Source organism: Macaca mulatta, chromosome 9, assembly GCF_049350105.2.
Source record: "Macaca mulatta isolate MMU2019108-1 chromosome 9, T2T-MMU8v2.0, whole genome shotgun sequence".
NCBI lineage: Eukaryota > Metazoa > Chordata > Mammalia > Primates > Cercopithecidae > Macaca > Macaca mulatta.
This window is the reverse complement of record NC_133414.1, coordinates 52,688,608-52,760,696: the sequence shown is the minus strand read 5'-3', so window position 1 is coordinate 52,760,696 and position 72,089 is coordinate 52,688,608. Positions and strand designations below refer to the sequence as shown.

At 38.0% G+C, this 72,089-nt stretch overlaps 1 protein-coding gene across 1 annotated transcript; it reads left to right on the top strand.

Moving 5' to 3' along the window:
* Nucleotides 1–62,621: 62,621 nt before the first annotated feature.
* On the top strand, nt 62,622–71,687 carry LOC100424792 (ATP-dependent zinc metalloprotease YME1L1-like). Its single transcript, XM_077947961.1, has 5 exons — nt 62,622–62,674; nt 63,893–63,955; nt 64,826–64,938; nt 65,977–66,132; nt 71,632–71,687. The coding sequence occupies exons 1-5, from the start codon at nt 62,622–62,624 to the stop codon at nt 71,685–71,687; spliced, it is 441 nt and encodes a 146-aa protein (XP_077804087.1).
* Nucleotides 71,688–72,089: the final 402 nt, after the last annotated feature.

The following is a 72,089-nucleotide window of genomic DNA, read 5'->3' as shown; positions in this document are numbered from 1 at the left end:
ATTTTACAACCAGAGCTGTTTTAAGATCACTGGAAGGTACTGTACAGATATTTGTGGGTGGAGAAGTAGAATTCGAGGAAGGAAGAAGCAAATGCTCAGTTTTGAAGTTTTCGTTCCACAGCTTCTTGGGCTTCTGGTGAAATGGAACGTGTGGAAGTAGGAGGGCAGCTAACTATGCTAGGCAGGGCAGCTCTGTGAGGCAGGTTCTACTGCTGTCTTGGTTTTCCAGAGAGGGAAATTGAGGCAAAGAGAGGTTAATTAACCTCTTAAGTGTTTCAGTCTAAGGCACAGAGGTACAGTTCCAGGAAAGGTTCATCTGAATCTCAAGTCCTCACTCTTTGCCACCGTGCTCCACTGTGCTGAGACCGTCCCTGTGAGTCCTACCACTCTCCTCCCCCAGTGCATATTCACTGCTGCTCAGTGAGGCCAAGGAAGTCAATCGTCGTGTCCCCAAGAGAATATCTCTCCCCTCCTGAGAATCTTTCTCATATGTCTCAATTCTGAGATACAGATTTGAGAAGCAGCTCAGCAAATCCACTGCATGGAAGGCAAAACGACCTTGATTCACAGCAATGACCACAACAAGGGAAGCCTGGTTATAAGCGCAGTCATAACATCATTCAAGGTTGGGGATTCAAAGCCTTCCATGTCTAACTGAACATCCTGAGCTCCTGCTGACATCACCAGTGGAGGTCCTCTGCTGATTGATGTAAATCGTTTTCAAACCCAGCAATGCATTGATGATGTTAATTCCATGCTCCTCAAACTTGCCCTGAAATACCTCTAGTAGGGTAAGAGAAAGAGAACACACCTCAGTATGGCATTGCATCTCAAAAATGATACTTATTTAAAGACTCTGTTTTTAGGTAAACAGAAATTAATCAAATGTATTCTGAAAATTTTACTGGTTTTCTTATAAAATGATATGTTCTCCAAATCTTTATGTGAGATTGAAGATCCAGAAGATGTGTCTTGATCTTCTTGATCATTTGGCTTAATGCAACTACCCAAAAGTAGTACACTAATTTAGGATCCATGAATTGTCAGGTCATACTGGCATTTTAAAGGATATTCTGAATGCCCTAATAAGTGATTGATAGAAACTTTTCAGTGAGATAAAATAGAGTGGCTCACATCAGAAAGATGTCATACCAAATGCTGGCAAGGACCTGGAGCAACTGGAATGCATGTGTATTTACTTTGTCCTGATAGCCACTTTGGAAAACTCTGGCTGTTTCTTATAAAGCTAATCATAGTCTTCCCAAATAACAGGGCAATCCCACTACCAGTTGTGTATGTAAAAACATTGGAAACATATGTCCCACAAAAACACTTGTAGAAGCTTTTCCATAGCAGCCTTATTCTTAATAATAGGTCTAAACTGGAAATAATCCAAATGTCCACAAACAAGAGATTGGATAAAGAGATTGTGGTATATTCATGCAATGGAATACTATTCCAAAAATAAAATGAATGTGTTACAGTTACGTGTAACAACATGAATTCATCTCAAAGACATTATATTGAGTGAATGAAGCCAGATTCGACATAACTCATGCCCTGTCATTCCGTTTATGTGAAGTTTGAGAATAGGCAAAACTTAGCTATAGTGACAGCAGCCTGTCGAGTGTGGAGATTGAGTGAAAAGGGCACAGGAAGACTTTCTGGAATAATAAAAATGTCTTATATCTTGTTTTGGGTGGTAGCTACAAAAGTCTAAACAGTTGATAAAATGCTGAAAACTAAATGTGTAAGATTTGTGCATTTTAGTGTATTTAAATTATAACCCCAGGAAGAACTGCTTCATTTTCCTGGAGGGTATATATGCTTGTTAAGAGCATGTGGGGATGATTCTGAGAAACTCTTTCTCTGTCATTCTGTCAATAAACCACCACTAACTTTTGTGGCTTCAAAAAAGCAAGGTCCATTGATGAAACTCCCTTGTGCCATAGTGACAAATAACATTGATAATGCCTACTGTCAAAAAGAGTGTGTTTGTTATGTCTTTTGTTTTTAGTGACTCTAAATTTGTAGGAATGATATTTTCATGGGATTACTCAATCTCGCCCACCATCAGTTGCAGGTGACAGGGAAGCTAAGTTGGCAGATGTTTGTGCTAGAAGCTGTGGGTATACATCTCCTTTGTGCAGGTGTTCCAGACGTACCAGTGGCTTGGTATTTAACCATCATGCTCAGGTGAGTAGGTAGTTTTTGAGTTTTCGTAGGTATGCAGGTGCTATGGGATTACTTGATTGCTTATGTAAAAATTATTTTGCATTCACACAGGGCTTCTCAAATGAGTGCTAGTAGAATCATCCTTAGAGGAGGTTCCAAGTCATTGAACTGAGATACCTGCACCTTTTGCTGCAAATGTAAGCTTAAAATTGATACCAGGTTGTTGGCATTTCGTGTAAGGAGAGAGTGAGCATGAATGATTTCAGGAAATGAAGAACTAGGTTTCAGCCTCAAATTTGCTTCCTTCCTTCTGTGGCAAATTAATGTGGGCTCACTAAGCACTTAATCTGCCCATGGTAATTTATTTTTCCAGACAGGGTCTCACTCTGTCATCCATGCTGGAGTGCAGTGGCACAATCATAGCTTAGTGTAGCCTCAGTCTCTTGGGCACAAACAATCCTCATCCTCCCTCCTCAGCCTCCCAATTTCTGGGACTTACAGGTGTACCACCATAACCAGCTAATTTTATTTTTTTGTAGAGACAGAAGTCTCACTATATTTCCTAGACTGGCCTCAAATAGACCATTCTATTTTCTACAATGGTCTCAAACTATCCTTCTGCCTCAGCCTCCCAAAGTGCTGGAATTTCAGGCATAATTCATAATGCCTAGCCATTTTTTTCTGCAGCATTGCAGAATTAGAACCAATTTCATTTCTCTTTCACTGAGAATGTGCATTCCCAGCAGATCATGGTTGAGCTCAACACACCTGCAGCTCAGCCAAGCTCTTTGAAGCATGCACAGTTACTGTCAGCGTTACACAGCCACCTTTAGCAGGTACATTTGAAACTTACATTCCCACCCTTTCTGAAACAGCTCACAGTAACAAGAGAAAGGGATTTAGCTGAAAGGGATTTAGCTGAAAGGGATTTAGCTGAGAAAGGGACTTGTTCAATATACCTTGTTGAACAAGTCCACCTTCCATGGACCAAGCGCCTCACCCTGGGCATTTGTAGCATGAGCAAAATCCAAGGTCCTGGTTGGACTTCAGAGACCCTGTTTACCTCAGAAGCATGACAATAGGAGGCAGAAGGAGCAGGTGTATCCAACTCCTGTCTTGTAGTTTCCCTGATTGAGGAGGAGAAGTTGAATTTTACTATTATGGAGAAGAAACAGGAAATAGAGACAGAGAAAGAGATATGACAATACAGTCCTGCCACCCAGATACTTGTTTCCATGTACCGTTCCATGCATTTGTTTTGAATATATAAGTGTGTACATAAAGGTAGGTACTGTGAAGTCCATCATGGCTTGGATGTCCACTGTTTTTGAAGTTCCAGAATGGTTTTGCTAAGGTGAGGAAATACCTAAACAGGACTATGAAAATTATGGTATATATTGATGTGTCACATAATACAGATGTGACATAATAAAGATGTGTAAGATGATATAACTTTTGGGTATACCTACCTCATCTGGGGATAACACCTCAAGTTTAATTTTGAGGCTTAAGTCAATCATGCTTCCCTTCCCTTTCATAGGTCCTCTATGAGTTGTTGTCATAGATCCCATATTATGCAGTAGCCATAGAATATGACATCTCTCTATGATAATTCTATATTACTTTAATTGCTGCATAGAAGTTCATTGAATGTAAGTGCCACAGTATATTTATAGATCTTCTTCTGGGACATCTATTTCTAGTTTATGTGATAGTATAGCACTTTCATGAATATTCTTGTGCTTGATCTTTACACATTCTCTTTTTTCCTTAGGATGAATTCTGAGAGATGTAATTGATGGGGTAAAATGTACTCACATTTTTTGAGGTTTGAAATTTTTCCATCAAAAGCTGGTACTCTTGACTTTTTAAGGCAAAGAGCAAATCCTCCCCTGCCAGGATTGACTTTGGCTCTTTTCTTCAAACCTCACTGCTTTTTGGTTTAGTTGTCATAAAATGCCAAACACCACCAACAGGCCTCTGTGGAGGGGCTCAGAGGTAGGAGGGCTGTGATTAGGAGAAGGCTTGGACTGATGGGCAAGCTGAGTGCTCAGAATTAGAGTGAGTGGGTGGGGGTGCTGTGGGCACAGGTGCTAGGGAAGGACACCCTGAAGGGCACAGGGAGTAACAATGGCTGTAGTATGTGTGGCCATTCAGCTGGAGCAAAGGATGGAAACCAGAGTGAGCTGATGATTGGATGTCAGGTCTGAGCCAGGTGAGTCCTGTTCTCACTGTACTGTAAAGTGAGCTGCTCCAGGTTTCCCCAATTCTTAGCCCCCCAGTGCCTGCAGGGGTCCCTGAGGAGGTTAATCTTGTGTTAGGCCCTCTCCTGTTTTTCCTCTGTGAGCCTCACTCCACTTTGCAGTGAATTCTAGTATAACTTCTATTTCAGTAAGATCAAATGGTTAAGGAATCCAGAAAAGAAATGTGGTGAAGACAAAGGGTTTGTCATACTTTAACTTTTGTCCCTTTCCCAGTGGTCCATGCTTCTAGGCTAGGCTCGCAATACCTAGCTCGCTTCATGCTCCTGGCCTGTGCTTACTTAAACCAATCTGTCCTCCCCACCCTGCCATCTCTGCTAAGAGTAAATATCCCCCTCCCTCTGCTTTTGCCCTAAGTTCTTTTTTCAACTCATGTAACACTTAACTTGGCCCTGCAGCTCTGTTTCCCCAAAACCCTCTCTGCCTCTTTCCTCTCAAGCTATCCATGACCAATGCCAGAGACCAGGAAATCTTAAAAGCTGCACTCTCTGCTGCTCTTCTGTCTGCTTTATCCTTCCACCTGGGATCTCTCTCATTCTACCTGTCTCTATCTGCTGAAATCCTGTTCATCTTTCCAGGTACATCCCTCATTTTTTCATCTTTAAGAAGTCCTCTCAGAAACCCCATAGGATATTTTTGTGGTATATACCATATTCCACTGTGTAATGTAGTGACACCACAGGGATTTTAATTTCTTGAAGGCAAGCACTGTAACGTAGTCATTTTTCTTTCCTAAGTGTGAAGTATCACTATGCCTTGACCAAGTAACTATGACATGGGTACTAGCTCCACAAATGAATGAGCAGTGAGGAAAAAGGAGATGATGATGAATGAATGAGGAATCTTAATAAGAAAAAGTTTATTCTACAGTGAAGCAGTATTGGTGGCTACGAAAGCTCTTTAGGAAGGATTTAGGACAGCATCCTAATCAGAAGGACTTGGAAGCATTTTTTTTTTAATTTGTTTTTATTTATTTATTTATTTATTTATTTATGAGACGGAGTCTCGCTCTGTCACCCAGGCTGGAGTGCAGTGGCCTGATCTCGGCTCACTGCAAGCTCCGCCTCCCGGGTTCACGCAGTTCTCCTGCTTCAGCTTCCCGAGTAGCTGGGACCACAGGGGCCCACAACCACCACGCCTGGCTAATTGGCCTCCCAAAGTGCTGGGATTACAAGGGTGAGCTCCCGCACCTGGCCTTGGAAGCACTTTATAAAAGAGAGAGACAAGATTACATGTCAAATTGGAAGAATGGAGGTGGGAGGAGATAGGGCTCCAGAGTGGAGCAAGTCTCTTCTGCCCCTTGAACTTCCTGACAGTGCGTTGGATACCTCTCATTAAATTTAATAGTACTTGTTGCTTTGGTGTAGTGAAATACATGCCTTGATGAAATTGCATTGCATTGTTTTTGAAAGAGAGAATACTCAAGCATGTGTCACTTGTGTTTCTTGCAAGCCGCTGTAATCCTGAGCTATGCACACTTCCGGTTGGGATTACTCCTGGTTTCTACTGCCTGTTTGATTGAAGATGTGGCATGCAGAGCATAAGTGCATCATCAAAGATGAGTGCAGGGCTCATCTATCCCTGGAATTGGCTTTCCCACAATCCTGCCACAGAATATGAGCACTACGAGAATTCTGAAGAAATGGGTCTCTTGCCACCTCCCAGTGAAAGATTACTTTTGAAAAAAAAAAAAAGATAAATCTAAACTTGTTCTTTATCTTGATATGAAATTGTAGACAGCCATAGAAAAATTTAAAAATTAACTGGGCATGGTGGTGCATACCTGTCATATGAGCCGCTTGGGAAACTGAAGTAAGAGGATCACTTGAAACCAGGAATTTGAGGCTGCAGTGACCTGTGATCATGTCCCTGCACCCCAGCCTGGGCGAGAAAGCAAGACCCTGTATCTTTTTTTTTAAAAAAAGGAAAGAAAAGAAAGTATATGTTATGATAAGGAAATATATAGACAAAAAGGAGCTTTGAGAGAACCTGTGAAGTCAATAGGGATGCTGCCTTATGAGGCAGAATTTCTAAGTACACACCCATTCCATCCAGTAGAGAAAGTATCACTCAAAATTTATCTCTGTTTATACCTTAAATTCAGTGCTACGTGATCACAAAGATCACAAATATGGCCCGGCTTCACATCCCATGCTTAGAGAAAAACTGTGTATAGGTTAAGGCATTTCAAATTAGAAGAGTGAAGTATTCTTCATTTTTCCAAACATCCCAAAATAGATATATTTACAATAAATTCTTCTGAGACGTAGCTCACAGGTCTATGAGAAAATCAGTCACAAAGATGGCATTATTGTGTAGAGTAATAGAAAATACTACTCAATTTTTGCTTTCAGTTCTAAAATACATTACTTCCAAGATATATTGTGTACAATGCAAATGCAAGGACTAATTTCCAAGATCATGTAAATTTTAATTTTATCCATGAGCAAAAGGAGGGACTGCTTGAAAAACATAATACTGGTTGTTGTTTTGGGTGATCTCAATTTCCCTGCAAATAGGTGGCAACTACCTTGAAAATTGAGACTCTGGGCTGGGCACGGTGGCTCATGTCTGTAATCCTAGCACTTCGGGATGCCAAGGTAGGCCGACCACCTGAGCTCAGGAGTTCAAGACCAGCCTGGCCAACATGGTGAAACTCCATCTCTACCAAAATACAAAAATTAGCTGGGCATGATAATGGGTACCTATAATCCCAGCTACTTGGGAGGCTAAGATGGGAGAATTGCTTGAACCCATGAGACAGTGGTTGCAGTGAGCAGAGATCACACCACTGCACTCTAGCCTGAACAGCTGAGCGAGACTCTTTCTTTAAAAAAAAAAAAAAAAAGAAATGATACTGAGCTCAGCTTTACTTTGGGCAAACACAATTATTTTGGGTTCCTGAGGTTGACAATTGATACTTTAATTCAAACCTTTCAAGAAAAGACATCAGATTTCATTTTTATCTCACCATTTCTCCCACTCTCATTGAGAAGTTTTCTTGCCTGACAGTCATGGATGTCTCTTGTAAAAATCTTCATTTTGGCATTATCTTGACAACCAATTATATATAATGGAAAGACACAGGGGAGAAAGAATATTACAGCCATATTTTCTTGTTTTTTTCCCATTCTTTTTTTAATTGTTCATAAAAATTAAATCACTTAATTTCTTAAATGTTTTGATTTACCATTACTTCCATTTTCTTTGATAAAACCATTTCTGAAAATAGCAGAATCAGAGTTGATTATGAAAAGATTATAGCCAGAAAAGCTACTTTCTTAATCTAACGGATATACTGTATGAAAATATTAGTTCTGTTATTTGCTCTTTCAGCTAATATGCCCAATTGTGACACAACGTATTACCTTACTGAATTTGTTCAGTTTTGCAAAGATAAGTTAGTTTTAGATAAATATAGATTAGTCTTGCCCACAGGAACAAGTTGCTGCCCACCGCCTGGCATCACAGCCCGAGAACTCAGAGATTTCCAGTAGCCCTCAGCATCTCATCTCTGGGCTGAGCCAAAAAATAATCCCTACTGAAGTCCAGGGATACTTTCTGAAAGACATCTTTGTCTTGTTCTGTTGAGAGTTGTGGGGAATATTGTGTATATTGGCTGTCACCTGGAGTATTTTCCCAAAGTACATGTATGCTCAATTTGTAATATCTATTTAATATCTAAACTATACTCACCCCTCTCATCAAAAACCAGAATTTGGTGAGTTTATTTGGGCATTTTATCTTTGTTTATGAGGCCCATGTTATGTCTCATACTGTACTCAAAACCAAAAACATTTGTTGAGGCAAGTAAATTCAGAGGCTTCTCCTAAGGAGAAAAGGCATATTGTGAATTGCTTTCCTCTGAGAAGGCTACAGTGCTTCTCTGTGATTTATCTTTCTGAATTGCAGTTTCAGAAAACTTGTTTTTTTCTTCCTATACACTGAACAAAAATATTAATCCTGATTGTCATCAACCACCCATCATTGGATATAAGTTGTCAAATATCTACTGAGGCACAATATGCTACAATGCACCTCGAAGTTCCCAGAATAGGTTTACAGTAGTGAGAGGGAACTGGGGAGCAGCTGAAGGTCTTATTTTGTGATGGCAACACACGGTGATGTTACGGAACTTCCAAGGTGATGCTGCTGTTCTTTCATCTTGCCTTTGGTCAATTTTGTTTGTTTGTTTGTTTGTTTGTTTGTTTTCTTGGGTTTTTTTTTGGGGGGGGACGAAGTCTGACACTGTTGCCCCTTCCTGGAGTGCAATGGACCAATCTCAGCTCACCGCAACCTCTGCCTCCCGGGTTCATGCAATTCTCCTGCTTCAGCTTTCTGAGTAGCTGGGATTCCAGGTGCACACCACCACAGTTGGCTAATTTTTTGTATTTTTAGTAGAGACGGGGTTTCACTATGTTGGCCAGACTGGTCACAAACTCTTGACCTCGTGATCTGCCCACCTCGGCCTCTCAAACTGCTGGGATCACAAGTGTGAGCTACTGCAATCAGCTGCCTTCGGTTAATCTTAAGGATGTTTTGTTTTGTTTTAAATTTTCATGGCCATCACTCTCTTTGGAAAGAGTTTTTAAATTCCAGTGCAAGGCAGGCCCAACTTTTCAAATATATTTCTGTGAGCACTTAGGAAACTGAATTGCTCCATCTTTCTGCACCTTCTCCATTTTTTTTGCCCAGTTTCTCACTTGCATTTCAGGACCAGGCCTGTTAGGAGTAAGAAAAGAGAACCAGAATAAGGTAATTCAGTCACTTTTTTCTTGAAGTCTGTCAACTTTCTGAATGCAGATGCACTATTATTATACAATTTAAGTCAGATTTGGAACTTCATAAAATGCCTACACTATTGTCCTTTTAACCAAAGTTTTCATGGGGAACTAAATCTATCTTTTATTAAAATAATTGATTGAGTATATGTGATGCCTAGCTAATGGCTATTTGTCTTAGAAGTATGAAGTTTAAATTACCCAGAACTGTTTCAAAATCCCTTAGCATATATTCACAGAAAATGTGTGCCTATGACAGCATTCTTAGGTAAGCTGCCGTGTACCAGTTCTCATTTAGGAGAAATTTGTTAGTATTGCTTTATCAAAACAATATAAGCTCAAGGCCACTGAATACAGAGAAACCTATTTTCATTTATCTAAATGCATCTCTTATATTTTGCCATTCTTCAAACAATACAGTCTCCAATTCTAGAATGACTTCTTTTCTTTTCTTTTTTTGTTTTGTTTTGATTTGTTTTGTTTTGTTTTGTTTTTTTCGGACAGAGTCTCTCTCTCTCACCCAGGTTGGAGTGCTGTGGCATGATCTCGGCTCACTGCAACCTCCTCCTCCCAGGTTCCAGCGATTCTCCTGCCTCAGCCTCCCAAGTAACTGAGATTACAGGTGTGCGCCACCATACCCAGTTAATTTTTATACTTTTTAGTAAAGACAGAGTTTCACCACATTGGCCAGGCTGGTCTCGAACTCCTGACCTAAAGTGATCCACCCATCTCAGCCTCCAAAAGTGCTGGGATTACAGGCATGAGCCACTGCACCTGGCCTTTATTTTCTTACTGTAATCCCAGATAGGCAGTTAAATGGAAATAGGAGATAATGAGCTATTTCTATATGCAAATAGGCCTTGTTTGTTTAACTTTCTAACTAAACTGATTTATTTTGAAGCACATTACATTTACATTTTCATCCACGTTTAGAATTAAACACTTTGACTGACTGTACTTGCATACAAAGAGTCCAGGAAAAAAAATTCCAAAACAAAAAGATGGAAAGTAAGATCCTAAATCAATCTATTTATGTTAAAAGTCCCCAAAAACCTGGAGACACTCAGGTAGATCTGAAGAGTCACAAGTCTCATACTCATGTGGCAGAACACTCCAAATCCTGGCTTCTGGTGAGATTTAAGTGGCATGCCAGTGGCTAATGCTTAACTCACTTTATAACCTATAAATATTAATTTTAGGCCACTCTCATGTAGACTTCAGACAGGGAAGATTTTAGAATCATTTTTTTTTCCTAATTCAGGCCTTATGAGATAAAAAAAAATGCTTGAAAACACTGTTTTAAATCACCAGCACCACTTCTACTCAAGTGCTACATGCAGAAAGAGAGGTTGAATTATCCCCAGCATTGCAATGCAGTGTTCTTCAATAGCAGCAAAGTTTCCAGACTAGCTCACAGGGGCTAACCTAGTGGAAATATTAACAAATTGCTGAGTAACTCTAAGATATGAATGCAGTTTCATCCACTGAGACCGTGAACAATGCCTGGGAGCATATAGATGCTCAGACCATTGCCCTCTGAGGCCTTGTTTTGAATGGGTAGAAACCAGCAGCTTCCACGGTGGGTCAGATTCTCTTTGTTTCTTGGCCTAAGCTGTAGATTTTCAGTGCCCAGCCTTCCTATTTCAGCTTCCTTAGAAACCTCTTTTTTTCCCAGATCAGGAGATAACAATAGGTGCTTTTTGCCCCTGTTCACTGGAAAGGGTACAAAAGTAGGGAGTGGAAGGATGATGGTAGGAAGAGGTATCCTGGAAGAGTGACAAATGCTGCTAATTATTCAGGGGTAGCCAGAATATTCTCCTGGTACCTGTGCAAGCTGATGGCTCACAGCAGGTGGGGAACACACTCAGTGGCCTTGTCAGTTTAGCTCCAGAAGTCCATAAGATAAAGGCAGTGTTTGAGTTCCCAAATATTTCATAATAAACAGGGTATATTTTAACATCCTTTTTGACTGCCTCTTTTCCAGCAAAAGGCATTTTCTCATTTATTGTTTAAATTAAAATTCCACAGGCTCTGCGTTGACCTGCAGTATTTTATCTATCCTGAGTCTGAGGACACTGTTTGATGGAATTAAGGTATTATGTGTTAAAGCCTGTGTGACTTTCTCTTGTTTACTTTGGGAGAAAGGATTCCAGGAACATATGCGGTGTCTCAGTGCTAATACTCCATGATGGATTAACTCACAATGTCAGGAGATGACTCATATTATGTTAACATGCTTTCTTTTGTTGAAGGTGGAGGGGGGGTAGGGGTAGAATGTGATTCTACAGAAATGGCCCACGTCTTCAGAATGTTCTGCTGATACATTTTATTTCAGGTCAAATGTGCTCAGTTTTTGTTCTCATTCTGTCTTTGAGTTCTGGTACCCAGCTAGATTCTCACATGTGTATATGTTGAAATTAAACCAATGCAAAGGTTTTTACCCTGAGGTGTTACTAATTCATGAGCCTATTTTCTTTACAGTTTTTTCCTCCTATATAGCCTATATCTTGTTAAATGTCTTTTCTTCTCCTAGATTATTTTCAATAGTAGATCAATTTTAGCTTTGTTCAGTCTCAATTATAGAAAAACCCTGAAATTAGCCAAATATTTGAACATTGTAAGGTACTAATCAGTTTAGTCAGAAAAAAAAAAGGTACAGGAACACTTCCTACAGTTCCAGAAGAGTGAGCTTTCCTGGCTGAGAGTTATTTCATAAGATGTAGTATTTCATCAAAGCCTATGTATGTGGACACTAATGGTTAGTCATCACCAGGGTAAGATGAAAAATCTGCACTGTGTATTTGTGTTGAGGCCACATTTCAGGCCAAAGGTTTTGCTTCCAAACCATGCACTCTAGCATCCTAAGTCCGTGGCTGCTCTGGCAGTGGCTCTTTTCACACCAAAAGGGAGGGAGAAAACCAGCTAACTCCTGGGATCTCTGACTGCAGTCAGGCCAAGGAACAGGCAACCAGCGTTTGTTCACTAGGATGAGGATATAAAGCATCTTCTGGGTTTTCAGATCCTGCCAAGAAAAGCTTTACAGGAAGACCCTGGGTCTTTGTGAACCTCAACCTGTCCTTGAATGACTGGGCTCATCAGCAGATCTACAGACTTTTAGTTCTTTTTGGGGTGGTGGTGACTTTTGACATTTACTCTCCGGGTCTGGTCTGCAGCACTTGGGATGCCTCCAGGCTATGGAGATGGATTACAAGTCATGCATGGAGACTGTACATGCTACAACACTTCTCCAACCTCAACCTCTATCAAAGGGCATTTGGGTATGGCCCAAGATGGGAGTAACCTCTCTTTTCAGTTGTGTCAAGTTCTTATGCCATGTTTCATTTTGCCTCTTTATACAAGGCCAAGCACATCTGCAAAAAGGCATTGCTGGAGGAGGTGCAAGAGCTGGAAACCAAGTCTCCAGTCCTGGCAAAAGCAGTGCTGTGGAACAGCAATGAAAGAGGTAGGGAGCTTCATCCCAATACTTACAGAACACAAATTCTCCTTGTCCCTTTCCCTGTTTTTCTTTCTATTTATACATTTTTTTCCCATCTTGCTTTTCGATGGAAGCATAACATGCTGAGTTTTAAGCATTTTGGTTATTCTCAGATTTAAGTTGCACTCTTTCACTGGCCACATGAAATCTGACTTTCGGGGTCACAGGGTCTGTCCCTAGGTAAGAATGGGCGTTTTGACTTGGCACAGTGGCTCACACCTGTAATCCCAGCACTTTGGGAGGCCGAGGCGAGTGGATCACGAGGTTGGGAAATAGAGACCATTCTGGCTAACACAGTGAAACCTCATATCTACTGAATATACAAAAAACTAGCTGGGTGTGGTGGCAGGCGCCTGTAGTCCCAGCTACTTGGGAGGCTGAGGCAGGAGAATGGTGTGAACCTGGGAGGCAGAGGTTGCAGTGAGCTGAGATCACGCCACTGAACTCCAGCCTGGGCAACAGAGAGAGACTCCGTCTCAAAAAAAAAAAAAAAAAAAAAAAAAAAAAAAAAAAAAAAAAAAAAAGACTGGGGGTTTTATTGGGTTTAGAAGTGAGCAAAACTACCCATGTACAAAAAAAATCAATGTCATAGCATTATTATCTTAAAGTGGAAAGGTCCAGGTTTAGCAGGATTCCACAGAGGAGTTAAAGCCTAGCCTTTGGATTTCAGACCCAATTATTGTACCCAGGGATAAGTATCACACATGAAGGTTTGCACGTGAAATAATTCATGTTATTATTCATTTAAATATTGTTAATCTCACTTCAGCATACCTAGGTGAGGGAGTTGTTTTTAATTAATACTTTCTACTGAGGTTGAGAAGGATCCTGTGAACTTTTGGAACAAATATTGCTGCTTGTGTTGCTAATTGCTCATGAATATCAGCCTGCCTGCCCTTCCCTGCACATAACAGCTAGGCCTGTGCATAGTTTTTGTTTCATCATGTCTTATGTTAAGATGCTCTTAGAGCACACTCTGTTAAAATCTCTATACCACCAAGGAAAATTTCCCTGGTCCTGAGAAAAATTTTCAGAGTACTAGGAAGCCATTGCTGTATTAAGGATATGGAATGTCTAGAATATTCTGAATATGATTCTATAAATGCTTAGAAAGAAATCTGTAACTAACATCTAATGAAACACATATCTAGAAGTCAAATATTTATAGGGATTCCCACTTTGCGTATGGTTTTATATTTTGTTTATTTGTACCATCTTTTAACACAATAAAGATAAGCAATTTTTTTGTTAAAGAGGATCCAAAAATTTTGAGAGTCTTTAGAAGTATAATTTCAAATAGATATTTTAGGAAGGAGATTATGAGATATAGTTGAAGTTGTGGATTTTTGATTACTTTAAGTAAGTACATTTATTAAGCCATTATTTTATAGTACCTATGCTAGTCACTAAAAAATAATCAGCCAACAACAGAAAAAGCACTGTATTCAATAAGCTTAAAATTGTGAATATGTGGGGATAGCAGGCTGATTTTACTGCAGGTGTATATACAACCACTATATGTGGCTGAGGCAGGCACAGGACTGTTCTATCTTTCACAAGACTTAAGCACAGGGCTCAGAATCTACTAGAGTTTTAAGGACCTACAACATTCTTTGGGACCTGAAAAAATACATATTTATAGGCTCCAAAAATTGGGGAGCAGGAAACCTCTGCATAATAAAATTAAGAAACACTTAAAACATTGTAAAATGAATATCAGCTGTAAGAATTGTTAAGCTTAGGAAGCACGATAAGTTTATCATATTTAGAAACAACTTACAGGCTTTCTTATATCTCAAGAGTTCTCAAGTATACACAATGATTGCTGAGCAAGCATAAGTAATTTCTAAGTAAAACGAGAATTTCAGAGCCAAGTTCTAAAACTCCTTGAAAACATTCTACAAGAAAACATTACATAAGGCTGAAATCGGTGTTAGCCAGCTGGGCTCTTATCAGAAGACTCTGGAAAGAAACTTCTTCCAGGCCCATTTATGCTGTTAGCAGAATCCATTGCCTTTCTTGCATTTATAGGACTGAGGTAACCATTCCTTACTGGCTGTCAGCTGCAGGACAGGGGACACCTTTAGTTCCTAGAGGCTTTTATAAGGACTTTGCATGTGTCCCTACATCTTCAAGCCAAGAAAGACCAGTTGAATTCTTCTCATGCTTAGAATTTCTCTGACTTCCCCTTCTGTTATATGTCTCTTATTTTCTCTTCTGCCACATCTTCCACTGGCTTCCTGCCTTCCCCTTCTGCTTTTGAAGGCTCATGTGATTACATTGGGTATGCCCGGATAATGCAGGATAATTTACTTATTTTGAAGTCAGCTGACCAGTAACCTTAATTCAATCTGCAAAGTCCCTTTGCAGCAGAACCTACATTCGTGTTTCCTTGAATTACATGTGGATAGGGAAATGGGGGTTTCTTGAGAATTTTGCCTACCCCAAGAAGATACTCTGGGTGCCTCTCATTTATATAGAGTGTTATTTGTTTCTAATATTTTTAAATTCCTCCTCTTAGGTCCTTAATCACTGAAAATACTTATCTTATCATCTTTATTTGCCTTTCTATTTTGTAAGATGCTTGGAGAGTAGTCTAAATGTTTGTATCCATTAATTTGTCATCATAGGGGTTGGTTCCTTTCATGTTTTCTTATTTTCTATTGTAAATTTATGTTTCAGTCTGGGTTGAGGTTTTGTGTTTACTCCACCACCTGATTCTTCACGTCAATTTAAAGTTTGGGGTTTATTAAACCAGGTACATAGTGTAAATTCAAACCCAAAATCTATTTATAGCCTGTTTGGCTCTACATTTTTATAGCACACTTTTTACTTCCTCTCCAGAGCATACAGCAAATTGGGCAAGCTTTATTATTGTCTCCCAATGCTGTGATTTTAGGTTTTGTGATTTCTGTGCATGTATGTTTTTTTGTTTGTTTGTTTCTATCATTAAATGTTCTACCCTATCGCTGAAAGGGCACCCCTTTGAAATTCTCAGCCGTATGAACAGGGTCTCATCAGTTTCTACCTTCCATTCATTAGAAGCCTGATGTCTTCTTATTTGGAACATTAAAACCAAAGTTCATACATTATTGAGACAGGATAACTTCTCTAAGGCAACCTGTTTGAGCTTTAAGTTTTAAGGTTTGCATTTTATTTCTGACCCCTAAAGATTTTTCTTAGTTTCTTGTGGACTCAGGTATTCATTTTAAGTAATCTTAATTAGGATAGATTTTAGATTGTCTAGTTTGCCGTCTTACCGGAAACAGAAATTCTTTCAGTGATTTATTTTACAAACCAATCTTTAGTGACCTCTACAACTACAACTCCACTCAGGTCAGGAATGACTTTCACGTTGCCAAGTCAGTGAATATTTTGTCTTCATCTTAGACAACATTTCATCAAAAATGTTTTCATTGAGACATTCCTGTCAGAAACATTTTTTACTTTAATATTTTAATATATTTGTTTTTGTAACAGTGTGCTTAGCTTGACTTTCTCATTCTTCTTTTATTTCACTTTTATTTTTTCAGGACTACATGTGCAGGTCTGTTATATAGGTAAACTAGTGTCATGGTGGTTTGCTGTACAGATTATTTTATCACTCTTGTATTAAGCCTATTATTATCTTGTATTAACCCATTCATTTTTTTTTCTGATCCTCCCTCTCATCCCACCCTCCACCCTCTGACAGGTTCAAGTGTTTGTTGCTCCCCTCTATGGGTCTATGTGTTAACATTTAGCTCCCACTTATATGTGACAACATTTGGTATTTGGCTTTCTGTTTCTGCACTGGTTTGTTAAGTATAACAGTCTCCAGTTCCATCCCTGTTTCTGCAAAGGACATAATTTCATTCTTCTTTATGGCTGCAAAGTATTCCATCGTCTTACTATTCTGGCAATTTTTAGTTTTCCCATAGCTTTGTTGTATCCTAAATTGCATAAAAATTCTTTGGGCATTTGCCTTTCTCACTCCATAATTTTTACCAGATTTTAGTACTTAAAATATTTTGTCTCCAATATGACAATAGCTACTGAAGTGATCTCCCTGATAGTACTCCTCTCTTGTCTTTCAAGGCATTATCCACACTACAGTTAAAGTGACTTTTTTTTTTTTGAGGTACAGTTTCACACCTTTTCTTTCTTTTTCTTTTCTTTTCTTTCTTACTTTCTTTCTTTCTTTTTTTTTTTTTTTTTTTTTTTTGGAGATGCAGTTTTGCTCTTTTTGCCCAGGCTGGAGTGCAATGGCATGTTCTTGGCTCACCACAATGTCTGTCTCCTGGGCTCAAGCGATTCTCCTGCCTCAGCCTCCCGAGTAGCTGGGATTACAGGCATGCACCACCATGCCTAGCTAATTTTGTATTTTTAGTAGAGACAAGGTTTCTCCATGTTGGTCAGGCTGGTCTCGAACTCCCAACCTCAGGTGATCCACCTGCCTTGGCCTCCCAAAGTGCTGGGATTACAGGTGTGAGCCACTGCCCCCAGCAAGGTGGAGTTTCACTCTTATAGCCCAGGCAGGAGTGTGGTGGCACAATCTCAGCTCATTGCAACCTCTGCCTCCTGAATTCAAGTGATTTTCCTGCCTCAGCCTCCCGAGTAGCTGGGATTATAGGTGTCCACCAATATGCCCAGCTAATTTTTGTATTTTCAGTAGAGATGGGTTTTCATCATGTTGGTCAGTCTGGTCTTGAATTCCTGACCTCAGGTGATCCACCCGCCACAGCCTCCCAAAGTGCTGGAATTACAGGCATGAACCACCATGCCTGGCCCAAAGTGATCTTATTGATACAGGAGCTATGTGAGAAAAAATTACTTAGGCAGATAATGAGGGATAAAGAGTCTTTGACAGAGCTTCCCTTTTAACAAAAAGCAGCCCAGAAAATTATTTCTTTTTTCTAACAAAGAGCAGCCTGAAAAATCAAGCTTCAGACATAAATAAACAAGCTGGAAGCTTACATGGGGGAATGCTGGCCACACATATTCAACATGGAGTCTCCATCTTCCCTTTTAGTTACCGTGTTTACAGGAACAAAGAAATGGGCAACATGGCACAGCTCAGGCAGATAACCTGCCTGCATAATAAAAGCTTAAAATGGGACTACCAGAGTTTCACCTTCTATGTAAATAGCACACCTGGTCTAACCACTTTTTCATGTCCTATGCAAATCAGACAATGCCTGCTCACCAGCTGATCTTTAAAACCCTCTATATTTTGCCTTGGACAGGCAACCCATTTTTCCAGAACAACTCTCTGCAGCAGAGAGCTATTCTCTTTCTTTTGCCTATTAAACTTCCACTCTCAACCTCACTCTTTGTGTGTCTGCATCCTAGTTTTCCATGGCCATAAGACAAGGAACATGGGTGTTACTCATGGGTGTTACTCTAGAAGAGGCTGTTTCATTGTGGGGGCTCATCCAGGATCCAAGGTAGATTCATCAGAAGAGTAAGTATAGGAGTGGATCCCAACTCTCTACTTTTTTTGAGGCCTTCTGTCCTCAATTTTAAGTTGTATAGTAAAACTTAAAACTGTGTGTCTGATGGACAGTTAAGAGATGGCCAGTCATGCTTACCTGCATTCTCAAGATGCAGGTGACAGGCTTGCTGGGGAATACTGAGTGAATCCCCCAGCACCCTCCGAGTGCTAGAAATGTTGGCTCTGTTTTGAACTGGTTGACTTTCACAAAGAGCCTAGCCATCATGTAGGATTGGAAGAGATCCAGAGGCATTTGGCTATTCCTGGACAAGGCTACATCCCAGTGTTACCCAAATGCTTCTCGATTCTTACTCTTCCAGCATTTCACTGCTCATTAGCAGCAGAATCACCAAGTTTTTATCATCAATTTTTCTTTCTTCTCCATAACCACTATGTCTCCTGTCCCCTCTCTATATGCAATGCTGCGGGAATGTTTACAATTAAAGGAAATAATCCTGTTAGGCAAGATCAGCAAATGCCATAGTAACCGGGAGTATAGCTTAAGGGATTGCCATTTTTGTGATTTTTCTAGGAACAGGAGGTCTCCCCTTCCCCACCCAGTGTACGTCTTTTTCTCTATCCTTTGTCTGGAAAGCACATGGTATTTCAAGACCTACAGTGCCACCTAGTGGAAATAGGAATCCTCTCCAAGAGGTTCCTCATCAGGCCTTTGCTGGAACATTGTATTTTCCCAATTCTATTCCCTTTTTGCACCCCTCAACTATAAACCAAGCTTTATGCCCCATCTATGAATGGGAAAACTCAACAACAAGGAGGAAAATGTTTCCCAAAACCAAATTTTGTGTAAATAATTTCCCTTCAGCAGAAAAACTGCCGTTCAGGCCCTACATTTTGTTAAGGCATCTATTCTACCTCCAGTTAGAATGATACTTAAATAATAAGGGGATTTTATGTAGTATGGATATTAACCAGAACCACTGCCTAAGAATATATACTTTAATCTGGGGAACAAAAACAGAATATAGGGCGCAACCCAGTACTCTCTCTCCATTAAGGGGCCTTGCTCACATAAAACTGTTACATAGTCTGTCCTGAGAGCCATCTGTTGGGAAGTCACACGGATCACAGAAGTCTAGAAAGTCAAAGGGAAATCACCAACAGAGGACTAAAGTTTCATTGGTAAATGGGACTAATCCCATTGCTTAGCTCCTCTGGATCCATACCTGAGAGTGATGTCTGCATCCACATTTAATGGATGCTGGGGCTCAGGGAACCAAGGAAGGAAAAGTGGAAAGGATACCACCATTGTCACCCCCTTCACCCTGGATCATTCCAAAAGAAAGGAAGGAGACTAAACGGATACGTTTTTCTCACTTCTCTTTTTAGATGGGTAACAGACCATCTTTGGCCTGTACTCCTCTGGAGTGCATTCTGAAGCACTAGGACTTCTATGACCCAAAGACTTTAAAGAAAAAGCGGTTCATTTTCTTTTACACAAGGGTGTGGCCTTCTTGCCATCTTGAACTAACCTGGCTTTGGAGGGAAGCCTTGATTTTAATACTATCAAAAATTAGATTTTCTCTGTAGATTAGAGAGCAAATGGTTCAAGGTTTTCTATATAGAGGTTTTCTTTGCCCTATGAGACAACCTAGACAGACCTTTGCAAGCATTGCACAATTGACCCATCTCTTTTAGCAGTCATATCAGGCAGGTCCAAAAGGAATAATTCTCCAAAACTAGAAAGGCAACTTCTAGGAGAACCATCTGAGGGAGCAATCTAGTGTCCCAGCCCTTCCTGCCACCCTTATTCAGGGCATCTTCTAACCACACCATAGGCTCCTCCACTTCCACCATCTCCAAAACTCCATACTCCTCCAGCTGTGCTCTTACTCATATAGGAAATGTCTAATGAAGGTGATGCCACTAGGGTTCAAGTTCCCTTCTCATTTCAGGACCTTAGGCAAATAAAGGGAGACTTAGACCGATTTTCTGATTACCCTGATAGGTATATAGAAGCATTCCAAAATTTATCTCACATGTTCGACCTATCATAGAGGGATGTTATGCTGCTCCTAAGCCAAGCTCTAACTGCTGCTGAAAAACAGGCAACTCTGCAGGCACCAGAGAAATTCAAAGATGAGCAATATGTCTCCTATAGTAGGCCAAAAAGCAAAAGAGAAAATAGGTAAGGACAAATAAAAGGGGAAACACCATTCCCAATAGAAAGAGAGGAAATATCTCTTGACAATCCTGATTAGAATCCCAATGACTCCACAGATGAATGGAAAAGAAAACACTTTTTAATGTGCATATTGGAGGGGCTATGAAGAATTAGTGCCAAACCTCTTAGTTACTTTAAAATCTCCATAATAGACAAAAATCCAGAAGACAATCCCACAACCTTTATGGCAAGGCAGAGAGAGACACTAATAAAACACTACTCCATATCAACCTGAATCAGTCTAGGGGCAGCTAATTTTAAAAGATAAGTTTATTACACAGATCACACAGGAAGCTCCTGATATTAGAAGGAAACTGCAGAAGCAGGTTATAGGACCAGATACCACCTTGGAAAACCTCTTGAGGGTGGCCACCTTGGTATTTTATGATAGGAACCAAGAGGAAGCCCACGAGAAACAGAGGAAACCCAGAGAAGGACAGAGGCTGTAGTAGCTGCTTTACAGTCTTGCAAGATCCAGGATCGCTGAGGTGCATCTGCTAGTTGCTACCAATGTGGCAAGTCAGGGCACTTTAAGAAGAATTGCCCACACAGCAAGAAGAAACCATCTTGACACTGTCCAGCACATGGTAGTGACCACTGGAAATCAAACTGCCCCCAGAGATGGAGGTCACCAGGTCCCAAAACTGGTTTCACCAATGGTCCAACAGGACTGATGGGTCCCTGGGATCAGACTCCCAACTCCGGTGGCTCAAACTGCCATTATTGCTCAGAAGCCCTGGTGATTCTGGAAATTGAAGGAAAGACGGTGGACTTCCTTCTGAATGCTGCAGACAGTCTTTTACTTCTCTCTAATCCAGGTCTCCTCTCTTCCTGTAGCATGACTGTGATAAGCATCTCAGGAAAGAGTCTAACCAGATACTTTTCTCAACCCCTTAGCTGTAGTTTGGGGGACCTATTGTTTATACATGCCTTCTTAATCATGCCTAAAAGCCCCACTTCTTTATTAGGTAGAGATATTTTAGCTCACATGGGGGTAGCGTTCTTATAACCCCAGGACAAACTCTTTGTTTCCCCCTGGTGGAAGCTAATATTAATCCAGAAGTGTGGGCAACTCATGAAAGAATAGGTCAAGTTATAGCCACTAAGCCAGTCCAGATCCACCTTATGGATCCCAGGTTTTTTTCCATAAAGCCGGATTCTAGGAAAGGGCTAGAAGCCATTATTAATAATCCAAAAATGCAGGGCCTCCTCAAGCCCTGTAAAAGCCCTGCAACACAACTGTCCCAAGGAACATGCCTTCTTTGGGTCACTCTTCTTTCCATGGCTTTACTGTGGGTAAGAAATATCCCTTCAAAGTTAGGTCTGAACCCTTTTGAAATGCAGCATGGATGATCTTTTCTTACAAATGATTTTCTTTTAGGGCAAGAGACTTCTTAGTTGATTTAGCATATAACCCCCTAGCTCACTTTCAACAAGAGTTAACACACCTTCATAATAAACCCACCTGCATAATAAAAGATTAGGGTGGGAGCTACCAAAGATTTGTGTTCTATGCAAATGGAACACCTGGTCTAACCAGTTTTTTACACCCTGTGTAAGTCAGACACCACCCCTTACCAGCTTATCTATGAAACCCCCTGCATTTCACCACAGACCGGCAGTCAGTTTCTCCAGTCTCCTGTCTGCAGCAGAGAGCTCTTCTCTTTCTTTTGCCTATTAAACTTCTGCTCTCAACCTCACTCTTTGTGTGTTCATGACTTTGTTTACCATAGCTGTGAGACAGTGAACCTCAAGTGTTAGTCCAGATATTGAAGCTGTTTTATTATGAAAACATACTTCTGATTGTGCAGTCTCCTGCTTAACATTTTTAAATGGCTTTCCATTAGAATGAATTTCAAAAGTCCTTTATGCCCTGAAAACCTACACCAGTTGACTCCTAGCTTCATTTGTGAGCATCTCATTTCTTTTCTTACTATACAATAATGACTGTATCAGCTAGGGTTGACTGTTACATAAGCCACAGAAGTGAATTCTGTGCAATTTAAGCAAAAAGAGGAATCTATTGCCTTTTTATGCTTGTTGTAGAGAATTAAAGGCAAAGCCTATTTCGTAATTCTGGAATGACAGAAATAAGCTTGGTTTTAAGAGTTAGATGAACAAGAATTAACCAATAGGCTTCATTTTACTATCATTGGACTAACATAGGTCTGATCATTTTCTGCTCTTTTGAGTACACGTTTAAGGTTTAAACACCTAAGAGAAACTATTATTGTCTTGGCATGGGTAACGTGTTCACTCATGAGCCAAGAGGGTATGAAATGTGGAAGGTTCAACTCACCAATAGAAAAGAGAATGTGATTTGGGAAAGAAATGAAAGGAATTCTGAATAAGTTAAAACAACAGAAATTATTTCTAAGGATTTCTTATTAGTTGATGTGTCCTTTTTGCAGAGACACCTGCCCTAAACTGTTAATCTCAGTGGTTACCTTTTAAAATTCTATTAAAGCACACTTTACTTTTATGATAACATTAATATGTGTATGATTTTATAATCTCTATTCCCTTCACTTTAAGTTTCATAAAGGCAAGGATTATATCTATTTAGTTTTTTTGCAGTACTATTGCATCTATTATTTTATCTAGGCATAAGAGGCACATATGATTTACAGAATACTGTAAAAGAAAATCATGCAAAATTCTACTGATGTAGTCAATTAAATGATGTTAAAATATTTAAAAGAATTTTATAATGAAATAGAAAATGTGTATGTTAAAAATAAAAAGAATTGAAAATTCTGTATTTGGTATATAGGCAATTATATAGAAGAAAACAAAACCACAAACTATATACTAAAAAGCTTGAAAAATACTTTATCACTTTTTCATTTATGAAGCTTAGTTTTGACAGACACAGAATTCTTGACTGGCATTTATATGGTTTCAGGCTAAAAGCAGGAGGGCCCCAATCCCTCTGGTTTGTAAGGTTTCTGCTGAGAAATCTGCTATTAGTCTGACAGATTTTTTTATAGGTTACCTGATACTGATACTCTGTCTCACAGAATATCTTTCTCACAGAAAACTCTTTCCTTCACATTGACTTTTTTCAGACAAACAAGTGCTAAGGGAATTTGCCACTACCAAACCAGCACTACACGAAATGCTAAAGGGAGTTCTAAATTTTAAAACAAAAGCTTTATATACATCAAAATAGAACTTCCTTAAAGCATAAGCCTCACAGGGCCTGTAAAACAATAACACAATGAAAAAAAAATGTCTAGGTAACTACTAACAGGATTAACTGAACAGTACCTCACATCTTAACATTAACATTGAATGTAAATGGCCTCAATGCTCCACGTAAAAAAAATATAGAATGACAGAATGGATAAAACTCCACCAACCACTTATCTGCTGTTTTCAGGAGAGTCACCTAACACATAAGGACTTAGGAAACTTAAGGTAAAAAGGTGGAAAAAGATATTTCACAAAAATGAAAACTAAAAGTAAGCAGGAATAGCTATTCTTGTATCAAACAAAACCTTAAAGCTACAAAAGTTTATTGCTTTAAGGTCTGTATTCTTTTCTATATTTAAAAAAAAAAGACAGGGCCAGGCACAGTGGCTCATGCCTGTAATCCCAGCACTTTGAGAGGGCGAGGTGGGCAGATCACGAGGGCAGGAGGTTGAGACCATCCTGGCTAACATGGTGAAACCTCGTCTCTGCTAAAAAAAATACAAAAAAAATTAGCCAGGTTTGGTGGTGGGTACCTGTAGTCCCAGCTACTCGGGAGGCTGAGGCAGGAAAATGGTGAAACCCAGGAGGCAGAGCTTGCAGTGAGTCGAGGTCACACCACCACACTCCAGCCTGGGCAACAGAGTGAGACTCCATCTCAAAAAAAAGAAAAAAAAAAGACAGATACTAGGATACTAACTAAGCATATGAAATACATAAAAAGACAGGATTGTTTTTAAAATGGATTGCAAAACATAGTAATTATTTATGGATATTAGATTTTTCCAAATTACCTTCATAATCAAAAAATAAATTTTAGAAGCAGTTGACATTGATGGAGTAGTTAATTTCCTGTAGCTATAATTTTATTTTAAACTTGGGGGAAGGACACTAACTCACTGATTCTTACTGTTAACTTACAGACTCAAATGAATTGAGAATGCACCAGGATAAATTATAAAGGACCCAAAGTTGAACGAGAAATATGTTTAGTGTGAAGGCTGGTTATAATGACATCCCATAGCTTATTTATTGCTTTTTAATATTTTTTCCTTTATTTTTGATAAAACAAGCTATAATTCAATGTGGTAAAATATCCAGGCCATAATATTGTTAAAAAATTGGCCATCTTGAGAAGTTGATTTTATTTGACCTACTTTGTATTCTAATTTAGAAAATATGCATATGTAATAAATATCCAAGTTGTGTGCTATTTGTTTAGTTCCCAAACATTTTCCTTTCTATTTTTATCTACAAAGATTACAAGTATGTTTCAATATATATTTAATGAGGAAACTTACTTCTGCATTATTGAACCAAAACTTTCTACATGAAGGTGAATAAAGATGTAGATATGGTTGGTTGCTCAAGTAAGGTGCAGTTTCCACCCAAGAAAGCAAAGTTTTGGGAAACATTTGTTTTTAAACCAATGTTGTTGTGGCCCAATTATACTGCAACAATATTGCTTTATAAAAAATTAGAGACTGCTATGTAAACACGATAAACCATAGTATCTTGTAATTTGTCAGAGCAGTATATTTAAATTTTAAAATATATTATGTTTTAAGTGACTGAAGTATGCAAATAACCTTTATGTCATTTGTAGATTAAAAGTTCTGTAGAAATATTACCTCAAAAAAGTAAAAGCAATTTGTGAAAGGTAGTTAATGATAATGACTGTAAAATTTTTTATGATTTTATTTTTTGTGTATAAATTATATTATGCCCTTCTTTTAGAGAAAAGTCCTTTTCCAGAGAGATATGAACAATTATTTTTAGCTTGGTAGACAAAATAGGGGCAAATGGAAATTTCATGTAAGATTTTAAGAAGGGTTTTTAAATAAAATGCACTTATATATATATACCACATATTTCATAATTCTAACCTTTTTTCCTGTTCGAGTCTTGGTTTTCTTCTTAAGAAAACTGAATTGGAATATTGATAGGAATATCTCTTAATGGCAGACATGAGGCAGGTTTGAAGTTCTAACATTTTCTTTATGTAGAACCCAAATGAGAAGTCTTGGTTATTATAGTAGAGTACAGTCAGCATTTTTGGTACCAGGGTATTTGTCAACCCATTATAGCTCATTTTACAATTGATATTACAATTGGTTGGTATTTAACAGACTTCTTCATCTGAATAAGTAAACATAATAAGAGTTTCAGGCCATTTGTTCTATTAGGGGCATTCTAATTATTTTTACCCTAGCTCTAAACAGTACAGCTACTATGGGTTTTTGGAATCCCCATAGGTTTTTGGAAACCCTGTGGATTTCACTGCCTCATTCAGAAGCTCTGTTTTTGTGGGGGATGCAGGAGGTTACGTGTCAAAGCTTTATCCAGTTCTTCTCACAAGTGGTCCTTTGGCTAGATACAAAAGACCATTCACATGGACGAAGTGCTAGGGTTTGCCCTTCTTGGAATAAATCAGAAGGTGATCTGGCGGATAAGATTACTTGATTTGTACTCAGCCGAGAGCCTGGGGTCGAATGTGGACTAGGGAAGGCCTAAAAGGAAGAGCAATGATTGATGATCTGTTTTCTTTTATGGTGACCTCTCCTTAAACATTGGAAAGCAATAGCCTTGAGCAAGACAGATTCTCAGTTGTCACACACACAACCTAACGATGCTCATACTAAATGTTCTTTGTGTCAATGTAATGTCCCTTGCAGCTGGCTGAAGAGCTTCAGAACAATCCATTAAACAGTGAGATCAGAGAGCTGTTGAAACTACTGTCAAAACCCAGTGTGAAGGTGAGGACATATTGCGCTGGTAATAAATATCTTCAAACAGGGCCACTTTCTGAGCCTTCAGATGAATTTTGTTTTAAGCATCAATTCTCAAGTAAATGTGTTTCACATAGGCATAGTATTTTAATAGCCTAAATCCTATGAATAAGAAAGAGGTGAGCTTTTGATTATAATGTGATGAGAAACTATAAAATACTCTAATTGGGAAGCTCAGAATTGAAGTTCTGATAAATATAATGTAGCTTCAAGGTCATTTTCATTTTAAATAAAGAGCACATTATACAGAACCTACTAGTGATTTTGTTTAGGTCCATTTTACTTGGGTAGTTAATGGGATTCCAATATGTTTGACAAATATACCTATTTTTCTGTAGGATCATTTCAATATTCCTCTTTATTTCCCCTTTCACCTCCCCATTTCCTGTCCCTTTACTAATTTATGTTTCAAAATATTATTCCATTTTACAAAGAAGAGCATTTTTCCAGTGTAAAATACCCATAAAATATTGGCAGACAGATTTCAGTTCTCCCTTTCCCATTGCCTCCTGAGTTAATCACTTATTTTTCATCCAAATGTGATCAGTTTACAGCAGGCTTTTAAGAATTTTCCTGGCCGGGCGCGGTGGCTCAAGCCTGTAATCCCAGCACTTTGGGAGGCCGAGGCGGGTGGATCACGAGGTCAGGAGATCGAGACTTTCCTGGCTAACATGGTGAAACCCCGTCTCTACTAAAAATACAAAAAAACTAGCCGGGCGTGGTGGCGGGCGCCTGTAGTCTCAGCTACTTGGGAGGCTGAGGCGGGAGAATGGCGTGAACCCGGGAGGCGGAGCTTGCAGTGAGCCGAGATCACGCCACTGCACTCCAGCCTGGGAGACACAGCGAGACTCCGTCTCAAAAAAAAAAAAAAAAAAAAAAAAGAATTTTCCTGCAGTTATTCTGAGGTCATTACTGCACTAAATCCTGCACTGTATATATTTTGGACTTCACACCGTCACAATTATGTGTCAGATATTGTTCTGTGAGTCAGAATTGCATATGGATTACATAATTACATAATTAAAATGATCATTTAGCTTGAGATGATTACTAGTGATCATATGTAGAGTGTTGAATGAAAATTTCTGCCTAGATACAAAAACTAGTTCCTACGTTTTTTGAGAAATAGCTTTTGGAATTGTGCTATAGTTGGTTTGACATTTATTTTTATAAAAAGAGAGATGGTATTAAATTAAAAAATGACATTAAAAACATGCATGGACTGTAAAACCTAATCCCTATAAGTAAATATAAGTACATGAATATATTGCTATAAAGGCTAAATAGGCTATGATTAATGATGTGAGGGTAATTGATTTGTAGTGGTTCAGGAAGTCATTAAATTTTTTTCTAAAAGAACAAGGATCAGATTAGAGCAGAAAAGTTCCTTGATGTTAAAAGCAAAGTGTGTAAAAACATTAAGAGAAGGAGATTTTTAGCCAGAGAATGTTCTGAAGATTTCTTCATTTGGTCTTAGTCTGCACCTGAGAAGTTAGTATCATCCACGGGAGGGAGAGGTGAGCTATGAGTAGTTTCTTAAACTCCTTTTTGAGATTATTGTTTTGGTTTAAGGGTATTAGAAATGAAAACAGCATGTTTTACACATACACAAAAATCCCTGATTATGGTATTTGGTTCAAGAGTGTTTCAAATGGAATAGCTAATTATGTAATATTATACTGGATGAGAACTGGTATTTGGCTCAAGAAAGAGGTATGACTTTAGACAGTATTAAGAAGGGCCATTTGATAAAACATTATAATTAGATAGTTAAATTGTATTAGGTGGAAAATATTTTAGGTAGATAATTTGTTTATTTTTCATATTTATCTAGCAGTGTGACTAAAGAATGGTGTAAAGTTGTCATGAAAGACATATATTCATATATGTAGGAAATATGTATACAAAATAGATAATATTCCAGGATACATGATGTTTCATTTGGCAATGTCAGTTTGTAGTTAGCTAGTCTTGGGAAGAAAATATCCTTTTTCCCTTTTTGATCTAACATTTAACATTGCTTTTCTTGAAGTCATTCATATTATCTACCATCACTTTGACCTCATTTCCATATTACTTCAAGAAGTTAAACCCTCAAATAAAGACTATTTCAAGATATAATCAGTTAATCTATTTTGTCCTTGGAGTAAACTAAAATCTTTGTTTGTTTTCCTTTTAAACAGAAGCAAGGTATGTAGGTTGTTAGTTTTATTGATAGTCAAAATATGAAAAATCCAACTCTAGTGTGTTAATTTGAATATTATCTTTCATTTCTAGTGGGTTAGGGAAGTTATTTACTTTGTAAAGATTTGCTACTTCATTTTAAATACTTAATTCATTGTACTAAAAGTAAAGTTGAAGTATATCTTCAAAGTAATAGAACTTTAAAAAAACACAGATGCATGCATTTGCACGCACACACACACACACAACCAAATATGCACCCATTCTGGTAGATAATACACATATTTCAAAAATCTGGCAATTCTTCCTGAAAAAATGTATAATTTTCTTTGGCAATTCCTAAATGTCACCAGGGACAGATATCCATTCATCCATTTATTCTCTTATTTTTTTACAGAGTCTTCCATTGTCTTTTGGGCTGGAGTGCAATGGCGCGATTTTCGGCTCACTGCAACCTCCACCTCCCAGGTTCAAGTGACTCTTCCGCCTCAGCCTCCTGAGTAGCTGGGATTACAGGTGTGTGCCACCACACCCAGCTAATTTTTATGTATTTTTAGTAGAGACGGGGTTTCACCATGTTAGCTAGGAACGCCTCAATCTCCTGACCTCGTGATCCACTCCCCTCAACCTCCCAAAGTGCTGGGATTACAGGCATAAGCCACCGCGCCCAGCCATTCATTTATTCTTAGATATTTTTCTATTAATGTCTATTGTGTGCCAGGCCCTATGGATGCAGATTATAGAAGATATATGTACACTAGTGAAGGTGATAGGAGAAATACTGGATTTAAAAGAGGGAGTATATGGAAATGATATGAAATACATAGGAACCGTGCTAAACCCAAACTTGGGCAGGGGGAGAATATTGAAGAAAACTTTACGGAGGAAGTGGCATATAAGTGAGACCTCATGGTGGAGTATGAGGGAAACAGAAGGGGACAAAGAAGTGGGAGATGGGTCAGGGGTGGGATGTGAAAAAGAAATGATTTCGGTACAGGGAAGAGCACGTAAAGTCCCATAAAGGAAAAACTTTCAGTTTGAAGATGTGAAAATGCAAAACCAGCCTTAGAACAGGTGAATGGATGGCTTGCGAAGGAGGAAGGGGTAACAGGGTTTGTCAAGGACAGTCTGCTTCATGCCTGCAGCTCCAGCATTATTACAAATCAATAACCTTTCTCCCATTTTCAATCATTTCCCTATTTGGGGGATAAATTATATGGCCACACCTGAAATCGTGAGCTTATTAAAAAGTGGAAAACCATTCAAAGGATTTGAAGCAGGAAGTGATATGTCACTCCATATGTAGTCTAAGACCAGCCTTTTAAGGCATTGGGAGGTGTAGAATGGGAGAAATGCAATACTGAATGGAGAAAGGCCAGTGGTAGCCTGTAGAAATAATTCAGATAGAATACTAGCACTTTGGTCGGCCAAGGTGGACTGATCACCTGAGGTCAGGAGGTCGAGATCAGCCTGGCCAACATGGCCAAACTCTGTCTCTACTAAAAATACAAAAATCACCTGGGCGTGGTGGCAGATGCCTGTAATCCCAGCTACTTGGGAGGCTGAGGCAGGAGAATCACTTAAACCTGGGAGAGGGAGGTTGTTGTGAGCTGAGATTGTGCTCTTCACTCCAGCCTGGGTGAAAGAGTAAAACTCCATCTCACACACACACACACACACACACACTTGCACACACATGCACACACACACACACACACAAGCATACGACTGAAGTCCTAATGAAAGAGTGTGGGATGGGTGGAAGGAAGCATGGGGGATGGGCAGCTTGAGGGACAACTTCAATACGTGGTCTTGGAATAACTAATACTTTGGGATAAAAAAAGAACAATTGCCACTAGTGTGAACTCCAAAAATATTAAAAATTTAAGTGTAAGAAGTTGAACCATAAGAATATTATTGGGCCGGGGGCTGTGACTCAGTCCTGTAATCCCAGCACTTTGGGAGGCCAAGGCAAGCGGATCACAAGGTCAGGAGATCAAGACTATCGTGGCTAACACAGTGAAACCCAGTCTCTACTAAAAATATAAAAAATTAGCCAGACGTGGTGGCGGGAGCCTGTAGTCCCAGCTACTCAGGAGGCTGAGGCAGAAGAATGGTGTGAACCCGGGAGGCGGAGGTTGCAGTGAGCGAGATCACCCCACTGCACTCCAGCCTGGGTGACAGAGCAAGACTCCATCTCAAAAGAAAAAAAAAATTTTTTTAATTGAAAAAATATATATTAGAAGAAAATTTGAAAGTTATGTGATCATGGGCCAGGCACAGTGGTTGACGCCCTGTAATCCCAGCACTTTGGGAGGCCAAGGCGAGTGGATTACGAAGTCACCAGATGGAGACTATCCTGGCTAATACAGTGAAACCGCATCACTACTAAAAATACAAAAACTTAGCTGGGCATGGTGGCGGGCACCTGTGGTCCCAGCTACTCAGGAGGTTGAGGGAGGAGAATGGCATGAACCTGGGAGGTGGAGCTTGCACTGAGTGGAGATTGTGCCACTGCACTCCAGCCTGAGCTACAGAGGGAGACTACATCTCCAAAAAAAAAAAAAAAAGAAAAAGAAAAGAAAAGAAAAGAAATAAAGTTATGTGATCATGGAATAGAAAAGCATTTGAAACACAAAGACAGGAATACACACATACAGACACACAAACATGCACCCATAAAGGAAAGAATATTTTAAAATCCATAAGTGAGGTTAGAAGGAATCATTTATTAATATACATGATTTATGATATTTGTCCTTAATAAGATGTCTTAATTTATTACATTCACTTTATTTTACCTTTTACAAAGTGACTTGATAAGACTTAAAAGGAAATAGAGATATTCTTTTTTGATAATACATAATTGTATTTTTCATTTAATTTATAAAGAAAGCAATAGCCCCTATCCTCCTTGCTTTATTAGTGAGGATGAATATCTTTTCCTAAAGTTATATGTTTTTATTTCTTCTGTGAATTGTGTGTTCATATACCTCTAGGGATAACTGCTCTTGGCTGGCTGCATTACCTTGCAACCATTTCTGTATGTATATGTATATGTGTATGTGTGTGTGTATATATATATATATACACACATATAAAAATATGTGGGTTTTTTCTAGTTTATTCTATGGGATCATAGAATGCACTACTTACTGTGATTTTTTTTGTGTGCTTTTAATATTTTTGGCATTTTGTAGCCTTCTCTTTGTGTCAACAAAATTATCTATTTAACTTTTTCTTATAGATGAACCTTTATTATTTCTGCTTTTCTGCTATTTAAATAAGACTATGATGCACATCTTTTGTTTATTAGACAATTTTATGGATTTTGTCAAAATATGCTTTAATTAGGACAGTAAATTATTGGGGCATACATAATGTTCGTACATTTTAGAGTTTTGATCATTATTTCCAGCTTGTTGTTAAGACAGACCTTCTTGAGCACCTGCTGTATAGTACATGAGAAAGCCTGTTTCCCTATGCAGTTGCAATTTGTAAAAACTATTTTTAATTAATATTCTTTTTCTTTTTTCTGAGACAGAGTCTTGCTCTGTCACCCAGGTTGGAGTGCAGTGGCACAATCTCAGCTCACTGTAACCTCCACCTTCTGGGCTCTAGCGATTCTCCTGCCTCAGCCTCCCAACTAGCTGGGACTACAGGTGCACGCCACCACACCTGGCTAATTTTTGTATTTTTTGTGGAGTCGGGGTTTTGACCTGTTGGCCAGGCTGGTCTCGAACTACTGGCCTTAAGTGATCCACTCACCTAGTCCTCCCAAAGTGCTGGGATTACAAACATGAGCCACCATACACAGCCTCAAGTAATATTCTTTTTTAGCTTTGCTAGTTAATCACCACTAGAATATAAGCTACATGACAGTAGGGAATAAAAATTGCAGACATACAGCAAGGTTTCAGTCAGTACTGCAAGATTAAATAATGGTTAGTAAAAATTTTGTGCTATTCCTAATGAATTGTGAGTGATAAAAAGATATAAAATCATTATTATATAGTTCTCCTCAGTTATTTTTCTTTAGTCTTACATGCATTTTCTAAAACTGTAGAAATATGTACTTTTATGTAGCAGAATTTAGTATGCTTTTTTCTTTATGACTTCTGGGCACTGAGTTAACTTAGAAAGGACTGCCATTCTTCATGACAAGTTCAGGAAAATTTGCTTTCCTGTTTTATTTTGACTTAAATTGATTTTTTACAGTTTGAAATCATTAATCTGTATGAAAGTTTGGTGTATGGTATAAGATGTGGTTCTAGTTTTTTTAATTCAAGTGGATAGCAATTTTCTCACAGTTTGATTTGTCTTTATTATGTATATGAATCTGTTTTGAACTATTGGTTGATTGTTGTAAATTTGGTTATCTTATCGTTTCAGTAATTACAGCATGATACCTGCTAAGGCCAAATTTCTATCATTATTCTTGCAAATGTATTTTTCCAGAAGAACTTTGGAATTCTCTCTTCATGTCCTTAAAAAACCCATTGGGATGCAGTTGAATTTTCCAGTCAAAGAACATGGCAATATATTTATTTAGGTCAAATAGTTTCTTGTATAAACCTAGAATATTTCCTGCTGGTCTGTTCCCAGACCTGATGTGTATGTGTGTGTGCATGCACACATATATTTATATGTATACACACATATACATATGTATAAATTAATTTTCTCCAATATATACTATTTATTGAGTATTTTCTAACAAGTATATTGTTTCTATATGGTAAACATGTTAATTTCCATAATACTTATTTTATATCACCTTACTGAAATATTTCATTTTTAAAAATTTTCAGTGTTACATTATTGACAAGATTTTTAAAAATCTTTTCATTTTTGGTAATTATAGATCATTTCCTCCCTTACTTTATTGCCTTGATATGGCTTGCATGAAAAAATGCTGAAAACATGCAGTAAAGGGTATGCTCCTATTTTTCTGTACTTTTATAGGGATACTTCTGTGCTTCCTGTTATTATACTTCTGTGCTTCATGTTATTATCATCAAACATCCTGTATGATGTTTGTTACTGTTTTCTGATAGAATATTTTACAAAATTTTGTTCTGTCTTTTTTTAAAAAATCAAGATTATATTACATTTTGTCAAATGCCTTTATGGTACTTATCAAAGTGATCATAGAAACTTTTTTAGTTGTTAGTATAAATAATAATGTGCAGATATTTATATTGACAAAACATTAAATTATTGGGATTAAATCTTCCTTTTGATAAAAGAAGATTGTTTTTTATTATACTTTAAGTTCTGAGGTACATATGCAGAACATGCAGGTTTGTTACATGGGTATATACACGTGCCATGGTGGTTTGCTGCACCATCAACCCATCATCTACATTAGGTATTTCTCCTAACGCTATCCCTCCACTAGCCCCTCATCCCCTGACAGGCCCTGGTGTGTGATGTTCCCCTCTCTGTGTTCATGTGTTCTCATGGTTCAACCCCCACTTATAAGTGAGAACATACGGTGTTTGGTTTTCCGTTCTTGTGTTAGTTTGCTGAAAATGATGTTTTCCAGCTTCATCCATGTCCCTGCAAAGGACATAAACTCATCCTTTTTAATGGCTGCATAATATTCCGTGGTGTATGTGTGCCACATTTTCTTTATCCAGTCTATCATTGAGGGACATTTGGGTTGGTTCCAAACCTTTGCTACTGTGAACAGTGCCTCAATAAACAGTGCCTCAATAAGCATGTGCATGTGTCTTTGTAGTAGAATGATTTATAATCCTTTGGGTACATACCCAGTAATGGGATTGCTGGGTCAAATGTTATTTCTGGTTCTAGATCCTTGAGGAATTGCCACACTGTTTTCCACAATGGTTGAACTAATTTACACTCCCACCAACAGTGTAAAAGCTTTCCTATTTCTCCACATCCTCTCCAGCATCTGTTGTTTCCTGACTTTTTAATGATCAACATTCTAACTTGCATGAGATGGTATCTCATTGCGGTTTTGATTTGCATTTCTCTAATGACCAGTAATGATTAGTTTTTTTTCATATGTTTGTTGGCTGCATAAATGTATTCTATTAAATAAGATTTTTATATCTGATTTTGTAATATATTACTTTGGTATTTTAAAAAATCATCCTGAGACCAAAGTTGTGCTGTCATCTTTTTATACTTTCTGGTTAGGTTTTGCATTTGGCTTGTGAGACCTTTGAAAAAGAAACATTATGTTTTATTATGTGTTGGAATGCTACAAATAAAACAGTAAACTTTAATATGACCCTTCATTTGGCTCAAATGCCATTTCTGGGGAAAATTTTTTGATAGTGCTTTCAATTTCTTCAGTAGTTATCTAGTTAATCCAGCTTTCAAGTTCTTCTAGAGTTACTTCATTATTTATTTTTTCCCAGGAAACTTAATATTTTATTATGATTTCAAGCACGTTGGAATGGTGTTCAATTTATTCTGTTGATTTGTATCTGAAGTTCTGTCTGGTTTCTCAGTGCTATTAATATACAATATTTTTTTCCTCTGGTTTCTTGCTGTGCATACCAGAAATGCCTTATTATCTCATCTCTCAAAAGAACTGGCTCTTTATTATCAAATATATTTTTCTTTCTTTCTTTCTTTCTTTTTCTTTTTTTATTTTAAACTAAGTCTCTGCTACCCAGGCTGAAGTGCAATGGCGTGATCTCAGCTCCCTGCAACCTCAGCCTCCCAGGTTCAAGCAATTCTCCTGCCTCAGCTTCCCAAGTAGCTGGGATTACAGGCACATGCCACCATGGCTGGCTAATTTTTGTATTTTTAGTAAAGATGGGGTTTCACCATTTAGGCCAGGCTGGTCTCAAACTTTTGACCTCAGGTGAGCTGTCTGCCTCGGCCTCCCAAAGTATTGGGATTACATGCGATAGTGACTGCACCCAGTCTAACTCTTTTCTTTATATCTATCTTTGATTTCATTTAGTGGAATACTTAGCTTTCACGCTTGTTTAATTACAAATGCATTTAAGAGTATGTGGCTTTCTTTTAAATTTTGTCATCTTCCATGGACATCATGTATGTCATATTGACATTGATATTAATTTCTTGATTGTCTATAATAAATTTTGATAACTTCAATATCCTGACTTATTTAAATTTGGGAGGTTGTTTGGGTTTCATTTTTTTATATTTACAGATGCTAATTTCTAGTTTGATGCATTTTTATCACAATATACAACTTGTTAACCTTTTTAATGTAAAATTTGTTAAAGGTTTGCTAGTTTGGCCAACTTTTGCAAATATATGAAGGAAAAGAATAGCTATATGGAAAGAATTTTCTTAAATGTATATATGGTCCTCTACAAGTTTATAGACAAACTTAAATATTCAAAGTGACTATTCCTGAAAATAAGATAATCATTAAAGTTAATTGTAACAGCTAATACACCAATAAGATGAAGTCTTTCAATGGAGCAGCCTTTTTGCTGTGCACTTTCATGTGTTATCTCTTTAATCATTGCGAAGCCCTATTAAGTAGGTACTAATATTAACTCTGTTTTTTGTTTGTTTGTTTTTGAGATGGAGTTTCACTCTGTCACCCAGGCTGGAGTGCAGTGGCCTGATCCCGGCTAACTGCAAGCTCCGCCTCCTGGGTTTACACCATTCTCCTGCCTCAGCCTTCCGAGTAGCTAGGACTACAGGCTCCTGCCACCACGCCCAGGTAACTTTTTGTATTTTTAGTAGAGACGGGGTTTCACCATGTTAGCCAGGATGGTCTCGATCTCCTGACCTCATGATCCACCCGCCTAGGTCTCCCAAAGTGCTGGGATTACAGGTGTGAGCCACCGTGCCCAACTAATATTAATTCTTTCTAAAGATTAGGAAAACTAAAGCTCAAAAACATGTATCCAGAAACTAAACAGGACATTTAACAGATGTGTGTGTGTGTGTGTGTGTGTGTGTGTGTGTGTATTTCAGGGATTTTCTGTGTTCCACACCTAATAAAGAACACAAGTATGTCTTTCTTACTGATGCACAGGATGGTCTTCTTATCTTTGTTTCTAGCACGTAGCACTGTGTTTGGAACATTGGAATTCCCAGTAAACTGAATTCAATGTAAATTATTAAATGTTTGGTGGAATTTTTATTCCATTATAGCCTCCTTTGTCTCCTCATATAAGATAATTCTGTACATTTATATGACATTCAAACTTTTCTTACATATTCTTTAATTCATAGTAGTATAAGATTGCAATTTTGTTCATTTTACTCTTTAGGAATCTCTTGCTTTGTTCAGAAGAATGCCAATACTTCTTTTGTATAACCTGTTACTGTCAAGTCTTTGATAGTTAGGAAATGACTTATTATTCTGTAACAATAGTGCCACCAGAGAACTGTCAAAAATTGAAAGATTATACCCAGAATGAATTGATCAGTCAATTGCCATATTAAAAAATGGATTATTCTTATTAGTCATAATGTCTACAAAATCCAATTCAGGAAAATAAATACAGTATAAAAACAGATGTCTGAAAATGTAAAAGTAAGTAGCCAAAGGCCTAACTAGATTAAATGTTAATTCTTCCTGCAGTAATGAAATAGACAAAAGCAATAATGTTCATAACATTTAGGAGCATTGATGGAGGGATGTTGTTCTATACACAGACTTTGTTTCTAGGGGAAGCGAAGATAGTCATTAATAAATCAGAACCACTTCTAACCATCAAATTACCACATTAAAGGCAAATTAACCTGCATGAGTCATCATTCCGGGGACTCACTTTTGATAAAACAATGAAGTGACATCATCTCTAGAATGCAGCATTATAATTTTGGAAGTCATGGAAAATTTGGGTTTCTTTTAAAGGGCAATAATATAAGAAGATTTGTTGTAATTTTTAGCTTCCAAATATTCTCTTAACAGAAATTACTCACTGCCTGAGCATGCAGGATGGATGAAGCTTCATTAAAGCAAGCTGAAGGAAAAAGTTAAGCTTCCTTCTGGAGGGATAAATAAATGTTGCTCATCCTTATAAGCTGGACACTTAATTCTGGGAACCTGACAGATACTTAGAACATAAAGTTGACCCCAGGGGGTCCAGTGCAGTGAGTTCTTGTGAGTCTGATGAGTTACAAGGCTTAGGGTTCAATTTCCTGCAGATTCTTCTGAGCAACAGGTAAACCCATCAGTTGTGATTGGTGGTTCCGGCACATGGAAATACAATTTCCCAGCCATAAGTAGAAAGCTAAAACTGGATCCTTTCCTTACTCCTTATATGAAAATTAATTCAAGATGGATTAGAGACTTAAATGTTAGACCTAATACCATAAAAACCCTAGAAGAAAACCTAGGTAATACCATTCAGGACATAGGCATGGGCAAGGACTTCATGTCTAAAACACCAAAAGCAATGGCAACAAAAACCAAAATTGACAAATGGGATCTAATTAAACTAAAGAGCTTCTGCACAGCAAAAGAAACTACCATCAGAGTGAACAGGCAACCTACAGAAGGGGAGAAAATTTTTGCAATCTACTCATCTGACAAAGGGCTAATATCCAGAACCTACAAAGAACTCAAACAAATTTACAAGAAGAAAACGAACAACCCCATCAAAAAGTGGGCAAAGGATATGAACAGACATTTCTCCAAAGCAGACATGCATACAGCCAACAGACACATGAAAAAATGCTCGTCATCACTGGCCATCAGAGAAATGCAAATCAAAACCACAATGAGATACCATCTCACACCAGTTAGAATGGCAATCATTACAAAGTCAGGAAGCAACAAGTGCTGGACAGGATGTGGAGAAATAGGAACACTTTTACACTGTTGGTGGGATTGTAAACTAGTTCAACCATTATGGAAAACAGTATGGCAATTCCTCAAGGATCTAGAACTAGAAGTACCACATGACCCAGCCATCCCATTACTGGGGATATACCCAAAGGATTATAAATCATGCTGCTATAAAGACACATGCACACGTATGTTCATTGTGGCACTATTCACAATAGCAAAGACTTGGAATCAACCCAAATGTCCATCAGTGACAGACTGGATTAAGAAAATGTGGCACATATATACCATAGAATACTAAGCAGCCATTAAAAAGGATGAGTTTGTGTCCTTTGTAGGGACATGGATGCAGCTGGAAACCATCATTCTCAGCAAACTATCACAAGAACAGAAAATCAAACACCGCATGTTCTCACTCATAGGTGGGAACTGAACAATGAGATCACCTGGACTCGGGAAGGGGAACATCACACACCGGGGCCTACTATGGGGAGGGGGGAGGGGGGAGGGGGGAGGGATTGCATTGGGAGTTATACCTGATGTAAATGATGAGTTGATGGGTGCTGACGAGGTGATGGGTGCAGCACACCAACATGGCACAAGTATACATGTGTAACAAACCTGCACGTTATGCACATGTACCCTAGAACTTAAAGTATAATAATTAAAAAAAAAAAAGGAAATACGATTTCCATTTAAGTATTGCCTTTTGAAAGGCAAGTCTGTATATTAAGGAATAAAATCACCTCAATTAAAACAGGATAATGGAATCCAAAATTTGTTTTAGTTGTCCAAAATTAAAAATGTTGCTATTCAACAATATTTGTAAAATAAAGCTATTAAAATTATGAACTTAATGTCTATGAAATTGTTTTGGAATGTATATGTGGAACAAAGCTAAGGAGAAAAAAATATTTAGCTGATGTTCTTAATATTGCCTGTCAATTATCAAAATTGCTTTATTTAAAAACATTTTATTCAGCTATCTCTATTTTACTATGTGCAAGATAGTTGCCACAGATACACAGAGAGTAGACATTCCCAGTGTTCTTTATTCCTCTGTATGTGCTCACATTTCCATCTGCCAACATTTTCCTTCTGTCTGAAAGACTTCCTGTGACATTTCTTGCAATGCAAGTCTGCTGGTGATTAATTCTTTTAGCTTTTACATATCTTTAAAAAGTCTTCAATACCCCTTTATTTCTAAAAGATAGTTTTTCTGGATATAGAATTCTAAGTCAACAGTATTTTTCTCTAAGTATTTTAAAGATATTGCTCCATTGTTTTGTGGCCCACATTGTTTCTGATGAGAAGTGTGCTGTCATTTTAAATCCTTATTCTTTTATATATAGTGTGTTTTTTTCCTTTGGATGATTTTAATATTTTCTTCCTGGTTTTAAGCAATTTGGTGGTGTTGTATGTTTTCTGTGTGTTTGGGTACATTGAGTTTCTTGAACATGTGGGTTTATACTTTTTCATCATATTTGGACTATTTTCTGCTGTATTTCTTTAGATAGTTTGCAGCAACTTCTCCCTTTCTTTGGAGATGCTAGTTAACATAAATATTAGGCCATTTAAAGTAGTTCCCTAGATAGGCACTAAGTCTGGTTCATAATTTCTCAGTATATTTTCTCCTTGTGTTTCATTGTAGACAGCTTGTGTTACTTACTCTACAAGATAACTTTTCCTTCTGCAGTATCTATATTAATCTCATTCAGTGTACTTTTTTCTTATTTCATATTTTCCATCTCTGGAAGTTTGATTTGAGTGATTTTTATATATTCCATATCTCATGTTCAGTCTTTAACTTTTTTGAGCATTTGATATATAGTTATAATAACAAGTTTTAATATTTTTCTCTGTGTAATTTTAGGTTTTGGTTTTATCTGGTTTTATCATCTGTGTAATTTCAGGGTTTGGTTTCATTGTTTTTTTCCTTTATTAGGAGCAATATTTTCTGTTGTCTTTGCATACCTAGTAATTCTGAGTCATTGTGAGTTTTATCTTGATCAACTACCAGTAACTGTGAGTTTTGTCTTGTTGGATGCTGGGTATTTTTGTGTTTCTGTAGATTAGCCTTCTCCAACCTTTTAGAAACCAGGGACCAGCTTCATGGAAGACAATGTTTCCACAGATGTGGGGTTGGGAGTGATTTCAGTGTGATTCAAGTGCATTACATTTATTGTGTACTTTATTTCTATTATTATTACATAATCACCATAATGTAGAATCAGTGGGAGCCCTGAGCTTGTTTCCCTGCAACTAGATGATCCCATGTAGTGGTGATGGGAGACAGTGACAGATCATCAGGCATTAGATTCTCATAAGGATCATGCAACCTAGATCCTCACATACTCAGTTCACAATAGGGTTCATGCTCCTCTGACAATCTAATGCTGCTGCTGATCTGACAGGAGGCAGAGCTCAGGCGTTAATGCAAGTGATGGAGAGCAACTATAAATATAGATGAAGCTTTGCTCACTCACCACTACTAACCTACTGCTGTGCAGCCTGGTTCCTAACAGGCCATTAATGGGTACTGGTCTGTGGCCTTGGGTTGAAGACCCCTGCTATAGATAGTACTATTGAGCTTCATTTTGTTATACAGTTAAATCAATTGGAAACGTTTTGATCTTCCAGAGGCTTGTTTTTAAGCTTTTTTTTTCTTTTCTTTTCTTTTTTTTTTTTCTGAGACGGAGTCTCAGTCTGTCGCCAGGCTGGAGTGCAGTGGTGTGATCTCGGCTCACTGCAACTTCTGCCTCCCAGGTTGAAGTGATTCTCCTGCCTCAGTGTCCCGAGTAGCTGGGACTACAGGCTCCCAGTTCCATGCCCCGCTAATTTTTTGTATTATTTAGTAGACACGGAATTTTACCGTGTGCCCAGGCTGGTCTTGAACTCCTGAGCTCAGGCAATCCACCCACCTCAGCCTCCCAAAGTGCTAGGATTACAGGTGTGAGCCACTGTACTTGGCCCTAAGCCTTTTCTTAGGTGAAATCATAGCAGCATTAAATCTTGGGCTTATTTTTTCCACTATTGAGACAATATCCGTCCCATAACTCTTCTCAGTGCCTATGAATTATGAAGTTTTTCCTGCTAACTGATGATAACAAGAGCTATTTCTTCCCTATTCTAACTTCAGGGATTATTCCTTGTAATGCAGTTTCTCTAGCTTAAAACTACTGACATTCATGGGCTGAATAATGGTTTCTGGAGGAGAGGGCACTGTCCTGTATATGATCAGATGTTTAAGAGCATCCCTGGCCTCAGTACTGTAGATGACCGTAATATCCTTTAAATTGTGACAATCAAACAGATTGGATTAAGAAAATGTGGCACATATACACCATGGAATACTATGCAGCCATAAAAAAGGATGAGTTTGAGTCCTTTGTAGGGACATGGATGCAGCTGGAATCCATCATTCTTAGCAAACTATCACAAGAACAGAAAACCAAACACCGCATGTTCTCACTCATAGGTGGGAACTGAACAATGAGATCACTCGGACTCAGGAAGGGGAACATCACACACCGGGGCCTACTATGGGGAGGGGGGAGGGGGGAGGGGGGAGGGATTGCACTGGGAGTTATACCTGATGTAAATGACGAGTTGATGGGTGCAGCACAGCAACATGGCACAAGTATACATATGTAACAAACCTGCACGTTATGCACATGTACCCTACAACTTAAAGTATAATAATAATAAATAAAAAAAATAAAAAATAAAAATAAAAAAAAAGAAAATCGAGATTGAGAAAAGTTAAAAAAAAAAAAAAAAATGTCTCCAGATATTGCCAGTGGCTCCAAGGGAATACAGTTGCTCTCAATTAGGAACTACTGCTCTAATCCTTTCTGATAGTTTTCTTATATGCCTGCCATGACTAAAGACTTTGCTCAGGACTCAAGGGAGACCTCCTACAGATCTCCCAAATTTTGTATCTGCCACCCTTTCCTCTTCTATAGGCTTCCCTGAGAACTTTAGTCAGTTGGCCTTCCTGGATTCTCAGCTCTGTTTTCTCAACTCAAGGAGACCAATGAGTTTTGACTGTGTTTCTTTTTCCCCATCACAGCCTGGAAACTGCAGGTGGTAATGCTGGTGCAATCATAAGTTCACGTTGCTTCCTGTCTCTCAATGATCTCTGCCCTTTGTTGCTTGATGTCCAGCGTCTTTGAAAACTATTGTTTCATTATCCTTTATTTTTATTTATTTTTAGTTTTTTCAGGTGGATCCCTGTTAACCTCATCTTTGTCCTCATCCTTATTCTTGAAAGATACTTTTGCTAGATACACAATTTTGGATTAGCTTTTATTTTTTCTAAGCACTTTGAAAGTATTTGAACTATCTTCTGGTGTCCATTGCTGCTGTTATTCAGCTGTCAATCAATTTTCTTCTTTCCTTTCTGATGATCTGTCTTTTTTGTTCTGAGTACTATTAAGATCTTCTCTTTGCCTTTGCCATTTTGCAGTTCTGCTGTGATGTAGTAAGCGTAGGTTTCTTTTTATTTTTCTTTGTTCCTAAAGGATATATCAGGCTTCCTGATATATCTTTCCTGAACCTTTAGAGTCTTTCTCTCATCAGTTCTCAAAAATTTGCAGCCATTATCTTCTTAGGTGTTTTATCACCTTGATGTTGTTTATTTTTTCCACTTTGAAAGTCTTATTGGCTACAAAAAGCATGAACCACAAAGGAAAAAACATTAATTGAGGTCATAAATATTAGGATCCTTTATTGAGCAAAAATCACCAAGAAGGAGAGTGAAAGGGCAGGCTACCAAAAGGGAGAATGTATTTGTAGTACATATAACTGACAAAGACTTGGATCAGTGTATTATAAATAGTTCTTACAAATTAATAAGAAAAAGATGCAAATTAATATGAAAAACATGCAAATATTTTAAGGAGGCATCTCACAAAGAGACACACATGCCCAATAAACACAAAATGCTTTCAATCTCATTCATTATAAGACAAATGAACATTTCAACCACAGAAGTACCATTATACACTCAGAATGGCCAAATTTAAACTAATAATGTAAAATGTCTGGGATCATGTTAGACAGCTAGAACTCACATATATTGTTGGTGGAAGTATAATTGAAAACATTACTAATCTTGAATGTACTTACTATATAACCCATGACCCAGATGTTCTACTCTTAAATATACTTTACTAACATTGTGTATTTATATATATATGTGTGTGTGTGTGTATATATATATGTATAGATGTTCATCAAAAGACATGAAACATTTATGCCAGCATTGTTTATATTAGCCAAGAACTGAAAACAACCCAGATGCCCCTCAAAGGCACAATGGGTAAGGAAACTGTAAGATATTTGTATGTTGGAATACTATATAAGAAGGAAAATTAATTACTTCTACCATCAGTAACAGCATAGGTGAATTTCACTAACTTAATTTTGGAAAAAAATGAATACACATTTTTTTTTTAGATGGGGTTTCACTCTTGTTGCCCAGGCTGAAGTGCAATGATGCAATCTCAGCTCACTGCAACCTTCGTGTCACGGGTTCAAGTGATTCTCCTGCTTCAGCCTCCCAAATAGCTGGGTTTACAGGCACACGCCACCATGCCAGCTAATTTTTTTGTACTTTTGATAGAGACAGGGTTTCTCCATGTTGGTCAGGCTGGTCTTGAACTCCCAGCCTCAGGTGATCCACCCACTTTGGCCTCCCAAAGTGCTGGGATTACAGACGTGAGCCACCATGCCTGGGCAATGAATACACATTTTTATATAATTATGTAATGTACATTATACAATTGCCGAGACCAACTCAGTAGGGGAGACCCTAACCCAGCGGCACTAGAAGAATTAAAGACACACACACAGAAATATATAGAGGTGTGACATGGGAAATCAGGAGTCTCACAGCCTTCAGAGCTGAGAGCCCCAAACAGAGATTTACCCATGTATTTATTAACAGCAAGCCAGTCATTAGCATTGTTTCTATAGGTATTAAATTAACTAATAATATCACTTATTGGAAACGAAGGGATGGGCCAAATTAAAGGAATAGTTTGGGCTAGTTAACTGCAGCAGGAGCATGTCCTTAAGGTACAGATCGCTTATGCTATTGTTTGTGGCTTAAGAATGCCTTTAAGCAGTTTTCTGCCCTGGGACGGCCAGGTGTTCCTGGCCCTCATTCTGGTTAACCCACAACCTTCCAGTGTGGGCACTATGGCCATCATGAACATGTCACAGTGCTGCAGAGATTTTGTTTATGGCCTGCTTTGGGGCCAGTTTATGGCCAGATTTTGGGGGGCTTATTCCCAACAGCAATTATATAATGAATTACATACAGTTGGAATCCTAATTGTATAATTTTCAAATAGTTGCAAAGATTCACACCTTGGGGGGTATAGAGGGCATGATGACTAGGAAGGAGCATAAGTGGGGACAACTGGAGTTTGGTTAATGTTGTATTTCTTGTTTGGGGGGTGTTTATGTGGGCATGTTCATGTTTGAAATTGTATACTATATACTTATGATTTGTACTTTTTGTATACATGTTATAGTCGATTCAAAAGTTTGATTAAAAACAGACAGTATTTGCCATTTTAACTTCTGTTTCACTAAACAGCAAACATTAACCATATGAACATAAAAATGCACATATGATTATAAATTATGGACATATAGGAAGGCAAAGAACAAGGTGTTAGGGGATCGAGTCACCAAGGTATCTGCTTTTATGAGATGTTTTGGTCAGACCTCTACAAGAAAGTGTTATTCAAGTTGAGTGAGGTGGAGGGCAGTGTAACATAAGGTTGGAGAGGCATGCAGGACTTTTAGGACATCCTGGAGAGTTTGGTCTTCATCCCAAGATCAATGGGCAACTTTAGAAGGGCTATTAAGGGGTTAATTATGTGATTAAGTTTTAAAAATAATTACTCTGGCTACACCGTGAATTGTGGACTTGAAAATGGGCCAGAGTTGAATTCCGGTGAGCCATTAAAGACTACTGCAGTGCTCCAGGCAAAAAATAATGGCATCTATGATCTAGACCAGGGACCTGCCAGTTTTTTATGTAAACAGTGTGTTCCACCTACTAAACTTCACCACTGTAGCATGACAGTGGCCATATACAATGCATGAATGAACAAACATGGCTGTGTTCCAGTAACACCTGATTTACAAAGACAGATATTGTAGTTACCAATCTCTGATCTAGAGTAAAGAAAAAATTTAGGTGTATTTTGGAAGTAGATTTAATAGGATATGGACTAGGTGCAGTGGCTCATGCCTGTAATCCCAGCACTTTGGGAAGCTGGGGTGGGTGGATCATGACATCAGGAGTTCAAGACCAGCCTGGCCAAGATGGTGAAACCCCATCTCTACTAAAAATACAAAAAAATTAGCTGGGTGTGGTGGCAGGTGCCTGTAGTCCCAGCTACTTGGGAGGCTGAGGTAGAGAATTGCTTGAATCCAAGAGGCAGAGGTTGCAGTGAGCCAAGATTATGCCATTGCACTCCAGCCTGGGTGACAGAGCAAGACTCTGTCAAAAAAAAAAAAAAAAAAGAAAGAAAGAAACATTAAAAAATTAGCTGGGCATTGGGGCATGCATTTGTAATCCTGGCTACTCAGGAGACTGGCAAAGTAGGATCGCTTGAGCCTGGGAGTTTGATGTTGCAGCAAGCTATGATCTCACCACTGAACTCCAGCCTATGTAACAGAGAGAGATCTTGTGTCTAAAAAAAATTTTTTTTAAATAGAATATGTATTGGATGTTGAGAATGTCAGTAAGAGGAGAGGAATCAAGGATGATTTCTAGGTTTTTGGTTTGAGTAATTTATGAATAATGGTGTTGCTTATTAGGGGTCAAGTTCATTGAAGAATAGTGACATGTCAAAGTTCCAGTGTTCTTCTCATCTTTGGTCCAGAATTACTTTTATTCTTTTATACACATAGTGGTCACCAGTTGCACAAACAATTAAAGTGAGAAAAAAAAAACAAAAGAATCCATCATATTGATCATTGTTGTGTTTTCTGCTAATAGGAGGAAAAATAGTAGGAAAGAAAAAAATATAAAATATTCTCAGACTCTCATTGACAATGCATCTTTAGCCCTCGTATTCTCCCTTCCTCCAAAAGTCACATCCCCTGCACTCTTGCCCCAAAATGATACCCTTATAAGAATAAACCAGAGAATGTACAGGTTAGAGGAGATTATATGTTGATTCTTTACATACATCAGTGACATTGGGGATAGAGGTGACTGCTAAGTAGAGCTGCCATCTGCTCTCTGGACAAGCACTTTTCCATTTGTAAAAGGCACCTGTTCAAGTAACTGCCTTATTACCACTGCTATGTCAAAACCGTAATGCTGTTTTGATTTTCTTTATAGTTTGATGTGCTTTAAATGATATATATATATATATGTGTGTGTCATTTTTATATATATATACCTTTGAATGTTACAGGCTTTGCTCTCTGTACATAATACTGTGGCTCAGAAGAATTATGACCCTGTGTTGCCTCCTATGCCTGAAGATATTGACAATGAGGAAGACTCAGTAAAAATAATCCGTCTGGTCAAAAATAGAGAACCACTGGTGAGTTTTGGTGCTCAGATATGAGTAGATATCATGATAAGGCCAAATCTGATGGTGCATACCATGTATAACTTTCTTTGAAATATGCTTCCTCTATGTTCTCAAACTTTAAAAGAAATGGAACATTGATGTCTAAAGAACATGCTTTTGAAAAATGAAAATGGACCGGGTGCAGTGGCTCACGCCTGTTAATCCCAGCACTTTGAGAGCCCAAGGTGGACGTATCATGAGGTCAGGATTTCGAGATCAGCATGACCAACATAGTAAAACCCCATCTCTACTAAAAATACAAAAATTAGCTAGGTATGGTGGCACACATCTGTTGTCCCAGCTACTTGGGAGACTGAGGCAGGAGAATTGTTGAACCCGGGAGGCAGAGGTTGTGGTGAGCCAAGATCGCGTCACTGTACTCCAGCCTGGGTAACAGAGCAAAACTCCGTCTAAAAAAGAAGCAAAAAAAAAAAAAAAAAAAAAGAAAAAAAGAAAACAAAACCAAATAAAATAATAGGCATTTTATTGGCTACATTTGGATAGCAATGATTTTGAAAATGTGACCTGTTGACATTTATGAAAGAAAGTGTAACAGGTACCAAGCATGACTGATTTGAGATTAAATGGTACACCTTTAAAAAAAAAATTGCCTTTATCTATGGGAACACAACTTTAAGTTATTTTATATACTTCATTCAATTGCTTTTTAAATTTAAACTAATTTGCAGCAGATCCAATAAAACTTTTGAGAAGTCTTAATGAAGTAAGCATCTAATTTCTTAGATAAACATCTTTTGAAAATCTTATTTGGTCAGGAGGTGTGCAACTTAAATTTGTTTAATTTGGCCAGGTGCGGTGGCTGGTGCCTGTAATCTCAGCACTTTGAGAGGCCAAGGCGGGCAGATCATGAGGTCAAGACATCGAGACCATCCTGGCCAATATGATGAAACCTTGTCTCTACTAAAAATACAAAAAATTAGCCAGGTATGGTGGCGGATGCCTGTAGTCCCAGCTAGTTGGGAGATTGAAGCAGGAGAATCACTTGAACCCGGAAGGCAGAGGTTGCAGTGAGCCAAGATTGTACCACTGCCCTCCAGCCTGGTGACAGAGTGAGACTCCATCTCAAAAAAAAAACCACAACAAACAAACAAACAAACAAAAAATGAGGAGCTTCAATATCTGATTTCTTTTGTTGGCTGATAGATTTTTTCCTTCTTTCCACTAATAATAAGGGATTAGTAACCTGTGTCATCATTATACCTCTAACTCTTCTGGGCACCAGACTTACCTCTCCACTTACTATATTTTTTTCCCACAAACCTAGACCTGTTTAGGTGTTCTCTGTATTAATGAGCAGCATTCACCCAAGCTAAAAACCTGGCTGTCAACCTACATTTGTTCATCTTGCCTCACCTCCCACATCCATTAACCACTGAAGTTCTGTTGACCCAACCTCCTAAATCTTTCTTAAATCTGTCCCACTGCCATAGATACCCTATAACCATTTGTTGCCTAAATTACTCTAATACTTGTTTAGTCTCCTTGCCTCTAGTCTTGCTGCATTCAGTCCCACCTCCAGACTGCTACCTATCAGTCCTTCTAAAATGATGATCTAGTTACATTACTTTGCTTTATTTCTTACCTCCACCTGATACGCTGGGTATTTCATTATTTGGTCTCTACCTGCCGTGTTTCTCTTCTCACCATTTGATATGCCCCTCCGTTTCCTGCTCCTCTCTTGGCATTGAAGTCTTACATAAGATTGCTGGTAGTTCTTGAGCACTGGAGGCTAATTGTTTCATACCCCTGTCAGGTTGTTCATGGTGTTTATTTCCTCTCTTGAGAAAGGGAAGCCATCAGCAGAATCTCCATTTCTACATCGATTAAGTTACAAATAGAGTAGAATTTGTATAGTGGTGTTTCAGATGTCCTATGCTCTGTAAGGCCTTTCCTGTCTTCCTGAGGTAGCATTTATTTACCACCATACATAATACTTCTAATATGGTATCAAAATGATTTAAGAAACCCAGCTGTTTACATATGTTTCTTCACTAGACTGAAAACTTAAAGACCAGTGGTTTATTTATCTTTACATATTCAAAACTTTTTTTTTTTTTCTTTTTGGAGACAGAGTCTTGCGCCGTCTCCCAGGCTAGAGTGGCAGTGGCTCAATCTCAGCTCACTGCAAGCTCTGCCTCCTGGGTTCATGTCATTCTCCTACCTCAGCCTCCTGAGTAGCTGGGACTACAGGCACCAGCCACCACGCCCAGCTAATTTTTTGTATTTTTAGTAGAGACAGGATTTCACCATGTTACCCAGGATGATCTCAATCTCCTGACCTCATGATCTGCCCACCTTGGCCTCCCAGAGTGCTGGGATTACAGGTGTGAGCCATCACGCCTGGCCACATCTTCAGAACTTATATAAGGCCAAGTATGTGAATGGTGCTTAGTAGACATTTAGTAAATTAATGAAATTTTTCCTCTAGCAGAGATAAGGTGATGTGAACATTAAGCCAATCAAACCCTAAGATAATATGTGACCTATTTGCAGTATAGTATTCTTGCAGAGAATAATGCCACTTTCTTGATACTATTAATTGATTAATGCAGGAATAGGATCTAGTGTTAGTTTCCGAGCTATTGATTAATTCATTGTTGAGTCTTAATCTGTTTCTTCACATTGACAGTAAAAAGTATGGAATTTTAGTGAATTTTTTTGAGTGGTCACAATATTGCTGGGGAGTGTCACTGTGTTGTTAACCAGTATTGATGTGTTGTTCGTGTATTCAGGGGTTTCTTTTGCAGGACAGAGGATCAGATGTTGAGAGTTTGGACAAACTCATGAAAACCAAAAACATTCCTGAAGCTCACCAAGATGCATTGAAAACTGGGTTTGCAGAAGCTTTTCTGAAAGCTCAAGCACTCTCAAAAAAAAAACCAATGATAAGTTGATTTGAAACCATTCATGTTTGAGAAGAATAACTGAAAGGAAGTCATAATCCTACATTGAAGTTTTAAGTAACTTTCTAAGACCATCCATCTTTCTACTGATTGAATTCCACTATATTTGTAATTTTATGTAGAAATGGAGATTCTACTGATGGTTTCCCTTTCTCAAGAGAAAAACCAAATTGAAGAACAGGAAGTGTGAGTGGCTTAATAAAGGTTTTTGTTTCTTTGTTTTTTGTTTCTGTGTGTGTGTGTGTGTTTGTTGTCATCGTTGTTGTATGTTTGTTTTTGAGACACAGTCTTGCTTCATTGCCCAAGCCAGAGTGCAGTGGTGTAATCACGGCTCATTGCAGCCTTAACTTTCTGGGCTCAAGTGACCCTCTCACCTCAGCCTCCTGACTAGCTAGGACCACAGGCGTATGCCACCACATCCAGCTAATTTTTGTAGAAATGGAATCTTGCCATGTTGTCCAGGCTGGTCTTGAACTCCAGGGCTCAAGTGATCCTCCTGCCTTGACCTCTTAAAGTGCTGGGATTATAGGCATGAGCCACGATGCTCAGCTCTAATGAAGTTTCTGATAATAGGGTACTTACAGGAAATCATAGCAGTTATGAAAAAGAATGCCAGATTCCAAAATTGCATGTGATGAAATGTGATCATCAACAATAACCTAATATTTGCATTTCATTGAGCTGTCATATTTCATTAATGTTATTTGATGTAAGGCTTTTTCTTTCTCCCCTAGATTCCCTAAGATGAACCTGTCTGATTCTCTTCATTCTGCTGCTATTCAGCATTTATGGACTTTTAAAAAAACCATTTTTATCTGTTAAAAGTTTTCTTATTAATCTAACGTATTAGCTTCTTATTCCTTTAAATACGTGATTCTTTTCAATGCTTAATCTAAGCCTTAAAGAAAGAACACATTAATGTTTATAGTTCTAGAAGCTAGGCTTTCATTCCTAGTAGTGATTAGTTTTCCAGATTTTTGGAAATGATACCTGTCCAGTTGTAAAATTTAAAAATTATCCTGATCAACAAGGTGAAAGGAAAATTAATTATTTAATGAATTTAAAAATTACTTGGAAGAATTTTATAATAGCAAAACAAGCTGATACAAGCAATACAAGCCTTCTATTTCAAAGATAAACTAATAAAATCACATTAAGTGTTTCCCTTTTTTATAGTTTGCTTATCTGAAATGAAGTAATAGTGTCAGACTTAAGTGGTTCCAATTACCTTTTCAACCACCATGCAGTTTTCACCCTGTGTTCTCTATTCTCTTTATTATTAAGGATATGTACAGATTCTTTAAAAAATACTTTAGTGGGCTAAAACTATTAGTGTTCATTCTAGAATTACTATTTTAAATTTGCTCTCCCAGCTTCCGTGTTCTTGATTTATTAAGGATTTCTTCTTAACCCTGTATTTTGCCAACTCATTTTTCAGCCTATTTTAAAAGTATTTTTGGGCTTCTTTTGAGGAAATTAGAATTTGCTCAATTTACTCATTTATAACTGCTCTAGTTTGGAAGTTTCTACATGAGTGGGAAATATTTAAGAAATCCTTGTAATAGTTCTCCAAAACTGATCTCAAATATTTTCCTGTCCTATCAGACTTGTTCTGTCTTGGTTGTACTTAATGATGTCATAACTGATAGGCCATTTGAGGGCAAGTAATAACAGTTTTCAGAGGAAGAAGACTACAAGAAAAGTGTAATAATGTGTTAAACTTCAGTTTCTTATTAATGTGTGTCAGTATTTTCTGCTAACTTTAAGGCAATATATTTCAAAGTGTAGATCTGTGACCAGTTATATCAGAATAATCAAAGTTTTTGTTAAAAATGCAAATTCTGCTGGGCCCTTTCTCAAATTTCCAAACATAGTTCTGTGCTGTGGCCTGAGAACCTGCATTTGAACATATTTCTCAAGTGAGTTTTATTCACACCAAAGATTGAGAAATGCTGATTTAAGATTTCTATCATTAGATACTACAATGAGAAGTGGAAAATAATTTTTGATTTTATTAACTGGAAAGTACAAATATGTCTTATTATTTTTTAATTTTTATTTTTTCAAGTTTATTAAGAAAGTAAAGGAATAAAAGAATGGCTACTCCATAGGCAGAGCAACTGAAATATGTCTTCTTAATGTGAATCGCTTACTCTTTGAAAATAGTTTAGAAATCCAGGAGACCTAGTTTCTATTTCTCATTCTGATTTGACATGTGAAGTTAGTTCTCTTAGATATTTAATTTTTCTAGGCTTTGCTTTCTTACATCTAAAAAGTAAAGTGATTGGAATATTATTAACCTATCAAATATAAACATTTCTTTTCTTCCCTTTAGTCCGCTTCTGGACAACAATGGGGCTTGATTCTGCAGTAGATCCTGTCCAGATGAAAAATGTCACCTTCGAACATGTTAAAGGTGTAAGTTAAGAAGATTGCCTTGCCTTCTTCATTAATTCTCTAATTGATACTCTGAATAAAGTCGATATTTGATTCTACAATGTATTCTGGAATAGGTAAAATTGTATCCCAAAGTATTAGAAACATTTGTATTTTGGGATAAATAATAATACCCAAGTATCAAATCTTGCTTTACGACAGAGATTAGTATAATTTATGAAGGAGCAGCCTGGTATAGTGGAGTGAATGTGGACTTCAGAGTCAAGTTGACTAACGTTTGAAATTCATTTTTCTACTTATTAGCTATGTAACCTTGAGGAAATTACTTTAGATTCTGACAAATAATGTGTGTGCTTGGCACATAGTAGATAGTTAATAAATAGCCGTTCTTTACCTATGCCTCTTATTGATTTTTCTAACTCCAGTAGCCTCCTGAAGTGCTGGGATTACAGACGTGAGCCACCGTGCCCAGCCAACAATGTGTATTTCTTGAATGAATAGAATGTATAAATCCTAGTTTATAGTCCATTAATTTGTTAAATACTTAATAGCTTTTTTTTGGCGGGGGGGGGATGGAGTCTCGCTCTGTCGCCCAGGCTGGAGTGCAGTGGTGCGATCTTGGTTCACTGCAACCTCCGCCTCCCGGGTTTACGCCATTCTCCTGCCTCAGCCTCCTGAGTACGGGGACTACAAGCACCCGCCACCACGCCTGGCTGATTTTTTGTATTTTTAGTAGAGACAGGACTTCACCGTGTTAGCCAGGTTGGTCTCGATCTCCTGACCTCATGAACCACCCACCTCAACCTCCCAAAGTGTTGGGTTTACAAGTGTGAGCCACCACACCTGGCCTAAATATTTAATAGTATCTATTAAGTGCTAGACCCTATTTTAGCTACTGGAATAGAATAATCTTTGCCTTCATAGAGTTTAAATTCTAAAAGCAGGAACTGGACACTGATATGTCATATAAGAATTTAGTAGAGTATGTTAAAAGGTAATAAAAATGTATGGAGGAAAAAATAGAGCAGGGTAAAGAGGAATAGGAGCTCTGGGAGAAAGATTATAGTTTTAAATGTAATGTTCAGGGTGTGATTGATAGAGAAGGTGACATTTGAGAGAAAATCTGAAGGAGAAGATGGAATAAACTGCATTTATCTGAGACAAGAACATTTCTGGCCAAAGGAACAGATTGAGCAAAGGTTCTGAGGTATTAGAGTATCTGATTTGTTCATTTTTGAAAGTAAAACCAATAGAATTTTTTTTTTTTTTGAGATAGAGTCTTGCCCTGTCGCCCAGGCTGGAATGCAGTGGCACAATCTCAGCTCACTGCAACCTCTGCCTCCCAGGTTCAAGCGACTATCTTGCCTCAGCCTCTTGAGTAGCTGGGATTACAGGTGCCTGCCACCATGCCTGGCTAATTTTTGTATTTTTAGTAGAGATGGGGTTTCACCATGTTGGCCAAGCTGATCTCAAACTCCTGACCTCGTGATCCGCCCATCTCAGCCTCCCAAAGTGCTGGGATTACAGCTATGAGCACTGCGCCCGGCCTTTATTGAGGATTTAAAAGGCTGTGAGTGGAGCAGATTTGGGGAACAAAGGTTGGAAATTTAGTTTTAGGTATGTTAGATGTGAGAGATACAAATGAAAACTTGAGTAACTTGGATATACCACTTGGGAGGTATGGGATAGGTCTACGCTAGAATTAAAAATATGAGATTACATTTATATATATTTATATGTTATATTTATATTTAACATATTATATATAACATATATAACATGTTTATATATAACATGTTTAATTTTACATATACTTATATATGTTGTTTATATATATATAACATATAACATAAGTTTACATATAACATGTTTAATTTAACATATATGTTAAGTACACATGTTTAGATGAGATTACCCAGGGAGTAAGTGTAACCAGAAGAGAGTCTAAATACTGAGCTATAGAACACTTGAAGGTTCATAAGACTGAGAGAAGAAGCCAGGAACCAAGACTAAGAAGGAACTGCTAGTGTTGTGACAAAGGTATCCTAGAAGAAAATATTTCTATGATGAGGGGAGTGATCAGCAATGTGAAATGCTATTGATGGGCCAAGTGAGAACTGACCATTTGATTTAGCAGTAGGTCACTGGTGTACCTGATAAAGAGCAATTTTAATGGAGTTGCAGGGGTTAAATTCCGACTGCAGTGGGTTTACAAGAGGTAAAAAGAATTGAGATGGAATAGAGGATTACAAACAATTCTTGGATTTTTATTTTTTGACAGAGAAGCGCAGATAATTTATCTCATAGTACAAAATAAAGTTGGAATGTCGGTAAACTAGTAGGTGGGGGTTGTGGAAATTGACAGAATCAAGGTAACGAGAAGAAAGAATACGGTTGCGAGAGGAGGAATGAGTGATTTACGGAGCAAGTAAATTGTGTAGGAATAGGAGAACGAATGGAAATGGGAAATAAAGCTGTTGGGCTCACTTGAAATTTGGGATCATGAATTTACATCAATACAAGTCAAAATGTTTTTTTTCTACTGATTTTCTATTTCTTTTATCTCTTCCACATATAAATTCCAGAACTTTAGTCCCACACCGTGCTCTTCTCTGTGCTTTGCCATTACATCTGCTCTATTATATTTGATTTCTGAGATCTCTAGTGGCTAGGTAATTATCTTTCAGGAAAGTTTTGGAAGAAATTCTTCCTGCAGGAGGGATCTGAAGTACGTGATCTGAGGACTCTTCCAAATCTGAAGAGACTGGTTATGTTATTATTTCTGCTTTTCCTCTTTACATACTTGTGTCTCATGTTTTTTTCAACCTAGACTATTGGGGAATAAGGAATTGGGAATCATTATGATAGTTTTACACCAAGCAGTTATTTCCTTTCCTTTCCAGTTTAAATGGTTATGAACCCTGTTGGAATTGTATAAAGGGAACAATTGAGGAAGAGGTTGGTGCAGTGATTATTTGAAACCTTCAATCATCAGTGTGGAGGGCTCTTCTCATTGTGTTTGAGGTCTGCATGCCTTTTCTAAATTGAGCCTGTTTTAAGGCTGTGGTCAGATAGGGCATTGTTATTTTCTGCCTGTAATGTATATACTTATTTACTGAATATACCACACTTCTTTTGGAATGAGATAATTTTTTTCTTTTTTGAGACAGCGTCTCGCTCTGTGGTCCAGGCTGGAGTGAAATGGCGTGATCTTGGCTCACTGCAGCTTTGACCTTCTGGACTCAAGTGAGACTCCTGCCTTAGCCTCCCTTATAGCTGAGGTCGCAGGCATGCATCACCACACCTGGCTAATTTTTTAATTTAATTTTATTATTCTTTTTAGACAGTGTCTGGCTCTGTCACCCAGGGTGAAGTGCAGTGGTGTGATCTTAGCTCACTTCTACTCCTGGACTCAAGCCATCCTCCTGCCTCAGCCTCCCAGGTGACTGTGATTTCAGATGTGTGCCCCTACGCCTGGCTAATTTTTGTACTTTTTTTGTAGAGTCGGGATTTAGCTGTGTTGCCCAGGTTGGTTTTGATCTCCTGAGTTCAAGTGATCCACCCATCTTTTCATCCTAAAGTGCTGGGATTATAGGTGTGAGAGGCATCGGGCCCAGCTGATTTTTTCCTTTTTTTTTTTTTTTTTTTTGTAGAGACAGAGTCTCACTTTGTTGTCCAGGCTGGTCTCAAACTCCTGAGCTCAGGCAAACCTTCCGTCTCAGCCTCAGAAAGTTCTGGGGTAATAGGCATGAGCCACCACGCTTGTCCTGGAATGTGGGGATTTCTGAGTACTAAACTAAAACCATGCTGATGACTAAGCATAATGAAAGTAGACATCACAATTAAGATAGATCCTACAAAGTTTTCCATGCTAAAATGAATTAATTTTATAATTGTCATAAGACCTAAATTTATATAGAGCAAATTCAATAGCATTTATCAGAACAGCTTTGCCATTACGTAGTTCCTGTGTTCAAATTTTTACCAAATATCAAAGAGCTTGTATAGGAATATCGTTTCCTTGCCTAGAATTTCTGAATATATAGGCATACTTGTATATATAGCCTTAAATATTAATAAGGGCTTTTAATAACTTGATTCGTTACCTTGATCCCATTAACTATTTTCCTTGATAGATCTTACGTTCCTCAAGTGAGAATTCTCTTGCCGCAGAATTTGGGGAGATAATATAGTTTATTTGAATAGTAAATTATGTTTAATCTCTTCTCCTTTATCCCTACAACTTAAAATTGGCATTGTATCTATTATTTTGACCAAATGTATTTTAGTCTTCTTTTAGCACATGGATATTATCTTTCAAGTTGTCTTTTAATAAACCAGCCAAGTCTTTTTTTTTTTTTGACCATAAATCTCATTGAAGTTTAACAAATTCACACCAAGGTGCATAAATTTTCAAAAAGTGTCTGTGTTATAGGTATCCAGCTCAAGAAACAGAGCATTATCAGAAGCCCAGAACCTCCCTGATGCCTCCTTCTGGTTACCGTCTTCCCTACCTAGGGACACTTTCCTATCTAATACCACACATGAATTTTGCCTGTTTTTGGATTTTGATAAATGTAATCCATATAGAATATCTTCTTTTGTATGACGCTTTTTTTTAATTTTTATTTTTTGGATAGAGTCTTGCCCTGTCACCCAGGCTGGAGTGCAGTGGCGCAATCTTGGCTCATTGCAACCTCCACCTCTTGGGTTCAAGCGATTCTCCTGCCTCAGTCCCCCAGGTAGCTGGGATTACAGGTGCCTGCCACCAAGCCTGACTAATTTTTGTACCTTTAGTAGAGGCAGGGTTTCACCATGTTGGCAAGGCTGGTCTCAAACTTCTGACCTCATGATCTGCCTGCCTTGGCCTCCCAAAGTGCTGGGATTACAGATATGAGCCACCACACCTGACTGAGGCTTCTTTTATTCAACATGATGTTTGTGAGATCCATCAGTTATTTGAGCTGTGGTTTATTTATCCTTATTGCATAGTATTCCATTATACAAATACCACAACACTGTGCAATTATACTACTTTAGGTGGACATTCAGGTTATTTCTAGTTTTTGGCTCCAATAGAGCTGGTGTGAATATTCTTGTACACATCTCTTGGTGAACATATGTACACACTTCTGGACCTAGGAATGGGCAAAGCTTTCATATATATATATATATATGCGTGTGTGTGTGTGTGTGTGTGTGTATGTGTGTGTATATATATATACACACACATATACACACACACACACACACATATATATACACACACTCTGTGAAAAGAAAATGCTTTATTTTTAACCATTAACTTGATTAAAATGTTAGTAATTTTTTTTTTTTTTGAGATGGTGTCTCACTTTGTCACCCAGACTGGAGTGCAGTGGTGTGATCTTGGCTCACTGCAACCTCCACCGCCAGGGTTCAAGCAATTCTCTACCTTAGCATCCTGAGTAGCTGGGATTACAGGTGCCCACCACCAAGCCCAGCTAATTTTTTTTTCTTTTTTTTTTTTTTTTGGTATTTTTAGTAGAGACGGGGTTTCTCCATCTTGGCCAGGCTGATCTTGAACTCCTGACCTCGTGATCTACCCACCTCAGCCTCCCGAAGTGTTGGGATTACAGTCGTGAGCCACCACGCCCGACAACATTAGTAAATTTTTAATTAATGGTTTAATCAGAATAACTTTCAAAGACCATTCCAAGTCTAACAAAAAAAACCTAACTTTGCTCTTTAATAAGTATAATATTTCCTGGAAATACGTCTGGGACTTTTTCTTGAAATAATAAGTGAATCATGACAATAATTGTACATTTTTGGAATGCCCTTTGGCATAAAGATATGTTTCATGTTTAAGTCTGCTCCTCATTAGGTAGTTTATTTTTAACTATGCCCAACGTATTTGACTTTTGTTTTCTCACTGAGAAAACGAAAATTCAGAATGATTTTTTGGGGATAGTAAGGAGATTTTGCATAACTGGAAATAATGGTCAGGGGAAAATCCTTTGTGTGTTTTATAAGGGGCCATTTTTGTGTACTTCTTTCACTGAAATAAAGAAGGCCAGGTTAATTCCATATCCAAATTAAATTTATGATTTTCAAAAGAGAAGCCTTGATAATCTAACCAAATGTATCCATTATCTAAAGTTATTTGAAAAATTGTGTCACTTTAGGTGGAGGAAGCTAAACAAGAATTACAGGAAGTTGTTGAATTCTTGAAAAATTCACAAAAATTTACGGTTCTTGGAGGTAAACTTCTGAAAGGTAAGATATCTTTTCTTTCCCATGATTTGATGTTAAAAAAAACCCTGTAATATATCACTAATATAATTTTAACTGATTGAAGTTTAAGTCTTAATTGCTATTTTACAAAATGGATGATCATTCTGAACAAATTCCACAGCTTTTTTTTTGTAACTGCAAATTTTTATATAATTTCAGACTTTAAGTTACAACAATAGTACATAGATTGCTCCTCATATCCTTGACCTAGACTCACACATTTTTAATATTTAGTTCTTTTTTTTTTAGATTCGGGCTTGAGTACAGTGATGCAATCATGGCTCACTGTAGCCATGACCTCCTGAATTCAGGTGACCCTCCCAAGTAGCTGGGACCACAGGCACACACCACCATGCCGGTTAATTTTTGTATTTTTTGTAAAGATGAGATTACTCCATATTGCCCAGGCTCCTCTTGAACTCCTGGGCTCAAGCGATCCACCCACTTTGGCCTCCCGAAATACTAGGACTGCAGGCATGAGCCAGTGCGCTCAACCTAGCTCCCTTATAAAAATCATTCACTTTGTCTCTTTACACATATATAAATATAAAAATTATTTGTCAGTAAATAAATTTTTAACTATTTGAGAGTAAATTGTAAACATAGTCACCCCTAAGTGTATTCTTTTACATAACTCCAGAGTAATACGAAAATTAGGACATTAGCTGGGTGTGGTGGCTCACACCTATAATTCCAGCATTTTGGGAGGTGGAGGCAGATGGATTGCTTGAGGTCAGGAGTTCAAGACCAGTCTGGTCTTGAACCAGGGGCCATTGGAGTTCTAACCAGCCTGACCAATATGGTGAAAACCCGTCTCTACTAAAAATACAAAAAAAAAAAAAAAAAATAGCCGGGCTTGGTTGCAGGTGCCTGTAATCCCAGCTACTCGGGAGGCTGAGGCGAGAGAATTGCTTGAACCTAGGAAGTGGAGGTTGCAGTGAGCCAAGACTGAGCCACTGTACTCCAGCCTGGGGGACAGATTGAGACTCCATCTCAAAAAACAACAACACAAAAAAGACATTTAACATATCTACAAAACCATTATGAAATTTACAGTCTATATCCGTTGTAGTGTTACCCTGATCCTTACCCTCTTCCCCAGTTGAAGACCCAATCCAGGATCACATATAACATTTAGATTTTTATTGTTTGTTTGTTTTAATGAAACAATTCCTTAGCCTTTTTGTGAGGGAGTGGGGAGAAGAGGATTAATCATGCTTTTTATAATTGAAAGAGTACTTGCCTAATTATTTATAGAATGTTTTCAGTTTGGCTTTGTCTGATGTTTTCTCATGGTTAACATGGTTTTTAATGACTTCATAGTATCCTTCTAATTTATGGTTGTATCACAATTTAACCATTTATATTCAATTTTTATTTGGTTTCCAGTCTTTTGCCATTAAAAATAGTACTGTGGTGATCATCTTAATTCAAGGCTTTGCCTTCATGTTTAATTATTCCTTAGACTACATTTCTAGAAATGGAGTTGCTGAGTTAAAGGATGACACTCCTTTTTAATGCTTGTTTTTATACAGCCACCTATCTCTAGTGAGAATACAGCAGTGTATGAAATTATCTGCAAGGAACCTTTGCTAATTTAGGGCACATTTATTAAAGCAGTGCTATCACATCACGGAGTGAATGTTTAAAACCACAGAAGTATTAATAGTTACACTCCTCCCCGCCTTTTTTTTTTTTTTTTTTTTTTTTTTTTTGAGACGGAGTTTGGTTCTTGTTTCCCAGGCTGGAGTACAATGATGCGATCTCGGCTCACTGCAACCTCCCCCTCCCGGATTCAAGTGAGTCTCCTGCCTCAAGCCTCCCGAGTAGCTGGGATTACAGGCATGCTCCACCATGCCCGGGTATTTTTTTTTTTTTTTTCAGTAGAAAGAAACGGGGTTTCTCCATATTGGTCAGGCTGGTCTTGAACTCTCGACCTCAGGTGATCCACTAGCCTCGACTTCCCAAATTGCTGGGATTATAGGCGTGAGCCACGTGACCGACCTACTCTCCTCCTCTTTTTTTTCTTTTCTTTCTTTCCTTTTTTTTTTTTTTTTTTTGACAGAGTCTCGCACTGTCGCCCAGGCTGGAGTGCAGTGGCACGATCTCCGCTCACTGCAAGCTCCCCCTGCCGAATTCACGCCATTCTCCCGCCTCAGCCTCCTAAGTAGCTGGGAGTACAGGTGCCCGCCACCAACCCTGGCTAATTTTTTGTGGTTTTAGTAGAGACGGGATTTCACCATGTTAGCCAGTCCCCCGACCTCGTGATCCACCCGCCTCGACCCCGCTAAGTGCTGGGATTACAGGCCTGAGCCACTGCACCCGGCCTCACTCTTCCTCTTTCTAATCACAAGGAGTATTTTAAATTTGTAGAAAATTTGAGTAGTATAAATTTGTAGAAAAATCTTCAGATACCAAGATGTAATCCACAGAAATTAATATGATTTAAACCAGTTAAGTATCACTGAAACATGACAATACTAGAATAGTCATAAAGCTATCTTTGAGCTTGAGCTTTCTTTACTGTAATTTTTTAATGTTAAAATGCAGCAAACATGTATGTAAAGAAGTTTTGTTGCTTTTTAAATGTAATATGTATATTTACAAAAACATACAAATCAGGCAATTCTGTTTTTCTAACATGTGAAAATTATTATGATATTATGAAAATTTTCAAACATATGGAAAACCTTGAAAGAACAGTACAATTAACGTCCATATCCTACCAACTTAGACTAAACAATTGTTAACATTTTGTCATATTTGCTTTCTGTATATGTGTGTGTTTCCCCCTCCAAACATTTGAGAGAAAACTATAGACATCAACTACTTGACATCTAAAGACTTCATTATACATCACCTAAGAATAAGGACAGTGTCCTAAATAAACATAATAATCTTATCCCACCAAAGAAAATTAACACTATTTCCTTAATATCATATTGTCAATTCAAGATTCATGAATTGCATTTGATTGTTTAGTCTTTTAATCTATTTCTACTTGAATTTTTATCTTACTTATTTATTGATAAAAGGGTTTGTATTTTTTTGCCTCAAGGTTCTCCCTGTCATGTCTGTTGTTGGTATGTAAACAATACTTACATGATACAGGAAAATTAATTTTGGACAAGATTCTGAAGTGAACCTATAGCAGACACAAGTATGGTTTACTGTGTTTCAAAATCTTGCTTATTGTTATGACCTTAACCTGAAAATTATATAAATGAATAACTATTTGTTTTATAGGTTCATATCGGGGGATTTTTTAAAAATACTTTGAATCATTCTTGTTTTGTTTTCTTTTAGGAATTCTTTTAGTTGGACTCCCAGGGACTAGAAAGTCACTTCCTGAGCAGGAGAAGCTGATGTTCCTTTTTATTATGCTTCTAGATCCAAATTTGATGAGATGTTTGTGGTGTGGGAGTCAGCAGTATCAGAAATCTTTTTAGTACATTTTGATGTATCTTTCATACAATACTAAATTTTGTTAATTTTAAGGGAAGTGTGTATCTTCCCCTTTCTTTGATAATTACTTTTCTTTTTCCTTTTTTTAATTTCTATTTTTTGGGGCCTCTAGCTTTGCATGCTAATTAGTTTTGATAGCTAAAATAGCAACTGTGGGATCTTGATTTGGATAGCTTAATATATGAATTATTGAAAGAGCTAGTGGAAGTGCAAAATGAGGTTGGAGGCTACCAAAAATCTCTTAGGTTTTTTTTTTTTTTCATTTTATTCATCAATTTTATAGTATGGAATTAGGGAGTAATAAGCTTCAAACCTAATTGTATATGATATTTGTATATCTAGGAAGAATGAATGCCTAATTGCTTTTATTTTAAATCATTTTCTTTGGTATAGTTTTTTTTTTTTCCTCCCGAAGCTACTATTCTTAAATCAGTAAAAATTGACCTCCTTTTGTGTATTTTCTTACAATGAATATTTTTGTTGGCTTTTGACAGTTTTATAGAATTTTAATATTTATCTTGTTCAAAACTGTTAACTTCTTTCAGCTTATTTGAATCTTTTTTGTTGTCTTAGGGGAAGAAATGCGAATGTTCCTTGTGTTACATTTATTGAGGAATTAGATTCTGTTGGTGGGAAGAGAATTGAATCTCAATGCATCCATATTTAAGGCAGACCATAAATCAACTTCTTGCTGAAATGGATGGGTAATTGAGTCTCCTTTTGTCTTAGAATATGGTGATGCCTCCCAGCATTTGATATATGTAGAAGTGGTCTTATGCAAATTATTTCCATAAGGCATTTCATATCTAGAGATATGAAAAATGTGATGTATATAGGAAACAGAGTAGTCCCTCAAGCAAGAAATCAAGACAAGCTTTTTCTCTCATTATTGTATTGTTTTCACTACTAATTGGATATTTGAATATCAACTCATTTAATTTGTGGTATTTATATTCTTTTTCATTTGTTGTTGTACTTAAGATAGAAAAACAGTGATTCAAGCTGAGACTAGTAGTCTATTTGAAGAAATACACTTGTTTCTACACAGTTTATGACTAGCTTTTAATGTTGTGGCAGGTTTAAAGCTTACCTCAATGTTTATAATGTAAAAAGCAAGAGTTGATGTTGTTTTGAACGAAGTGTCTTAAAAGTCAATATAAGACATTTTGAAACTACATAGGAAGCCCAGGAGCGAATAATTTGAATTGGTATGCTTGAAAGTAATTTTTTCAAAAATTAACCAGGCACCTAAACTTTTTTATATTAGGTTATCTTTTCCTACATAGACCAGATGATTGTGAAGATATGTAGCCACAGATGACTGGTGGTGTTAGTCTCTTTTCTTAGCAGGCGGATCATGAGGTCAGGAGATTGAGACCATCCTGGCTAACATAGTGAAACCCCGTCTCTACTAAAAATACAAAAAAAAAAAAAAAATTAGCTGGGCGTGGTGGCAGACGCCTGTAGTCCCAGGTACTCAGGAGGCTGAGGCACAAGAATGGCATTGAACCCAGGAGGTGGAGCTTGCAGTGAGCAGAGATCGCGCCACTACACTCCAGCCTGGGTGACAAGAGAGAGACTCCATCTCAAAAAAGAAAAAGAAAGAAAGAAAATAGTCAGTGGCTTGTACCTAGAAATTGGGGAGAAAATTTTTTAAAATAAATAAAAAATAAAAATAAATTAGTCAGGTATGGTGGCATGTGCCTGTTGTTCCAGCTACTTGAGAAGTTGAGGCAGAAGGATCACTTCTTCCCAGAAATTTGAGGCTACAGTGAGCTATGAAGGTACTCGTGCACTCCAACTTAGGCCACAAAGGGAGTCCTAGTCTCAAAAAAAAAAAAAAAAAATGTTTTGTGTAGAGCATTTCTACATGTGTGCTGTGCTTCAATGTTAGTGAAAATATTACATATTTTCCTATGTAGTTGTCAACCCAATGAAGGACTTATCATAATAGGAGCCACAAACTTCCCAGAGGCATTAGATAAGTAAGTATTAAAAGAAGATTTTTGTGAAGTGCTGTTTACATGCTACAAAATTATGCTAAAAGAAGTCCATTGCAAAACATCATATTATATGATTCCATTTATAGGCAATGTCCAGAATAAGAAAATCCACAGAGACAAATTAGATTAGCTGTTACCAGAGGTTAGGGAGAGTGGCGAATGGCTGCCACTTGATATGGGATTTCTTTGTGGGGATGGGAATATTCTAAAATTAGATTGTGCTGATGGTTGTACAATTCTGAATATATTAAAAACCACTGAAGTATCCACTTTAAATTCTGTTATGTGAATTACATCTCAATAAAACTGTTAAAATATTTCTTTGTTATATGTCACAAAAGTTTTATGTAGACAGCATTTTTAAAATAAATTCACTGTAGCATTATAACTAGGTTTAAAGTTACTATGAAAAAAATTTATTGTACAAGTTATTCATATTTTTATTTGATCACTAGTTTGTCACTGCCTAAGACTCTAGTCTAACATTCTGTACTTAGTCTAACATTCCGTACAAGTCTAACCACACACTTAGATGTGTGCTTCTCATAACAATTTTTTGTGGAATTATTTGTTCCTGAACTGAGCTGCTTTCATGCCTTTGTTTCTGAGGGGTAGGCTATCTAGGTACACACATGTATCTAAATGAGCCTTGTTCTGCCTTCTGGTTATTGACACTGTTACTTGAGCCTTGTTTCAAAAGGAATTATCTGAATATTTACGTACAAAACTCCATCTGTTCTCTGGCTGCCCTTGGCTTCCCACTCATGTCATTAGGGTGTCAGTCCTGTTGAATCTGAGCTTTAGCATCATCAGTTTATTAATTTATATTTTCCTTTTACATTATTCCTGTAGTACCTTAATACTTCCTGGTCGTTTTGACATGCAGGTTACAGTTCCAAGGACAGATGTAAAAGGTCGAACAGAAATTTTGAAATGGTATCTCAATAAAATAAAGTTCGATCAATATAAGTCTAATTATATCGAAACAAACATTATCATTTCTATAAAGTGGTGATACACAACTCACCCTGTGTGTGCTCCTTTCAGGGTAAATGTATTAATATTAAAAGACCAGTTCATTTTTATCGTCTGTTTTTTTACCATTAGTATGTTCATTTAAAAGTCCATTCCTTAGTTATTGTGTATCCAGGAGATTCTATTATTTTGAACCCTGATTCTAAAGAAAGGTTTTTTTAGAGTATTCAGACAGATAATATTTGAGGAAATATATATGTATATACATATTTTCTAAAATGAATGTAAAATGCAAAATAACAGAAAAAGCTTCAGAAACAGTAGCTCATGATATAGTCAGTATGGGGCCAAAAGAGAAGAATGCAAATTATAAAACAAAACATATGAAGATGTATTACCCATTTTAGTAATAAATGAAATTATTAAAGCTGCAGTAGTTTCAGAGATAGCTGGATCAATTCATTGAACTATATATGTTTCCTATAATTAGGGCACCTTTTATGTCCAAAGTAAGTATTTCCAGATGAAATTCAGAGAAAAAATGTCTAAACTATGGCTCAGAATAGCTATAGCTAGCTATTTTCTTTTTTTCCCTCAGAAGGTGAGTTTTTTGTTTTTGTTTTTTTGCGTTTGTGTTTTGTTTTGTTTTGTTTCTGTTTTGTTTTGTTTTGAGACAATGTTTCGTTCTTTTTGCCCAGGCTAGAGTGCAACCGTGCGATCTCGGCTCACTGCAACCTCTGCCTCCGGGGTTCAAGTGATTCTCCTGCCTCAGCCTCCCAAGTAGCTGGCATTACAGGTGCACACCACCACGGTAAGCTAATTTTTGTATTTTTAGTAGAGACGGGGTTTCACCATGTTGGCCAGGCTGGTCCAAACTCCTAACCTCAGGTGATCCACCCGCCTCAGCGTCCCAAAGTGCTGGGATTACAGGCATGAACCACTGCACCCAGCCAGAATGTGAGTTCTTTGTGAAGAGCTTCTTTTTACCTGTTTTGGACTTTTAGTGTTGTGTTCTCTTTTTACATTAGCCATTGATCCAGAAATTATAGCTCGAGGTACTACTGGCTTTTCTGGAGCAGAGTTGGAGAATCTTGTGAACCAGGCTGCATTAAACGTAGCTGTTGATGGAAAAGAAAAGGTTACCATGAAGGAGCTGGAGTTTTCCAAAGACAAAATAATAATGGGTGGGTTTCACTCCACCTCCTGGGTTCACGCCATTCTCCTGCCTCAGCCTCCCCAGCAGCTGGGACTACAGGCACACACCGCCATGCCCGGCTAATTTTATATTTTTTTGTATTTTTAGTAGAGACGGGGTTTCACCGTGTTATCCAGGATGGTATTGATCTCCTGACCTCGTGATCCACCTGCCTCGGCCTCCCAAAGTGCTGGGATTACAGGCATGAGCCGCAGCGCCCAGCCTCCTTTGTTTTTTCAAAAAATTTTCTCAGAAATATTTTTTGGTTTTAATTGTACAGGTCTTTCACATAGCTTTTCAGATGTACCCATAAGCATTTTATATTTTAATGCTATGATAAATAGTATTATTTCAAAAATGTCAATTTCTTAATTTTTATTCCTAATGTAGAGAAACACACTTGATTTTGTATCTTGATCTTCTATCTTGCAACTTTGCAAAACTCATTTATTAGTTTAAGTCGCTTTTTAATGAATTTTATTGAGCATTCTGGATTTATTGAGTTGAGTATTGAAAAGCTGCTGAAGCTTAGAAGACAGTATCTATGAATAAAAAGAGTTTTACTTCTTTCTTTCCAATCTGGATGTCTTTCAGTTCCCTTCCTTTTTCCTTTCCTTTCTCCTTTAAACATTTGTATTTATTTTTAATTTCTATAGGTTTTTGGGGGAACAGGTGGTATTTGGTTACACGAGTGATTTCTTTAGCAGTGATTTGTGAGATTTTGGTGCCCCCATCACCCAAGCAGTATACACACAACCCGATTTGTAGTCTCCTATCTCTCACCCCCTTCCCACTCTTTCCCCAAAGTCTCCAAAGTTCACTGTGTCATTTTTTTGTGTGTTGTTTTTTGAGACGGAGTCTCGCTCTGTCACCTAGGTTGGAGTGCAGTGGCGTGATCTCAGCTCACTGAGACCTCCGTCTCCTGGGTTCAAACAATTCTCCTGCCTCAGCCTCCCAAGTAGTTGGGACTACAGGCGTGTGCCACCACGCCCAGCTAATTTTTTGTATTTTTAGTAGAGACAGGGTTTCACCATGTTAGTCAGGATGGTCTCGATATCCTGACTTCGTGATGCACCCGTCTCGGCCTCCCAAAGTGCCGGGATTACCACTTTGTCATTCTTATGCCTTTGCATCCTCATAGCTTAGCTCCCAATTATGAGTGAAAACTTAGGATGTTTGGTTTTCCATTCCTGAGTTACCTCACTTAGAATAATAGTCTCCAATCCTATCTAGGTTGCTGTGAGTGCCATTAATTCATTCCTTTTTGTGGCTGAGTAGTAGTCCATAGCGTGTGTGTGTCTGTGTGTGTGTGTGTGTGTGACACATTTTTGCAACTGCAAACTGTGCTGCTATAAACAGGTATGTGCAAATCTCTTTTCATGTAATGACTTCTTTTCCTCTGGGTAGATAGTAATGGGATTGCTGGATCAAACGATGGTTTTACTTTTAGTTCTTTAGGGAATCTCCACACTGTTTTCCATAGTGGTTGTACTAGTTTACATTCCCACTAGCAGTGTAGAAGTGTTCCCTTTTCATCATATCCATGCCAACATCTATTAGTTTTTTATTGTGTGCATTCTTGAAGGAGTAAAGTGGTATCTCATTGTGGTTTTGATTTGCATTTCCCTGATCATTAGTGACGCTGTGCATTTTTCATATCTTTGTTGGACACTTGTCCATCTTTTCAGAATTGTCTATTCATGTCCTTAGCCCACTTTTTGATGGGATCTTTTTTTTCTTCTTTCTTTCTCTCTCTCTCTTTCTTTCTTTCTTTTTTTGATGGAGTCTTGCTCCGTCACCAGGCTGGAGTGCAGTGGCACGATCTTGTCTCACTGCAACATCTGCTTTCCGGATTCAAGCAATTCTTCTGCCTCAGCCTCCTGAGTAGCTGGGATTACAGGCGTGCCCCACCATGCCCAGCTTTCAGAAATGATTACAGTGGCTAGAACCTCCAGTACAATGTTGAATAGAAGAGGGAAGAACTGAAATTCCTGTCTCATTCTTGATCTGAGGGAAAACCATTCAGACTTTCCTCATTACATAGGATGTTAGCTGCAAATAACTTATTTTATTTTATTTTATTTTATTTTGAGGCAGGTTCTCACTCTGTCATCCAGGTCAGAATGCAGTGGCACAATCTTGGTTTACTGCAACCTCTTCCTCCTAGGCTCAAGGAATCTTCTCACCTCAGCCTCCTGAGTTGCTGGGACTATAGGTGTGTGCCACCACATCCAGATAATTTTTGTGATTTTTTGTAGAGACAGGGTTTCACCATGTTGCCTAGGCTATTCTAGTACTCCTGAGCTCAAGCAATCCACCTGCCTCGGTCTCACAAAGTCCTGCTGCAGATATCTTAAAGATGTCCTTTAACATGTTGAGGAAAATCTCTTGTATCCTTACTTTGCTGATATTTTTTTAAAAAATGGGTAGTGGATGTTGAATTTTGTCAAATTTTCTGCATCTACTAGATAATCATATGGTTTTTCTTTTTAGTTTGTTAAGATGGTGATATCATTAATTGGCTTGCAAAGGTTAAATTTATTAAAATTAATCTTAAAATGCAGTTCTTTCATGAATTTTTTAGGTTAACTGCAAATCTTGTGCTCTCTTTAAAATTGTCTAAACTTTGTCAATTATTTTTTAAAATTCTGGCAAAACATATATAACCTAAAATGTACCATTTTAACCACTTTAAAATGTACAACTTAGTGACATTAAGTACACTTACAATGCTGTGCAAGCATCACTTCTATTTACTTCTGGAATTTTTTCATCATCCCAAACAGAGACTGTCTGTACCAATTAAATAATAAATCCCCATCATCCATCCCCTAGCTTCTGGTAACCTCTATTTTGCTTTCTGTCTCTATGAATTTGCCTATCGCAGGTACCTCATATAAGTGGAATCACCTGATATTTGTCCTTTTGTGTCTGGCTCATTTCACCTAACATAATTTTTTAAGAGTTATCTATATGGTAGCATGAATCAGTAATTTTTTTAATTTTTAGTTTTTATTTTTTTCAGACAGGCCTCACTCCATTGCCCAGCCTGGGGTGCAGTGGCTTGATTTTGGCTCATTGTAACCTTTATCTCCTGGGCTCAAGTGATCTTCCCACCTCAGCTTCCTGAGTAGTTTGGATCATAGGTATGCGCCACCATGACCCAGCTAAATTTTTTGTAGTTTTTGAAGAGCTGGGGTTTCGCCATGTTGCCTGAGGTGGTCTTGAACTCTTGGGCTCAAGCAATCCTCTCACCTCAGCCTCCCAAAGTGCTGAGATTAAAGACGTGAGCCATCATGCCCAGCCAGTAACTTTATTTTTTTCTTATTGCTAAGTAATATTCTATTGTAGAGGTTTATCACATTTTATTTATCAGTTGATGGACATTGGGTTGTTTACAAGTTTTGACTATTATGAGTGATGTTGCTATGAACTCCATTGTGGACATATGTTCCTCTTGGGTGAATATCCAGGAGTACAATTTTTGAGTCATAGGGCAACTGGTTTTAATCTTTTGAGGAACTATAAGACTGTTTTTCAAAGCAGCTATCCAATTTTACATTCCCACCAGCAGTGTATGAGTGTATGAGTGTTCCAATTTCTCCACATCCTTGCCTATACTTTTTTGTGTGTGTCTTTTTGATTATAGGCATTATAGAGGTGTGAAGTGTTCTTATTGTGGTTTTGATTTGCATTTCCCTAATGACTAATGATGTTGAACATCTTTTCAGATGGTTAATGGCATTTGTCTGTCTTCTTTGTTTTGTTTGTTTGTTTGTTTGTTTTGAAATGGAGTTTCGCTCTTGTTGCCCAGGCTGGAGTGCAATGGCGCGACTTTGACTCACCACAACCTCCACCTCCCGGGTTCAAGCGATTCTCCTGCCTCAGCTTCCCAAGTAGCTGGGATTACCAGCATGCGCCACCATGCCAAGCTAATTTTGTAGTTTTAGTTCAGATGGGGTTTCTCTATGTTGGTCAGGCTGATCTTGAACTCCCAACCTCAGGTGATCTGCCCACCTTGGCCTCCCAAAGTGCTGGGATTACAGGCATGAGCTACTGCGGCCGGCCACTGTCTGTCTTCTTTGGTAAAATACCTAATCAGATTCATTGACCATGTTTTAATTGATGGTCTTTCTGTTGTTGAGTTGTAAGACTTCTTTATATATTCTGGTGAAAAGTATTTTTAGTACTCTTTTATCATAAACTTTATTATAAATCTTAATGTTCTTTATTGTTTTGTTTCTGTGCTTGTCCTTTTTTTAGTTTTAATTTTTTATATTTTTTGAGACAAAGTCTTGATCTGTCACCCAGGCTGGAGTGCAGTGGTGCAATCTCAGCTCACTGCAACCTCTGTCTCCAGGTTCAAGTGATTCTCATGCCTCAGCCTCCGGAGTAGCTGGGACTACAGGTGCGCACCACCACACCAAGGTAATTTTATGTATTTTTAATAGACTCAGGGTATCACCAGGGTGCCCAGGTTGGTCTCTAACACCTGAGCTCAGGCAATCCACCTGCCTTGGTCTCCCAGAGTGCTAGGATTACAGGTGTGAGCCACCAAGTCCAGCCTGTTTCTGTGTTTTACACTTCTATCTCATCAACCTCTTTGCCTTTTCTCAGGAATTTAGCAATGGCAGCATATATTTCTTTATTTTAATCTTGGTTTTATAAATTGCTTCCTTGCCTAAAAGAAAAAAAAATTATTTTTATTACCCAACAATTTCTTAGCCCACTCATACCTACTACTTCCCTGTAATCCACATTATCTCCTAAAGAAGGGATTGGAAGGATTACTTTATCTGGCTTAGGGAACTTTCTTTATGTTGGTGAGGAATTGCTTTCATGAAATTTTACTCAGTTGGGGAAACCAGGGAAAAGCAGGCATGCTGCTGCTTCACTCAGGAACACTGGCCATATTGAAAGGATTAGTAGACCCTCAGCAAATTATCTAGGATACTAATAGCTGCCATCTCATTAATTGTCAGGGTTTCTTATAAATCAAAGGGGAAAATAGAACTTACATAACAAAATATTCTGCTATAAAGGTGGCAAATATTTGACTAAAACTGGTATGTTTGTTCCACGTAACAAAACTAGAACCGAGTTTCTGCCTTTCTCATTCCCCTTACGTTTTTATTTTTATTCGTGTATTTATTTTTTGAGGCAGGGTCTCACTCTGTCATCCAGGCTGGTATGCAGTGGTGTGATCTTGGCTCGCTGCAAACTCCATGTCCTGGGTTCAGGTGATCCTCCCACCTTAGCCTACTGAGTAGCGGGGATCACAGGTGTGTACCACCATGCCCAGCTAATTTTTTGTAGAGACAGGGGTCTTCCTATATTGACCAGGCTGGTCTTGAACTCCTGAGCTCAAGTGATCTGTCCACCTTGGCCTCTAAAAGTGCTAGGATGACAGGCGTGGGTCAGCATGCCTGGCCACATTTTCATTTTTTATTTGACAAATGTCTTTTTCCCCTTTATGTCATGCTTCCAGGTGTCACTCTGGAAGTGTCACTCTGGAAGTGTCAATTTGAAATGACCACACACTGAATTGTGAAGGTTATTGAGGACATCCATCTCATGAATGAGAAAGCTCAGGAAGTCTGAGCAGATGGCTCTGGAAGCAAGAAGGAGGAAAGATAAACTTCTCTTCCTTCCATGCTGAGATTCTGCCCATTATTTCAATGTACACTACAAAAACCACAGATGAACATCAGTTGTTTAACTACAAGAAGAAAAATATTCAAGGTAAAGTAATTGTGAGGGGAACTGTTTTCCAAAAGCCAATTATTCTATGGGCAAAGTTCAGCATATACTAGATGAATAACAGGTGTAAGGTTAGATCTCATGGTTTTGATTTGCATTTTCCTGAGGATTAGTGACATTGAACTTTTTTTATGTACTCATTGGCTGTGTTTATTTTATTTTGTTGAGAAGTATTTATTAGGTTCA

Excerpts from the sequence above, each read along its gene's own strand:
- LOC100424792 (XM_077947961.1), top strand. The coding sequence starts at position 62,622 with ATGCATCCATATTTAAGGCAGACCATAAATCAACTTCTTGCTGAAATG. Across the intron at positions 62,675-63,892 it reads CTTCTTGCTGAAATGGATGG|TTGTCAACCCAATGAAGGAC; the intron begins GTAATTGAGTCT and ends TTTCCTATGTAG. Across the intron at positions 66,133-71,631 it reads CAAAGACAAAATAATAATGG|GTGTCACTCTGGAAGTGTCA; the intron begins GTGGGTTTCACT and ends TCATGCTTCCAG.